This window comes from Erigeron canadensis, chromosome 7 (assembly GCF_010389155.1).
Source record: "Erigeron canadensis isolate Cc75 chromosome 7, C_canadensis_v1, whole genome shotgun sequence".
Lineage (NCBI taxonomy): Eukaryota > Viridiplantae > Streptophyta > Magnoliopsida > Asterales > Asteraceae > Erigeron > Erigeron canadensis.
Window position 1 is genome coordinate 33,840,663 of NC_057767.1, and position 51,011 is coordinate 33,891,673.

At 32.3% G+C, this 51,011-nt stretch overlaps 5 protein-coding genes across 8 annotated transcripts; 3 read left to right on the plus strand and 2 right to left on the minus strand.

Annotated features, from left to right (window-relative positions):
* Positions 1-1,143: 1,143 nt before the first annotated feature.
* On the minus strand, positions 1,144-5,469 carry LOC122607754 (serine/threonine-protein kinase tricornered-like). Its single transcript, XM_043780785.1, has 13 exons — positions 5,151-5,469; positions 4,637-4,811; positions 3,941-4,024; positions 3,619-3,860; positions 3,308-3,527; positions 3,126-3,205; positions 2,926-3,010; positions 2,722-2,853; positions 2,516-2,629; positions 2,155-2,202; positions 1,927-2,011; positions 1,612-1,668; positions 1,144-1,403 (listed from the first exon to the last, which is right to left on the minus strand). Exons 1-13 carry the CDS (start codon positions 5,363-5,365, stop codon positions 1,321-1,323), a joined length of 1,620 nt encoding a protein of 539 aa, XP_043636720.1. The 5' UTR covers positions 5,366-5,469; the 3' UTR covers positions 1,144-1,320.
* A 3,440-nt stretch (positions 5,470-8,909) lies between these two features.
* LOC122608672 (protein CHROMATIN REMODELING 8) lies at positions 8,910-15,393 on the plus strand. 2 transcript variants are annotated; one of them, XM_043781762.1, is made up of 8 exons: positions 8,910-9,155; positions 9,888-10,017; positions 10,424-10,969; positions 11,096-11,486; positions 11,869-12,721; positions 12,934-13,543; positions 13,855-14,307; positions 14,580-15,393. In XM_043781762.1, exons 2-8 carry the CDS (start codon positions 9,925-9,927, stop codon positions 15,222-15,224), a joined length of 3,591 nt encoding a protein of 1,196 aa, XP_043637697.1. In that variant the 5' UTR covers positions 8,910-9,155; positions 9,888-9,924; the 3' UTR covers positions 15,225-15,393. The 2 variants fall into 2 exon arrangements, with proteins under 2 accessions (XP_043637697.1, XP_043637698.1); XM_043781763.1 differs by having other exon boundaries at positions 11,872-12,721.
* An 874-nt stretch (positions 15,394-16,267) lies between these two features.
* LOC122607011 (uncharacterized protein At1g03900) lies at positions 16,268-20,259 on the minus strand. Its single transcript, XM_043779928.1, has 3 exons — positions 19,604-20,259; positions 17,512-17,868; positions 16,268-16,593 (listed from the first exon to the last, which is right to left on the minus strand). Exons 1-3 carry the CDS (start codon positions 20,111-20,113, stop codon positions 16,519-16,521), a joined length of 942 nt encoding a protein of 313 aa, XP_043635863.1. The 5' UTR covers positions 20,114-20,259; the 3' UTR covers positions 16,268-16,518.
* Positions 20,260-26,806: 6,547 nt separating this feature from the next.
* LOC122608162 (H/ACA ribonucleoprotein complex subunit 3-like protein) lies at positions 26,807-29,810 on the plus strand. 3 transcript variants are annotated; one of them, XM_043781254.1, is made up of 4 exons: positions 26,807-26,877; positions 27,073-27,145; positions 29,070-29,112; positions 29,476-29,810. In XM_043781254.1, the coding sequence occupies exons 2-4, from the start codon at positions 27,092-27,094 to the stop codon at positions 29,571-29,573; spliced, it is 195 nt and encodes a 64-aa protein (XP_043637189.1). In that variant the 5' UTR covers positions 26,807-26,877; positions 27,073-27,091; the 3' UTR covers positions 29,574-29,810. The 3 variants fall into 3 exon arrangements, with proteins under 3 accessions (XP_043637189.1, XP_043637190.1, XP_043637188.1); XM_043781255.1 differs by having other exon boundaries at positions 26,813-26,831; XM_043781253.1 differs by lacking the exon at positions 26,807-26,877 and adding an exon at positions 26,891-26,982.
* A 2,409-nt stretch (positions 29,811-32,219) lies between these two features.
* LOC122608133 (H/ACA ribonucleoprotein complex subunit 3-like protein) lies at positions 32,220-34,463 on the plus strand. Its single transcript, XM_043781224.1, has 4 exons — positions 32,220-32,326; positions 32,494-32,566; positions 33,713-33,755; positions 34,135-34,463. The coding sequence occupies exons 2-4, from the start codon at positions 32,513-32,515 to the stop codon at positions 34,230-34,232; spliced, it is 195 nt and encodes a 64-aa protein (XP_043637159.1). The 5' UTR covers positions 32,220-32,326; positions 32,494-32,512; the 3' UTR covers positions 34,233-34,463.
* The last annotated feature ends 16,548 nt before the right edge of the window (positions 34,464-51,011 follow it).

Sequence of the window (51,011 nt, forward strand, 5' to 3'; positions counted from 1 at the left end):
AAAAGGGGGTCATTGATATTTGTAATACTGAGTGTATATCATTGTTGTTAGATATTGGACATGACGAAGACGAAATGCAAGAGATATACTTGATCTTCCGAATATGGGAGCAGCATAACTAAAATGCATTGTCAACCAAGTCTGGTAAGAGATATAATCCAGATACATAGAAGTTTGATAGCAAAAAAGATATTGAAGTTAAAGGTATTAGAGAATAGAGACTGTCACGCCAACAATTACAATAGATAGTTTCCCAATCCAAACATCTTCATACCAGCAATTATAATATTTCCAAATGGACATGATAGAGATATTGCGTACATAGTAAGTTAGTAACTACTAATTTGAAGACTTTGGGATATAAAGGAATGAGGCTTATTTGATTACACCCCCTTCAAATATCAAATAAACTTATAGGTTGGGAACCAAGTATAATATCATTGGGAATTGCAAAGGTATTGTCATTTCAACTTTTTTTTTTTTTTTAATCTTTCACCGTGCACAATATTACGTAGAGTACACAATGACAAGACCAAAATACCTCATAATAACATGTTTACAATTTTGAGAACAATTTTTTTAAGAAATTGAATATTCTTTCAAATCTATCTATAATCTATAATCCCTTATAAAACATATTGAAACTTTATTTTTAATAATTTAAGTACTTTTTTCAATATCCATATATTGCCCCTAATTCACACATTACCTCTAATTCTAAACACAATAAGAAATACACATTACCAAGATCTAATGCACAGTCACTTCTTTGTCTCCTTCCTCTTTAAATTATTACTGTATATCTATGAATGAATGCAATTTTTATCTTCCTATTTACACACACATATCAATTCCTCCCCTGCTGTTTTGTATTATCATCACCGTTTAACCGCCACAAAACGCGGGTACCAACCCTCGTATCTTATGAGTTATTATCTCTAAGAAATTGTAAACATGAAAAAAAATATAAGGGATGTCAGCTGCATATATGATGGATACAGTTAGTCAGTTATAGAGAGAACTAAAGTGAAATTACTATTTTGACCTTCATATATTTTGATTATCAATTTATCATAAAGTTTCGCCTTTCATTTTTAACACAACTGCACCAAATTTTATGCAGTCAAAAACATATATATCATGATCACTTGTAATATTTTTGCAACTAGATATGTCCATTGTGCAAAGCAAACAGTGGAGTAAAACTGGTAAAGATTTGAACAGTAACTTGTGGTGAAGACAAAGACTACAATTTTGATGCTGCTATAATCATATGCTATCAGTGGAGACTACCCCCATTCTATTTCTCTTTTCAGAGACTTATACCTTCGGCGGCAAACGTTTTGAAAACGATCCATTAGCTTGTGGCTCTGATGTCTCTGTGTCCGTTTCCGGTCCTTCCTCTGTGACACAGGTACATCAAGTCAAAGGTAGTGTTTTGTATGTAACATTTAATATGCATTTGATGTTAGTTTTTTTTCTTTCTTTTTCCCCGTTAGAAATGAGTTAAGCTTGTGATCTTCCAATTATATACTCGTAAAGATTAACCTTATCACTACAGGTTTTGAGGTTTGTACAGGTGCTAGAGAAAGGTAAGAAAAAGAAGCGTACCAAATAAGGACTTGATTGTTGGTCTCTTCGGCTTGTTGCTTTTCTTTTTAAGTTCCGCTGCAACAATCATAAGTATTATACTAGTACCAAATGATTAGTGAACTCAGCATATATGTTTGACGCATAAAATGTAGTTAGGCATTAAATGTTTACAAAAAAACTAGAAGTGGACAAGAAAGTGTTTGTGGGTCAATCCAACCTGACGTACCATTTCAAACTATACCAAATGACCGTTTGACATATTACCCAACCCGCCCATTTTTCCACCTCTACTTGTATGCATTTGTTTTTTTAAAAGTAAAGAGATCGAGATACCCATTCCAGGGACTTGATAATCATTAACGATCTCGAAGTTCTTGTATGTGTAACCAACAAAGTTGATGTCTTTGGACGAAAGCATCTGCAAATGATTTTATAACAAAATCAGTATAGTGGGGAAAACAAATTACATAAAATGAGAATTACACATATGCATGTGGTATATATGATTGGAAGCAAACGAGATTGCAATTATTAGTTGTGAAATTAAAAGAGAAAGTTTACCCTTCTCCATGGTCCAGATCTTGCTGCACTATTCATTTGGTGTTCAGACTGAAACATGAAACAAAACATATAAGAGAAACATCGTATGTAAAACTTGGGCTCACATTATCTCACACGGGTCAAATAAAGATATAAGGTAAAGGAGAAGGGTAACACGAGTATCAGGTCTAGCAAATGCTACCGCTTAAAGATCTAATTTTATTTTTGGCAACAAAAATATTATTAATCTTTTATTAAAAATGGAAAAAGGTGTTTATGGTTCAAGTTACACTAAAAATGACTCATTTTAGCCCAAACTCATATTGACCCATTACCTAACCCGCCTGAAATGTCCATCTTAATACCTGCAGATTTAACCTACCTCTTCGAACTTTTCAAAATTTTGAGTATCCAACTCATCATTAACTTCAGGAATGAATGCAGCTTCCATTTCATAAATTCTCTCCCAGTCAATACCTCTAAACCAAGGATGAGCCTAATATAATAGCACAGTAAAGTGAGTCACTTTGTTTAAATCTAAATACTAGAACAACCCAAGTAGCTAGAATAGGACACACCATACAACACCTTTATTTCGTCTGCACCTTTTGAACCTAGCCTCTGGTTTACATTACAAAGCAGTTTGCTAATTAGATCTTTTGCCTCTAACGAAAGCCTTGCTTCTTCAGGGAACTTCAAGTGCATTTTCCAATTTACTATCTACAAGCGACAAAAATTAGCACCTAAATTATTGTATGAATGAAAATGGAAGATTGGTCTATAAAAATGTACCTTCCTACAGGTTGACATCGGATCATCCGAGTAAAAAGGTGGATATCCCACAAGCATTTCAAACATAATGGCACCAAGAGACCACCTAAAAAACAAGAATTATATTTCTTGGACGATAAAATAATTAACAAAGGAACATTGTTACTTATGTTTCTAGAAAGACATACGGAACTTGTAAAAACGATATAAAGGACACTTACCAATCACATTCCAATGCATAACCCTTCTTCAGTAGAACCTCCGGAGCTATATAATCAGGAGTTCCAACAGTAGAATAAGCCTGCGATTGAGTAAGGAAATGTAAAAGACCCTTAAATCCACTACTTGAATTTTGAAATGTAAAAGACCCTTAAAATTGCGATTGAATTTTGCAAAATTTTACAAGTGTCCTCCTATTTTGTTGCCAATGCTGCAACTGTTCTTGTTGTGTTCGTCTTGGACCACTAGAACGATCATCGCCTGTTGAGCTTCCACTGGCATTGTCCCCATTCGAAAAGTCTGCTTCTTCCAATGTACTACAATCTAATGGTTTACATAATCCAAAATCTGATAATCTCAAATGACCATATCTATCAAGTAGCAAATTATCTGGCTTTATATCTCTGTTAAAAAGATAAAGTAGCATATATTAGCGATAAAAAGGTAATAAAACACAAATACAATTTACAGAATATACCAACAACATATGCATACCTATGTACATAATTATGTTTGTGAATGGATTCAATAGCTAAAACTGTTTCGGCAACATAAAACCTTGCTTCATCTTCAGTTAAGGTATCTTTTCTCATAAGCAATGTCATCATATCTCCGCCGGGTAGATATTCCATAATGAGATATAAATATTCGGCATCTTGGAAAGAGAAATATAGCTTGACGATACAATTGCTGTCCACCTCTGCAAGCAGATTTCTTTCAGCTCGCACGTGTTCAACCTAAATGGGATTGATAAACTAAGTATCGGAATATTGGGTAGATGAAAACATAGAAATTATCTGAAAACATAATCACATACTTGGCCTCGACGAAGCATTTCTGACTTCTTAAGTTTTTTCATTGCATAGACACTGCCTGTTGTTTTCTCCTTGCAGACTCTGACCTACACAACATGATGACAATAAAAATCAAGCATATGGGAATAAAATATAAAATAAAACAAGACATTCGGAGACAAAGCTTAATACCACAAGGGATGTAAACTGAAGGACAAAGCTAGAGCTAACTATAAGAAAATGTTGTCCCAGTAGGATCAAGAACAAGAAATATTTAATAAACTTTGAATATAGAATGAATTGTTGTTATTACACTTGTGAATTGTTGTGCCGACTTTCATCTTGTCTTGCACAACCGTTTTGGTCATACTAAAACTATACATATGACCATATATTTATAGACAACGAAATGGTACGAGCGAAGTGGTGTGTTGGTTCGTTGATGTCTCTTCGTGAACCATTGCAATGCTTCGGTGGTGTTGTTTGGTGGTAACCGCCACCCTTTCCTACGGTTGTGTCTATTGACCAACCATTACACCCTTTCAAGTATTATCTAATTAAACAATACTACCTTCTAATTACATACTAATATTACTATGACTATAAGTCTTCATATCTTAACTATGTCAATGGTTAATTTCCAACAGAAAATTTATCATAAATATGAAGTGGCATTTTTTACAAGCCCAAACTGAGTAAAAAAGCCAGGGAAACTATACCTCACCAAAAGCACCCTTCCCTATCATAGTGAGTAGCTCAAAATCGTCTACCCCCATTTTGTGCCTTTGAAGGCGCATGTATTCAGTTTCTTTTTTCTCTAAAAACTTAAGTAAGTTACTTTGATCTTCCTCTGAAACATCAGCATCTGCCAATTTCTGTTCTAGTAATACTCGCCTAGTCAATGAAAATGCAAGTGTTACTCTTTTAAGAATGAAGAATCATATATATACACACAATTTGACTTTGGCAAAATAACTTTAAGTGTTTCTTGGTCCATTCAAGTGATATTTTAATATGTATTCTAACAGTATCATATGCCAAAGTTTTGTTCCCAAAAGGATACCATAAGTAACCCAAAAGGCAAAAGAATCTAATTATAATATAGGCTAATAAACTATATATGAAGCAAATACAAAACTTCTGCTACTTCTAAGCATATTGCAGGCCTCATCAAGCCATAGAGATCCAAAATAAAGCAAGTATTATAAAAACTTATTATATCACAAAGATTACCGTTCTCTTCTCTCCTGCAAATTCTTCATTTGCTCCTTGTAATGATTCTCGATATACTTCTTAGCCGCAGCAACCTTCTGCTTTGTTATATTAGATGCTTCTTCTTCTGAAATCGACTCATCCTCATCACCACCCATCGAATCCTTTCTCCTAGTATTTGACCTCAACCGATCTCTTGGTTGAAATTTATGTAACCAACTTCTTGCAGAATCCATCAAATCTCCCTCACCCCCAATGTGACCATACCACCAAAGCGAATCAGTGCCTTAAAATCACACAACAAAATACTAAATCGTTTCTAACTTGGCAACCAATTCTCACAAATCCTGCAGATCACATTTTTATTCAATATTATCAATGGATACAATGTAGATGAACAACAATAAACATAACACAATTTGAACATGGTTTTTCGTCTTTTATAGATCTAATGACATTATACTAATGCATATACACATCCACATTACAAAGTTTTTCGAGTCTAGAACGAAATTTCATGCATAAAAGATTGGTATATCGATACATGCTCGCAAATCAAAGCACTTTATCAAACAATGTGCATCAAAACCAACTTAATTACCAAAAACCAATAACTTGATCTGAGAATCTTAAAAGATGGAAAGATGGGAATTGTTGTTATTAGTACTTTATATTATATTTTGATGGATTGAGAAAGTTTTGAATGTAGAATAATAATGGATATAAATGCATATGCATACAGATTAAGAAATGTTCCACTATTTTCGGGTTATATATATAATTCTAAGTGGTTGGCATCTTTGTTTGGAGCATATGATATGATTATAGATACATGTTATTTCTTACATCCAACTTCAACGCACATCTTATATATACCTTCTGACAATGTTACCCCCTTTTTGTTTGTTTGTTTGTTTGTACAATTTTTGACTTAAATTATGTAACTAATTTATTTATTACCAGGTCATATTCAAACTTTTTCCAGATGACTTTCAAAATATCTACATAGTAATTAAGATAATTTTAAACTTCGTTGCAAAAACACCATGATACCCGATCATTATATTGGCTCTCTATTAATTTGTAGACTTAACATAAGAAGTTTAATTAGATGAAAACAAATCTCGTTAGCTGATCCAGTCCATTTTTTATGTGCTACACCAATCATTTAGAAATTAATAAATACCATTTCTTAAAAGGTGTATTTAATTTGTGTATATATAATATAACTGTTACCCAAAAAAATTACTACATTACAAAAATTAACTTTGATAAAGTTACAAATAAAGAGCCCAATAGAAGTACTGCATGGGTGTGATCCAAGTTGATCATGAGGGGCGTGCCTCCACATGGACGTGCATGTTCTTTTGTTTTTGTGTCACATGTTATTGCTTTTCAATACATATATGTTTCTTGGCAATATCCCTCTACCAATCCTCAATTGATTCTGTTTATAATTTAATTTAATTTAATTATTCAATTAATTCAATCAGTGTTAATTAATCAATCAATCAATCAAATTTTATTTTATTTTTGAAAGGCAATCAATCAATTAGTTAATTATTTAATTTAATTAATCAGCTTTTTTCCAAAATTAGTTAACTAGTAATTCTTAATAAATAAATAATTAATTATTTAGCTACTTTAATTAGCATCATATAATCCGAGTAATGTCATGTATGTTATTGTCGGGTTATCCAATGAGATTCGCCGGCAAGAGTTCAAATTATTGTTTAGCAATTCCTAACAACGTGGGATGCTAACAAGTGCCCATTCCTATATGTTGTCATTCCTATTTGTTGTTACATATCAACTGACAATAGTCTATGTAAATGTGAGGGGACATCTCCGGTTTTCTTCGATAGGTAATGGGTTTAAATTCTTTTAATGATAAGTAGTGGGGTTTTTTATAAATTTTATGTGATCACGTTTTGCCCAGATTACTTGAGATCTAATGGAGTAATCGGTTATGGAGATCAAACATCCAAAAAATAACTAAATCACCGCATTTTACATAATTACTGTTATATTGATAACCATATTGTTGTCGTCGCCATCAGCCACCTTTAAATTTAACGTAAGTTTCATGACGAATACTTACGGACTGTCTATCATGGGATTAATAATCACAACTTATGTGGATCATTTATGTATTACTTTTTTACTACCTAAAATAAACTTATACAAAAAATTAAACTTAATAAAATACTTAGGTAAAACCATTATTTAGGTTCTGCTTTCGTCTTATAGATAATTCGTTTATTAAAACCTCAGTCCCATTTGAAGTATCTAGTATGACTTTCAAAATATTTTGTTTTGAACTTTGATCGTAATTATTTTTGGTTATGTTATATAATATTTGATGTAAGATATATACAAATTTTGTTTTTAATGTACTGTTCAACGATATAAATTAAATTTCATCAACTATTATATAATACATACAAAATTATTTACGGTCAAAGATTAATGGAAAAGACCTTGAAAGTCAAAATAAGACATTTAAAATGGGACGTATAGCCGTATAAGAGTATAATGGAAACTTGGATATCAAATGCTTTGAGAGTTTGAGTCTTTGAAGGACTTTGGAACAACATATACAGATAGTTGGACAACAAATTTGTGGTTGCTTCTAAGGCTGGGGAAATCAAGTGACCAATGAAAGTGACTAAATTGGTACTCAAATTCATATGATTGTTGCCATTTTTATCTTTCAATAATAAGGTCCATAAAAGTGCATCAACTAGTCATCATTCAATTTAGAGCAATGTAACATTATCTGATCATTTTTTTTTTATCATGTAAATTAAGAGGATACAAGTAGTACTATCATTGTAGAGAATGATGTATGACCTTTTTCTATAAAATATACAACTGAAATATATTATTATATTCATAATGAAATAATTTATATGACAGGTTAGGGAAGTGATTTTCCTTTTTTAGTTTTCACTTCATCACTTGCAAATAAAACTTCCTCTATTACAAATAAAATGGTTAAAGCACGTTTTAATTTAACACAATTTCTACCGACTTCATATTTTCCTTTCATCTTTTCCATCCTTAAAGAATTGGTCTTTTTAAGACCATTTTGAGCTCTTGAAAAATGTGGAATACCAATTAGGCACACTTTTCTACGTCTAATTTTTAGTAAAGTTGCATAACTAACCATTAACAAAAGCTCTCTAATCGTGGATTAATGGCTTAATGGGGGATGGTCCATTTTTAGCAGATAACGAAAGAAACCCGTAGATTGGGCTAAGGGTAGGTTGCATAACAAACCCATATATATATATATATATATTGGGCTAAAAATGGAGGCCTATTATGGGCCAATGTTTTAATTGCCCACACCGAAACATTATTTTGATTTGATGATCATATTACATTATTACCTTTATTTTTGTTGTAATAAAAGACATGTCATTTGCATTTTTAACCCAAATTAGTGAATGACTAGTTTACTCTGCGAAAAGGAAGGATTTTCTCGATAAACAGATCCAACTGTTCGTGTAAAGCACCATGCCATAGGCAAATCAAGAAACATGGCCTAAACTCGCGCTACTTATAAGATTCAAGATTTTTGAACATAGCCTAAACTCTTTGAATTTTGGAAAGCTTCAATAAATAACCATCAAACTATGTATACACTATAAAGATTTCATCAAACATGTAGATGTTAAAACAAATGTAACACAAATCGATATATCTTACTTTAGTCACCATATAGATAGATATTCAAAAGAGTCTTCGTTCATCATAACAAAGAACTATTCAAAGAGTCACGTACGAATTGCTATGTAAAACAAAAGGCGCGAATTGTCCCACGAGATCTCCTCAGTGTGTCAAACAAGCCAACAACCGACTCAAAAATTTGGTTCTACAAATCTCCCACCCAAAAACGACGCCGTTTTCACTCTCTTCCTCTTCCCCCAAATTAGACTCTCATCATCAGCTTCCTTTTTTTCAGGTCTTTCAAAGATCACAATTTCTGATCATATTCAATCAATTATTAGGGTTTACACTGTGCGTTTTCCTTATTATCTAATTTACATCTTATTCTTATTATTATAATTATTATTATTATTATTAATAATCGAATTTCCATACCCGTTTGTGCTCTATTTTAATTTAATTTAACCAAATTGTCACAATTTTGTATCTAACCAAACCAAACTATATTTTATTTTATTTATTTTACGTTTTTTTTACCGCGACAAATTTTTATTTTGTTACAAAATGCAAGCTAAGTGACCTTTAGAATGTCACTCAGCTTACGCCGAAATAAAATTTTGTCGCTATAAAAAAAATAAATGTAAAACAAATAAAAGTAAGATTTAGTTTGGTTTGGTTAGCTGCGAATTCGGCGAAATTTGGATACTTTTTAGTGAATGATTTAGTGGTTAACATAATGTTTCGTTATTCGTATGTTTGTAGGAAATTAATTTTGGATTTTAAAAGTAGGAAATGTATAGGTGTTACTGAGAGAAATTAGCATAGATTTCGAGATGGCATGTTGTAAGTAAATTAGGGCTTATTTGTTGCATAACATTTTACAACATTATTAGGTTTATTTTGCTACCTAGATTAAGCAGATTAGCGATAACAAACGAAACACTCTATAGAAAAGTGATTATCTGCTTATTTTATAAGGAATTGTATTATAAGCACTTTAAAATAAGCAATGTGTTACACCCCTAATGACTCCGGATAACTTTTATATACTTGTGAATAATGCGGTTTGTGTGGTTGTGGCAGTGGCTTTTTGAAATCTCGCTGATCTGGTGTGTTTGGAATGAAAGAAGAAGAGGTGGATAGAGCTCTGTTGAGTAGTTTGGGTGTAACGTCTGCAAATCCAGACGAGATTGAACAAGATATATTACAGCAGGTGTGTTATTTCATCCGTTTTTTTTTAGTTATAAGTTTGCCCAGAATGATTCGTTGTTGCTTGCATTATATACACTAAGCACTTTTGATTGTAAGCTATTTTATTAACTTGGTACTTAGGATAACGAAACCTGATTTCCGAATAGATGTTAAGGTATGAGTTTGATGAAAACTTGTTAACTTAGAAAGAGATAAAAGCCGTTGTCGGTTTTGGTCCTTAAATCGTTCTCTTTTATGAGACTTATAATTAACTGTTCAAACTAGTGAAGTTTGTGTAGATTTAACTTTCTAAAAGTGATTTTCAGTGAAACCTAAGAATGATAATGAGTTCGAATGCCTTACACCAAGCATTTTATTATGTACGTCAAAGGCGGCCAAACTTGATCACAGATTTCATCAATTTGCAGGCAAGAAACCATGTTGAACAGGGCAGTGAAGTGGGAGGAACTGCCGACCATGAACATCTTGAAAGAAGACAAAACAGTGAACCATCATCCACTGCCCGAACGGATGTTTTGAACAGATTGAGAGCCATAAATGTTGAAATAGATGCTGTTGCATGCACTGTTGAAGATGTGAAGAATTTTTCAAGAGCCGAAGATGATAATGATAATGAACAGGGGGGTTTAGATGCAGAACAAAGTATTTTGCAGGCTTCTTCCAATGATCTAACACTTCAGCAGGCTCTAGCAACTGACCGACTGGAAAGCCTGAAGAGGACAAAGGCTCAGCTTGAGAAACATATAGCAAGTTTGGGTGATGAACCCAAAAGTAATAAAGATGAAAAGATCTTGCGATCTATTGTCAAGGAAGAACCAAAACTCAAGAGAAAACAGAAAGAACTGCCGCCGACAAACAAGAAGTTGAAGAAGCGGCATAAAACAGTAGCCTTTAACGATGATGATGAATTTGATGCAGTTCTAAATGCTGCTTCTGCAGGATTCATTGAAACAGTGAGTTCTCCAAACTGTTATTGAATGTATTATGCAAATTTGAAAAGGGATTTATAAAATAGTAAGTCCCCGAAAAAGTGGCATGGATTTGGCAGTCAATTAACCATTTTAGGTTGTTTGTCTCAGGAAAGGGATGAGTTGGTTCGGAAAGGAATTCTAACTCCGTTCCACAACCTCAAAGGATACGAACGTCGTATTGAAGAACCAGGGCCATCTAATACAATTGAAGAAGATGATGATCTTCCATCTACCAGCATAGCAAGAGCTGTTAAATTAATGTCAGAGGCTGCACAATCTCGTCCTACGTCAAAGCTATTAGATTCAGATTCACTGCCAGGTCTTGATATGCCAGCCCGTCCTTTCCAAAGGCTTAGAACCCCCTTTAAAAACCCCCAGTTTAGGGATAGCGTGGAAGGGACGTCTAAAGATTCAACTAGGAAAAAGAAAAGGCCTTTGCCCGAAAAGAGGTGGAGGAAGGTAGCATCTCGTGAGGATAATAATCTCCTGGAAGGAATTGGTATGTTATGAGCTTGAGGAAATTTCGTTAGAGTGAGAAAATTTGACCCATTTACTTATAAATGAGGTCTGGCATTTTTTCTTTTCGTTTTTATCTATGATGAGTCTTCTGGGTAAATTGTTTTTCTAAGTCTTTTAAAGTAATGTACAAAACCTGCTAAATCGTTTTTTCCAAAAATTAGAATGCTAATGAGATAATTTACATTTTGTATCTTATTAGTACACTGATAATTCACTAGATTCAAAGAGAATTGGACGTAACATGTTACGGGTCAATCAGACCCATGCAGGAAGATCATCTCTTCTTGATATAGCATATTCTTTGATTTTGGATTAAAAAATAATAATCTCTGTGAAGTTTCATATATTTATCCTGAATGCAGAAGATGCAAGAGGCTCAAGTATCGAAGAAGATAACCAAGAGGATGTCGAAGATGGGGGAGGCAATGAAGCTTCTTTTGTGACACTTGAAGGTGGATTGAAAATTCCAGATTCCATATTCAGTCAGTTGTTTGATTATCAGAAGGTGGGTGTGCAATGGTTATGGGAGCTTCATTGCCAAAGAGCTGGTGGAATCATAGGAGATGAAATGGGCCTCGGGAAAACGATTCAAGTCTTATCTTTTCTTGGAGCTTTACATTTCAGTAAAATGTACAAACCTAGTATAATTGTATGTCCTGTCACTCTTTTGCGACAATGGAGGCGAGAAGCGAAGAAATGGTATCCAAGTTTTCATGTGGAAATATTACACGATTCTGCTCAAGATTCTTCCGCTAAAAGGAAGCAAATTAAGTCAGATGAAAGTGATGATGATACTACTGAGAGTGATGAAGAAGAAATTCTAATCTCCAGAAAAGATAAGAAGTGGGATTCGTTGATAAATCGTGTTTTGAGAAGTGAATCTGGTTTGTTGATTACTACTTATGAACAGCTACGGATTCTTGGAGAAAAACTGCTTGACATTGAATGGGGATATGCGGTGTTAGATGAAGGACATAGAATCCGAAACCCTAATGCAGAAGTTACTTTAGTTTGCAAACAATTACAGACTGTTCATCGTATTATAATGACTGGTGCACCTATTCAGAACAAGCTAAGTGAACTTTGGTCATTGTTTGATTTTGTATTTCCTGGAAAGTTGGGTGTTCTTCCGGTGTTTGAAGCAGAGTTTGCTGTTCCGATTTCTGTTGGTGGCTATGCTAATGCGTCGCCTTTACAAGTATCTACTGCTTACAGGTATGCATGAGTTATTGGAAAAAACATTAATCAATGAGAATAAAAAAAGATTTATGTTATCAAACATCACATAAATAACACTTATTTATGTTGTATTTTTATCATTGATTCGATTATTGAATGGGAAAAGAACATTAGATGAATTGGTCCATGAAATCTGAACAATCCCATCAGATGAAACTAACTGCCCTATTTCATGCATTAATCTGCAGATGTGCAGTTGTTCTGCGTGACCTAATCATGCCTTATCTTCTTCGAAGAATGAAGGCTGATGTGAATGCTCACCTTCCGACAAAAACCGAACATGTTCTCTTTTGTAGCCTTACATCAGATCAGCGGGCTACGTACCGAGCATTTCTTGCAAGCTCAGAGGTGGAACAAATTTTTAATGGAGACAGAAACTCCCTTTATGGGATCGATGTGATGCGTAAAATCTGCAATCACCCTGATTTACTTGAGAGAGAAACTGCCGCCCAGAATCCAGATTATGGAAATCCAGAAAGAAGTGGAAAGATGAAAGTTGTTGCACAGGTACTCAAGGTGTGGAAAGAACAGGGTCATCGGGTTCTTCTTTTTGCGCAGACTCAACAAATGCTCGATATTCTTGAAAACTTTTTGATTAATGATTCATATACATATAGAAGAATGGATGGACTAACCCCGGTGAAGCAGAGGATGTCTTTAATGGATGAATTTAACAATTCTTCTGATATATTCATCTTCATTCTGACCACTAAAGTTGGTGGCTTGGGGACAAACTTAACCGGTGCAAATAGAGTGATTATTTTTGACCCTGATTGGAACCCTTCAACTGACATGCAGGTTTGCCTTTCACCCTTTTTGAAACAATACACTTGTTTGCGTTGCCTTGAGAGGCTCAGATAATGTCTAGTTTTTGAGGTAGCGAAATGGGCGGGTCGGGACCCATTTAACCAATTTGTTTCAAGTTATATTTTTATCTTTACTTGGTAGAGATGATTTGTAACCCCAATTTTGCCATGCACAAGTGAATGGGTCAAAGTTACCACTTCTTTCTAGCTCTATTAAGTATAAAAATCCTTAATCTGCATCAATTTTTGTCGAGTTTGTGTGGCACGGAAGTGATACCGGTTATTGTGTGTTGTTAATCACAGGCGAGGGAGCGTGCTTGGCGTATTGGACAGACAAAAGATGTAACTGTTTATAGATTGATAACTCGTGGAACGATAGAAGAGAAAGTGTATCATCGACAAATATACAAACATTTTTTGACAAATAAAATCTTGAAAAATCCACAGCAAAAACGATTCTTTAAGGCCCGAGACATGAAAGATCTTTTCACATTGAATGATGACAGAGACAATGGCAGTACTGAAACATCTAACCTTTTTGGTCAGTTATCTGAAAATGTAAATATTGTTGCCCCTCATCTGAATAACCAAGATATACAGGGGTTAAATGGAGCAGCAATTGCCAAAGATAATGATCTTTCAACAGGGACAAAAAAATCTAAAAAGAAAGACAAGGAAAAGGTTGATGATACCAATGGAGGAGAAACCGAAGAAACAAATATATTGAAAAGTCTCTTTGATGCTCAGGGGATTCATGTAAGCTCTCATCACATTTTTATGTGCCATTTATCAAATATAAATAAAGTTCCGATTTGCAGTTTAGAACTAGTTGCAATAATTGTTTTTGAATCAACAGTTTTGCTTTTATTTTATTTGATTTGCTATGGGCAAAATAAAATGTTTCATAAACGAACTATTTTAACAGTCTGTTGTAGTAGACTTAATTATCTTCAAAATCACATAAGTAACTATGCTTATCACAAAGCCTTTCCTGAAAAAACCTTTCTATTTTCTGCAACAATTTTCAGAGTGCAGTGAACCATGATTTAATTATGAATGCTAACGATGAAGAAAAGGTGAAGCTCGATGAGCAAGCTTCCCAAGTTGCACGTAGAGCCGCTGAAGCGCTACGCCAATCACGAATGATCCGGAGCCAAGAAAGTATCTCTGTTCCGACCTGGACTGGGAGATCCGGAACTGCTGGTGCACCGGGGTCATCTTCAGGCAGAAAGTTTGGGTCAACTGTGAACTCTAAATTGGTTACTAAAATCCGAACTGAGGAAGTAGCGTCTAACAATGAACGGTTTGTTGCTGGAGCATCGGGCGGCAAAGCCCTATCTTCATCTGAATTACTTGCTAAGCTTAGAGGAACCCAAGAGCAAGCGGTCGGTGATGCGCTTGAGCACCAATTGGGCGTGGGTTCAAGTTCCAATGGTAGAACCCGATCATCTCATAACTTGGTTGGGGTCCAGCCGGAAGTTCTGATTCGGCAAATATGTACATTTTTACAACAAAGAGGTGGAATAAGTGGCTCTGCTAGTATAGTGCAGCACTTCAAGGATAGGATACCCGAGAAGGATCTGCCAGTATTCAAGTCTCTTTTGAAGGAAATCGCGACATTGCAGAAGAATCCAAATGGGTCTTCCTGGATTCTAAAACCCGAGTATCAATAATATCAATGATCTGATCAGTTCTCTTTTTCAACCCATTTTTAGGGGTATATTTCTCCACGATTAGATCTCCAACTGTGTATAATTGTACATGTATGTTCCATTGAGAAATGTTGGAAAATTTTGGCTTCTTTTGTTTTTTCCTAATTAGATTAGTTCACGTTTTCTTATATTTCTGGGTCTAGAATTTCATTATCATTGTTTGGATGGGTAAATAATTACATATTGCTCGATCATACTATGCTAGCCTTGAACTGGTGAATTTTGCAGTTTATGTTGGTGGTGTAAAAATAATATGGGTTGTTAAGTCACCATGGTGCCTCCTTTGATCAATTTCCTACATATTCCGCTAGTATAACATTTTTTCAGTTCTTTTAAGACCACCACCAAGGTGGCATAGTCGTTTAGCATCAAACTTCCCTAGGTGTTATCTTAGATACAAAAGCTCGAGCATGGCTGGAACCTGGCAGAATAGCCAAGCTTGATTTGATGGCACAATTAACTTGAGAAGTTTAATAAGTACACTCAATTCGAGTTCTGATAGAACTTAACTTTTTAAAAAATGAATGATGAGCTGCCTTGTATGCTACATCACACATTTCTACCAGTTTACCGTCATTTAAAAAAAAAAGGTTAAAGCAAATGAATAAAAATTTGGATGTGGTTGAGAGATTATTAAAGTAGGAGAAAAGTGTCGATGACAAATCTTTGCCCAAAAAACACAAAAAAAAAGTTGTCACATACTGCTCAAATAGCTTAATAAAAAATCAACTCGAGTCGTCACAAACTTCTGAGTTGGTTCAAATTGCTCAACTCTATTAGCAATGGTAATGAGCCTCTGATAAACACACACCGGACTCAAGGCAAGATAGGCACTAACATTTTTTGTACAGTCAATAACAAATGCTATTAACACCATTAGAAGTTGTAAAAGATCACATATTGACGGTAAACAAATAATTAGTATCATCAACGACATAAAAAGGGGCAAGTCTCAAACAACCTATGAGAACCAAATGTAAATGACTTACCTATGGATGGTACAGTGAACAAGAACACGAGATCTCAGCATTGAGTGAAACAGGACTGACTTTGTCATAGAATTGTACATATAGATACGAAACACATGGTCGAACACATAATGCACATTAAAAGAAGTGTATTGACATATTCTGGTTACAATTATTTGTAATGATGAGCCGTAATGCCGTATTGAACCTTCTGTTGCATCTATTCTGCTTTTTCCAATCATAACAGAAGAATATGTTGAATACTCGCCAAGTATTAGTTGAGAAAGTCAAAATGCGGCCCATCCAGCTGCAGTGGTTTTACTTTGATTTGATCCAGATCCAGTCGTTGAAGGAAGATTCCTCTGTGCATTTATCAGAAAGTGTCAATAAAATACTTTAAAACACATGAATTTTGTTCTATTCGATATCCAATAGCTTGATAATAGGGGTGGCAAGAAAAAGGCATCTCAGGTTGAGTAAAAGGGCCAATAAGGGTAATATTCAGTAAGTACAGGTTGGAACACACCACACCTTTTAACGTTGACCAGAAATTTTTTTGTCCCTTATTAATTCTATGATTCTATCTGGAAACATTCGAGTTCATAAAGATTATGAAAACAGTACCCCTATATCTTGAAAAAAGAGATGACTTAAGGTTGTATACTTGTATGCCTGATAAATAGACTGGGTGACTTGCAACCAATTTAAATTGTTCCCCGTTTAGCTATATTGGTTTAATTTGACCCATTTGAGATATATACCAACCTAGATCGACCAATTCACAAGGAAATGGGTCAAAATTGCCACCTCTGTGTCAGTGAAAACATGACAGTATGAGACGAGTTATAATCAAAATTAGACTAGTTTGGTACTTGTTTCAGTTGTCGATAGAATTAGGGTTACGTGAACTTTCCCTTTCGTTGCATGTAAATAGTTCAAAACAAAATAACTCTTTTGAAAGGTTAAAATATGACCATAATATTGATTTCAGCTGAATAGGTATTGTTATATAGAAGAAATCTCATAAATGTATGATTTGCATCCATAGGCTAAAACTTGGGGAAATGTTATAAAAAGGGTAAAAAGGGCAAATTTTAACGTAATTATTAGTCTTTTTAACTACATACCTTGGTGAAATTGCAATATACGGACATCTTTTGACATGCTATAACTACAAGGGACGTATTATGTGTACGACCAATGAATGTGTTTATACAAAGTGATGTACGATAAAATTAAGGTTGAAGTATATAGCACGGGAGAGCAACTAACAAAGATACCTCAATTTGAGAAAAATCAGTGAAAGCATCAGTAGATTTTCTCGCAGCTTCGTTGTGTCCTTTTAGAGCAGCCTTTTGATTTGTCGAAGTCATCCGAATAGCAGCAGGATCGTTGGGTGGGGGTGGGATAGCAGACCTGATCTTGACAGAGTTGGTAGGTGGAGGAGCAAGGCTTAAAGGCTTGAGATTCTCGGCACCAGCAGATTTTAATCTAGAGGAGGCAGAAGGGGGAGGGGCAAGGCTCAGTGGTTTAATCTTTTCCGATCCGGTAGCACCCCCAGACAGCCCAGCAGCCGAAAGCATCCCAGCTCCACTAGCAGGTTTGTTTTTTACACTGATCCGAATAGTTTCACCTTCCTAAAAATTGTAACACGTGAAATTAGCACTTTCTAATATTAGTGAACAAAAAAATCAATATTTTTTCAGCACGTTACGAAAGTCGAAAGGCATGCAGCCAAAAAAGCATAGTACCCAATATTGTTTTACTCGACCACCCTTTGTACCCTTAACACATGTGGAGGTGATTAGAAAAGCTATACTCGGACATCAGTTAGAAATTGTGACCTTAAGCAGATTATGCTATTTCCATCTAATAGGCTAACAATAGGCAATCTTTAGCTACATAGGCTACTTACTGGATTTAACATATCTTAAATCACCTTCTGCTCTCTATTCAACCACATTTACAGAGTATGTCAAAAGAAAGTTTCGGTTGTAACAGTGTCGAGCTATGATATAATATGCATTCGAAGACCTATATACCATGTTGCAATAGCATGATAACCCTACCTCCTTTTCTCTTTCAAAGCTTAACTTACATATCACAATATTTCTGGAGATAGTTTTATAATCCAACTTAGTCATGTCTCCCTACAGTTTTATTTCTTATCCTATAACCACATTAATCAGCATCTTCTTGTTAGCATTTCTATAGTAGACCAAATTTGTTCATTGCCAACAAGGTCCGTAACTGAAAATTTTAAAACTGGAAACATAGGCCATGGGTATACCGTGACTCGAAACAGTAATTATCCAACTTCCAGCAGCATACATTGTTTTTAGAAAGCAGTCAGCTAACATCAGGTTTACCTTTGAACTTCCTAACATCCTACAAGTTTCAAGAATCAGCCAAACTCTTATCACTGTTTAGTGAACCGAATCATTATCATCCCTTCCAAGTAAAATTGACCACAACCTTACAACAATCTTGGTTTAAAAAGGATCCCCCTAAGCGCTACTCGGGCGCTGGCGTTACTTCAGGGGCTGCTAGGCGCTAATCTTTCCCTTTATTCAGTATTTTGTATATATTTTTATCATGTCTTTCTCATATTGTCAATTAAATTCGCCATGTAATTAATTATATATGAATAAAGATTATAAGTTTATAAAAAAGTTATATACAACATATAATATTAAATTAATACATATTAATATCCTAACATTGATGCTCTAGTCACCACAATTTTTTTGAAAACTTTTAGTATCTAAGTGAAGATGTAAAGTATCTTGTGTATATTTGTTATGTGAAATGACTTTAAGCATGTTTAAAGCATTAGTTTTGTAAAAATATGGAAAGTAAGGTTGAGTATTTAGTCAAAAAGCAAGTCTTTTTTACATGAGGCAATCACCTAGCTCCTAAGTTCAATGCAATTAAGCTAAGCTAACCCCATATCTCTTTTTACTGTCACATTATACCTAAAGTTCAATGCTTTCAGACGAAAATCTCAGTTATATAGCCTTACTTCCTCATATTTTACACTAAATGAGCTCCAAATTCATTTTGATCATCAAACACAGTCCGTACGGAAAAATGCCAACTATACTTCAATACTTCCAAGTATAACCAAATTCCCTACATTTCAGCAACAAATTTCAAAACCTCATCTATACATAATCACATATACTGATATACATACAACAATCTATAAAAAAAATCACTGATCATACCTATACATACACATATAGCTACAAAAAACTGTAAGTAAAATAATATAATATAATAATATATATAATGTATCATACCTAAATATGCAGCAGACTGTAAGAAATAACGCATATAGATATATAAAACTGTAAGTAATGAAATATATACCTTCAATCTGTGATTAACAGCAGGATGAATATTAATCTGTGAGTCATCACTTTGATCAACAGAATCCTTATCTTTTTCAATCTCTCGTTTAACATATTTTTCATGATCAGATAACGCAACATTGAAATCAAACGCTTCATTCCTTTCACTAAACCCTAAACCTAAAAACGCGTGTTTTCCGGTACCGTCTTCAACTTTCAAAACGAAATAACGTGACGAATCAAGCACGGATTCAACTGAATTATATCTATCTTCACCTGGATTAACGAAACACGCGGCGAATAAATCGCCGGAATTCGGATCTTCTAATCGGATCTCGCATCGGTTATTTGAACATGAAACGACACGTAACCTGCCGGACCAGATCTTATCGGATTGAAGCCATTCGCCGCATTTGTAGCCGCCGGAAGTTGATCTCGGCGGGATTTTGAAGACGGATACTTCTCGGACTACCAGTAGTGTGTGTTCGAAGGTTTCGGAATCTTCTTCTAATTCGGATTCGAACGACATCGTTTTGGTGAGATTGTTTTGAGAGATAATGTGGATTTTTGGATATTATTGAGAGTGATTATGGGAAACGACGTAGTATTGAAGAAATGGAGATTTAGAAAACAAGGAAGTGTATTATTTTCTTTATTACAATTATTATTTTTAAAACTGTCTGATAGAAATAGAATATAGATAGTGGAAGAGACGTGAGTTTGAAGTTGAACAATAGTCGGCCGAAACGCAAATTTGACCTCGTACCAGTGTAGGTAAGATAGTAAAAAGTTCTACGAGTATATATCTATACTATATTATAAAAGAAATAACCTCTTTTATTCATGGAATGTGTTAAAAATATGTAATATGTTCACTTAGCACCTCTTAAAATATTTCAACATACACTATCCTATATCATTAATGATTAATTTACACTACCAATCCTTTATTCTTTAATATATTTTCATTAATCATTTACATCAATTATCCACACCACTCAACTCCGTCTCCACCACCAACACTCGGCCCCCCATTACAACGGCATTGTCACGACCACCATCGCATTGCGCGGGTAACGTGCTAGTCTTAATAAAATGACTTCTGTCTTCTATCTTTATTTATAAAAAAGGAGAAATTTGATCCAGCTTTTACTTGTTAAAAAAAAATACTCGTAGTAGTTAGATATGCAAATATTTTTTGTAAGATATATTCGTTTTGAACTTTCCACATAAACCATGTCGGCTCAAGATCTTTGAGGGTTTTAAATAAGATCAAATTAAAATTTAAGGGTCTAGTTCATTAACATACTAAGACTATCTCCAATGCTAAAGACATCCTTAACTGTTCTTGAGTTGCCACATCATATCCTTACAAATCCTTATACATCTTTACAAATCTTTCAAATCTTATAATTTTATCTCCAACCATACAAACATCCTTACATATCTTTTTACCTTCACTAAAAATAAAAATATATTAGGTAAGGACAAATAAGGGCATCTTTCAAAAAAACATTAGTTTTGGAGAAGCTTCAACGGCAAAGATATCCAAGGGCACCTAAAGGCATCCAAAGTCACCCCATTGGAGATAGCCTAATTAAGGTAACCAAAAAAAGAAAAATAAAAGGTAGCTCATCTTATGTTGTTGAACTACTAGTAAAAAATATGTAGACGTTGACGCAAAAATCAAAAAGAGTGTTATTGCAATGCAAATTTTATTCAACATGATAAGCAGCCCACTGTGACATTTTCGCCTATATTATTCATTTAACGTGCAACAGTTAAAATCAATGTATGTGTGCCCGGTTTAAATGCTCTCACCCAATCGAACCTAGAAAGTCAAAAATCCTATGAAAAATGACCCCTTTGGATCATAATTGGCATGTCTATCACAAAATTTGATCAATATAACATTCGTTTACATGTATCTCTATATATATATATATATAATTCTTTATCTCAAAGTGATGATGTGACATATCTCTTTGTTCGCCACATCATCTTTTTCCTACGTGTCATGTTTATAGACTCCATCTCTATATACTTGACACCTCAACATCTTATGTGGCGTTATGGCATTGTATCTAAACATATGGCATTGCATCTAAACATATGGCATTGCATCTATACACTTTAAATAACAAATAAAAAATAAGCATAAAAATCTAGCGACGGGTATCGAACAAACAACCTCCCAATTGCCTAGCAAAGTGTATAACCATTTAAGCCAAGATGAAGTTTGTTAATTTATTTTAAACCTATTTTCTATAAATTGTTATCTCCATTATGCGTCATACATACCAAAATAAATAACATATATAAAGTACAAGAATAAACAAAACATGTCCAAGTTACTTCCATATATAAAGTCGATTATATAAATCAATCAATAAATTAATATTAATCTCCATATATATCTACCAATATATATATATAACAAGGTCCTAAATTCATTCCTAAACAAATAGGAACCTTTGGATGAACTTCATATTTGATTTATAACCGTTAGATCAAATTTAATTATTTCATCTTTATTAAATGACAATATTAATACTTATACTTTATATGATTAGACAAAAAATCCCCATTTACATCTTGAATTAAATATAATTATTGTTACTTATTAATTTCAAAAGAATTAATAATTTTGTTCATGCATGAGCTTTTTTTAAGGTAATATATATGTGAATACTTACTGTAGAAGACTCAAACTATTATTATTAATTTACCATTATCATTATTCTATACATATTTATAATATCTTTCTTTTATTCTATACATATTAATAATATCTTTCTTTTAATATACTAAAATATGTTTCCACAATATATATGTATACATATATATATATGTTTTAGATAAAATAAACAAGTATTAGAGTAAAACAAATAAAACGATAGGTTTTCCTCCCTTGAGAATCACCGTGCATCATGAAAATCATTGTGTATCAATTACTTCGTGAATTTTCGTGCATCAATTTAAACATGATCTAAAGGTTAAGAACTTGTCTTATTTGTTTTTTTAATACTTATTTTACAATACTCAACCCCTATATTATATATAACAGAGTTTTAAATTCTTTTATGGAGAAGCAAAGATCATTAGATGAGTTCAAACTTTTAATTACATCATCACGTAAAACGAAAATTTTAAGATACCATATACACTCTAATAACTTATCGATCAATATAACTCTCTTTTTCAAGTTGATTTTAAAAATGGTCCCCTAAAAAAATTTGGTTAACGAAGGATTTAGTCATATTATCAATGATCGTGTTGAAAACGCCGAGTTTAGCTCAGGTGAGTATCGACTTTCAGAACATCAACTTTTAATATCGATATACAATGTTGGAGTATCTGGTGATGGAGAAATTGCGCTCTATTAAACAAAATAAAATAGTTATCAAAGTTAATGATATATAATTTAGCTTGCACATATTTTGTCTGCATAACTATTGTGATTATATTATAAAAGAATTTGAAAAAAATATAACGTTTTTACATACAACTATATTATCAATGTACTGTATATTTAGCCAAATAAAGAAAAAACCCTTTCTTCAAACTTTTTTTTTTAATTATTATTAAAAATCAAAACAATTCAAGATATTTACTCTAACAATAAAGAAAATTATCTCAAAACTAATGTTACCAACATTAGTAATGTGCTTCCAAAGAAGAGGCTTATGACAGCGAAGATGACGTTTGTATGTATTTTTATTTATTAATATATTTTAGGAACAAAATTACAAATATATGTTTAAATTTTTTTGCATTGTATTAAATTTGAAGTGAGGTCTCGTCCATGGTTATATTTCGTAAGTTTTGCACAGTTATTATAGAAAGATATCTAGACTCCATACTAATGAATTGCCTATGGTGGATTTTAACTCGACAATTCAAGAATAAATGTTCCTTGGAGTATTTAGGATGCATTATTTTTCTCTATTTCGATTAATTAAGATCACACTTTTTTTGGGTGAAAGAGGTATATTATGGGGTCGAACTCGAGAAATGAAATGTAATGGATCAACTTGAAAGATTTTGTCAAGTAAAGATGTGGGTGGTTTAGGTTTTGGTGGTCTAGATGCTCTTAATTTAGCATTTACGTACAAATGGATATGACATGTGGTTCAAAATTTGGATGTCGTTAGAGGTAAAATCATCAATGTATTTCAAGTCTTCGTTCCAAGATAAAACAAATAGTAGTAGTATTTGGGCGAATATATCTTCCTCATTCTCTCACGTACACTCCATTGATAGCCCCTTAAGATGTTATTAAGGAACATTTGCGAATGAAAATAAGACAAGATTCTTAGATGATCATTGATTTGATTGTGGCAATCTCGCAACTGAGTGGTCTAGAGAATGTGTCATGTGTGATATTTTTGATGATATGACATGAAAATTCGAATGACATCGAGATATTTGTGGTGGCATGGATGAACAATAACTTTTGACATTGGATAATTTATTGAATCAGTAAAATTTTTAATAGCAATACAATAAATGTTTGTTGAATTATCAAGGTTAAAAAGAACGGTTAATTAAGTCAAATTGAACATTTAAACTTGTTAATAGTTACTTAAGAAAATTGTATTTTTGATGATATACTAGCTTATAACCCCGGGTAATACCCGTGCATATTAAATATATTAAGGTTATGAGATACAAAAAAATAAACATAAAAAACAATACTATTTACATCTTTATAAAAAAAACATATAACTATGAATGCTATGATTTGAAATTTTTTTCAAAAAAGAAAAGAAAAAAAGTGACCGACACTTGGGCGAAAATGTTAGCTTTTATTATTTGTTAGAGCTTGTTTTGTAATTATGTAATAGTTATGTCCTTTGAATTAATCATGTGTAGGAACAAGGTTTGTAATATAATTAGACAAGGGCTCTTATGTAATTAGTGAGGGGGTTTATAGCAAATGTCATGCCTATAAATACCCCTCCACCATGTAATACAAAATAACCTTTTAGCCAACTTATTCCTTATTTCCTACTTTCTCTCTTACACACATAAACCTTAAACACAAATTAACATACTTTACAGAAAATGTATTTATGTAACACAAAAATGTAAAAATGTTGACCAAATTGATAGTAATTGTGTATATTATTTCGCTTACTATAGTGTTATTAATGAACTCATACTAATAAATGATAATAACTAAACACAATTATGACAACAAAAGTAAATCAGATTTAATCAATAATGTATCACATGGTTTTTAAAATCATACTTAAATGGTAACAAATGGTAACGAGTAAGTCAAATGAAAATAATAATAAAATTAGTGAGACGCCATTAAAAAATTGTATTTTTGATATACATAAATATAAAAATATATTTACCCGCGTATTACGCGGGACAATAATCTAGTTTTATAACAAATCAAAACATGACTTCATTTTGAATATACGAATTTTGTATATATTAATTGCACGACATCTGCACAATAGTGATGACGGCGTCAAATGATGTATGTAAATGTGTTTGATTCAAATAAGTTAATAGAGATTTTTATTATATAAAATATTGATAGTATAATTTAATATTAAGGGTTAGTAGTGATTTAATTTATTAAGAATAGTTCAATCAATTCGTGTGTCCTATTTTTCTTAGTTGAAAACATAAGATTATAATATTTATATAATAATATAGATTTGACTTGAGTTATCATCTAATATATGAAATAATAAGATATTAAAAACTATAGGAAAACCAAAACAAATATCACATTCTCTAATTTTTCTTATTGAAGTCGTCGAACTCGGTGTCAGAATAAAAAAAAAGTTTAATTTTTTTCTTTGAAGCGTGTTGAAACCCCCAAACAAGAAATGAAAGATATAAATGAGTTGTTTTTTTTAAAAAAAAACTATTGATATATTGAAGGATTAGTATTTTATTAATTTTGGTTAAAGTGTATTGTGGACAATCATAAGAGATACTCATACGTTTAAAAAATTAATCAAGACTATCTACTTTGCCGCTGCATTTACTTGTGATCATTACATACTTAATATGTTTATATTCATTCATTTATTGTTTATGTTAATTACATTTACTTTTCCATTCCGTTTACTCGTGATTATTACATTCGTCCATATTCTTGAATGTCCTCTTAATACTATCCCAAGAAGTAAAGGTGATGAAGGTTATCTATTATTATTAACAAAATCCCGTACAATGCGACGGTGTTTATGGCGGCGACTGTGTGATGGTGGGCGACTGTTGTTGGTAAAGAGTGTAGATAATTGATGTGAAAATAAGTAATGTAAAGAATTAATGAAAATATCTTAAAAGATAAAGGACTCATATAACTTTTAACAAGGGACACCTCTTTTATATAATACTAGCATTGTACCCGCGCAATGCGGCGGCGGTGACGGCGACGGTGGTTTAGTGGTGTTGGTGATGGGTGGTGATCGATGACATCGACAATTGGTGTCAAGTGATCTAACCGTGTAAGTTGATACAATGATGATAGTGATATTTTAGAAGATAAAGGTTTAAAGTGTAAATTAATTCATTAAAGGTAATTTTGGTAATATTTAATAACCCTTTTCATAAGGGTTGTTTATTAAGGGCAATCTAGTAATTTTTCATTTAACTATTTTCTAACCCTTTCCTAAAATAGGGGGGTGAATAATCATTATAAAGGAGTAATAGATTATATAGATGTTAATTAATTTTATGCTATACATGATCTATATTTCTTTACGTGTACTTGTGATCAGTACATGTTAATCTAACATGGTTCTTTTCTATAATTCCTTTATGTTACTAATGAATTACCTATCTGATTAAATTATTTATATACCTCATATTTTTATCCAAATGACTAATTTATTATCTCACTGAGTTGACATTGTAATAGAAAACCTCAATCAATATACACATGCTCAGAATGAGCTTAACCAGGTTTTTACACTTGAATTTATATCCACGTCTTTTTTTATGATATATAATCATCTCCTCAACTTTTAAAGTCGTTTTTGCCGTATATAATTTATGAGTAATCAATAGGAAATAGTAAGATATAAACGTGCAATGCACGGGGTCTAACCTAGTTATGTATAGAGTGAGTCAGATACAAGTAGTCCATTTTTAGCAAACCTTAGAAAGGCCTGATGGACTTGAAACTTCATGAGCCCAATGCAAAGCATATCACGACTAACGATCAGCCAGCCAGCCAGCCGGCTCGCATAGCTTATATCACAACATTCCAAAAAGTAAAAGTAAAGGGGTTAGCCTGTTAACAATCTGATTTTCCCAAAAGTAAAACCCTAATAAAAACCCCATTTATCTTTTATTTTTATATATTTGCAAGTTTGCATAATAAAAGACTTATACTAGTCGACAATTTTTCCTTCATGAATTTATGTGTGTTGCTGTCGGTGTATTTGAACTAAGTATAAGTATATATTTATGAGTTTGATTATAACCCTGTTTTTTTTATTTAAATTGTTGCAGGATAAAATCTGAAGCTAAGATGTATCTTCAATTTTACATAAATGAAAATGGTGACAAAGTTTACACCACCAAGGTTTTTTTTCTTTTTAACCTCCCTTTTCTTTCAACTTTAAATATATTACCCACTAAACTTGTCCACTTTTTAATTTTCAAAGTCAAACTTTACGAACTTTGACCATAACTATTTTTATTTGTGTTATATAATAGTTGATGAAAGTTATACAAATGAAACACACATCTAAAACACAATCAATTCATATAACTTTCATCAAATATTATATAACACAAACAAAAATATTTATAGTCAAAGTTTGTAAAGTTTGACTTTGAAAATATAAAAGTGGACAAGTTTAGTGGGACGGATAGAGTAATATTTATTAGCAAGTTTGTGTTATTACTAGTATCTTGTTTGTTACATATATGATTGAAAACAAATATAGTGGATATTATTCGGAGTTAATCTTCCATGAAGATTTTTCTTACAAATTTAGTGGATATTTATTGGTGTGAGTTTTAGGCGTTGCGTCACTAAATGTGGCTCAAAAAAGCGGCTGAATTTATCGTGTGTGTTTCTAGGAAGTAAAGTTTGTAGTGATTTTTCCTTACCTTCTTTGTTTCTGCTACTCATAGTTAGAATTGTTGAAAATGTACAGTTTGACCCCCTAGATTGGTCCTAATTTGTCTCGCCTTCCATCATCGTTTGGAAGGCCTAGGCCGGCCCTCATATATCAAAGAAAGTTGTGAAGATAGGTGATGGAACAAATCTTTGAAGGCAATAATCAGATTGGTACACATCATTAGATCAACAAGGCAGACCCAACACCATCAATAATTGAATAGCAGCTTATAAAAATAATCGTCAACCTCTTAACGTGAACAAGATTCTGTTTTTAGGTCTATTTCTTGGTTAAAGGATATGGTGTATATGGCTTCCTGTGTGACATTACATATAGCAGTGTTAGTTTTTTAGTAGGTTAGTCATATCTATTTTTTCTTGGACTAATGTAGGTTCCAGGTTTTCAGTTTCTTATAGAGGAGATAATTTTGTTGAATGCATAAACAATAAAAGATAGGATTATTAGAAATGCAAAACATGGTTTCTAAAAATGTCAAGCATATGTAAAAGAGGACCTATTCCAGATGTTAAAAAAGTTACCCTCTGCTAGAGTTGATACAGTGTGATGTTTAATAGATGAATGAAACTCACTCTAGGAGGTAATAGGTACTTTATTACTCATTGTGATGGATTGATCAAGCTGGTTGCTAATGATAGGATCATTAGTTGTGTGGTTTCACGAGTCCATATGTCATATGTGTTATGGAAAGGCAGGAAACCGAACCTGGACTACCCAAGGTTCATGTATGGTCAGCTTATAATTGTGCTCTTATACTATTGGTCAGTCTTAGGAGCCTCAACTACTGAAAGTGTTTTTTTTTTTTTGGATACGCCAATCGCAGACTAAGAATCATGGATTGATATAGAATCTGGAGACACAAACTTCTTTGAAGATGAATTTTTAACTGATGTGTTAGTAGTTTATGCTACCTTGAGTTCATTTTGTAGTAAAACTTTAAGAAAGATAATGAACCACGACATATTACCAAGGCTAATAAGAGAATACCTGGGGACCATATTCTTCTTTTACGTGAAGTCATTTAGCTAGTTTAACTGAAACTTGCTATAACTGCATAAAAGTTTTGGGAGGAAATTCTGCTTGATTTTTATGCAATTCGTATATATCCCAGTCCATCAATATATTGTGTTAATGCAACCTTCAATCATAGGCTTGCAGTTCTGCATCAATCGATTGTGTTAATGCAACATTTTATTATAGACTCACATTTCTGTGCAATAATAGTGCGGTTCTTGCATTATCTGATTAGGTGAATTCAAGCTTGTTTTCTTACTCCTTTTACAGATGCTAATACATGTTCGTGTTTTATGTAAATAGAGTTTTGAGGCACTAAATTGATCATTTTTTTTTATGGATGTGCAGAAAGAATCACCTACTGGATTAGCCACACAGTCTGCTCATCCTGGTACATTTTTATATCTATCACGTATATGTAGGCTGCTGCATGTGTTTTAACCAAATGACAACATGATTACTTTCAACTTTGCTTAAATTGACTTATAGAGGAACTGCTGGGTTCAATTTGATGACCACATAAGGGTGGTCATCACATTGAGATACTCGATTAGGAGTATTCTTTTTAAGAGTAGCTCTATATGTTAGTATATTAAACGTTTTGATTATCTAAAAATGTTGGCTGGTCAACTGGATCTGTTTTCTACTTTTCTTTTTAAGTTTACGTCCGTTACCCGGCCATTATTGTTGAATGTAACACATCTACATAACATTACTTTTGGTGATGGACTCTTGATTTTTCTTTCAATTGCAGCTCGGTTTTCACCGGATGATAAGTTCTCAAGGCAAAGGGTTCTCTTGAAGAAGCGTTTCGGCTTGCTGCCAACCCAACATCCACCCCGCAAGTACTGAGCAGTTCTGCTTTCTTGGATGCCGCTTATTGTGTGTGTAGGCTTGGGTATTCCAAATAGTTTAGAGGGTACTAGCTAGTGTTGTTGAACTGTGGCCTATTCTAAACATGGATGGTTTGTTTTCATTAGTTTTAAGCCGCCTAGTGTTCATTTGTAGGGTGCAACTTTTGTTGATGTGACTATGTATGTAAACATGATATGAATTAGTATTAATTGCAGTTCTGAAGTTTGCTTTAAATATGTTCATTAGAAGTTATCAGTAGCGCAAAAGGTTGATTTTGATTAATAATGCGTAATTGCTTACTTTTATCAAGCAACGTTCTGGGCAAGTTAATATTACTCATTGTTGCAGTATAGTTTCTCTTGTGCCTCATCACCGGACATACTTACTTTACTGTATAATATTACTTCATTGGACAATGTATTTTACCACGTTTCATATGCACCTTGAGACCCTTGTCAAGTTTTTACCTCCATGTGTTGCATCCTAACAGAGCTCGTCAAAGATATTATTATTGAATGTGGTTTCTTGTGTTTTGTGGAAACTATGATTTTAGTTCTTCATTGTTTATCATTAATCATTAAATTTGTTTGTTTATAAATTCTATCATATGGGACTTCTATAGAGATGGTTTGATTGTTAATTTTCTACTTATCAGCAGAAGCATAAATGCTTTTGATGAAATTAAATCAGTTGTGACATGCCTGCAAAGAAAGAGGCAATTATGTGCACCTACATTCTTCATCTTGAATTGGTGAACCAAGTCTCTCCTCATACAACAGTAATAATATCATATAAGATGATGAAGATATACTTAAACAACACTGTTTCATAAATCATGTCCCATAAAAGTATCAAAAATTATGTACCACCTCTCTCGGAGTTTGCTTTAAAATGTAAAAGACTTCTCTTCAATATGAATACCAAGTTTTCGCATCTGGGTGAGTGTACTAAAAAAAATGTGCCTGTACGTAACTATATGTGTGATAATTATGGTCTTGGCAAGAACATAATCTCCAACCAACATCACTCCACTACTCAACTAAGGGGAAAGTGGAAAAAGAAACATACAACAGGAAATTGATGGAAAACTTGAGCAGGTAGCAAAAGATTTGAAGTTGGACAAGTTTGAGACTCCTACGAAGATTAAGCTTCCATGGACTCCTGTATTAGGATTGGTAACAGTTGCACTTAACTTAAAGAAGGAACACGTGAAGGCCAAATTCAAGGATGATCTAGAAAAGCTCTAAGGCTGATACTACTACACCTTTTGCGTTTTCTTTTGTGGTGTAGTTAGGAGAAAGATTCGATGTCACTTTAGTATTTATCGGTTTCTGCTTCTTTTATATTTTGTATAAGACGTTGATCTTGTACACGACTCATGATTGCTTGCCAGTTTATACGTACAAAACTCCACTTTTCTAACGATTCAAAGAAATGACAAAATATTTTGACATTTATATGCCCAAGTAAAATTCAATGAGCACAATGTTTGCCGCAAGACAAATACAAAATATTTTGATATTTATATAATTTTCCCAAGTAAAATGGACTAAATCTCTTTCCCCATTTGTGTTACTCGGATAGGGTGAGTTTTTTAATTTGGAAGAATTGCATATATACCCAAGGATATCCGGATATCTTTTGACCGTTTGTGAATCTTTTTCTCAACTACTCTCGAAATGTTTACCAGTGAAGGTTTGAACACAAGATCCAGCTCACAACAGAGAACTTCATGACATACTTGATAACACGCTGTTTTAAGGGAAACAAAAAATACAAGACGTTTCAAAGCAACAATTACCATACAAAACCTACCTAATTAACGCTAACATAACTATTTGATAACAACCTTCTTTACATAAGCAACGATACTACGATAGTACTTTTAACTTTCCATCAATAATTAATTTTCTTAACATATCTCAAATTGTAGTTTCAACTAACTATTGTGAATCTCGATTTGTGTTATCATTGATATTATTCGATTTTACTAGGCTGGTCTGGTTAAGTTATTAAATCTAAGATCCTAGTTTTGCACGAATTTTCCTCTACCTATTTAAATTTACATCTAAATTGCAAGTTGTATACAATGATATTTGATACATATTTGTTGGATCGTGGTATTATTTTGTTATCATTGGCTGCTATTACAGCTATGTTATATCGTAGTATGTTGCTTATTGATTGCCCACTTATACTGTTTTCGATAACCATGATATGAGACGCCTGTTGATGATACCTGCTTCAATGCGCGGGTACCATACTAATATTATATTAGATAAAAAACACTTTATTTTCAAAAGTGTTGAAAAATATGTAATATTTTCACCTAACATTCTTTAAAATATTTTCACATGCACTAACATAAATGATTAAATTACACTCTCAATTCTTTATTTTTTAATATTTCTTAATTAACCATTTAAATCAATTACTGTTACATCAATTGTCCACACCACTCGACTCCGCCTCCACCATCAACAGTCACTCCCACCATCACACCGTCTCCACAACGTGGCAGCCGCATTGCGCGGATACCATGCTAGTTTATATTCGATTCAAATCAAATTTAAGGAGTCCATGTTTTTAGCAAATCTTAAAATGCCTGATGGACCGAATACTTTTTGAGCCCAATGGACTTAAAATCACAACATTCCAAGAAATAAGTAAAACCCTAATTAAAACCCCAAATCACAAACCCTACACCCATTTTCCCCACAGACTTCCTTCGTCTTCATCTTCTAATCAAGGTAATTAATTTATATATATATATATTATATGTGTATTCGAAGTAAGGACAATTATACTTCTTCTCGAGGTTAGAGAGACTGTTGCCAGTGTATTTGAACTAAGTATAATTATATATTTATGAGTTTGATTATAACCCTGTTTTTTTTTTTTATTTAAATTGTTGCAGGATAAAATCTGAAGCAAAGATGTATCTTCAGTTTTACATAAATGAAAATGGTGACAAAGTTTACACCACCAAGGTTTTTTTTTCTTTTTAACCTTCCTTTTTCTTATAACTTTATATATATTAATATTTATTAGCAAGTTTGTGTTATTACTAGTATCTTGTTTGTTATATATATTTATATATATATATATATTATTGAAAACAAATATAGATACACAGCACAAATAGTTTTTACACATTTTCCACTATATAGGTTCTGGGTTTTCAGTTTCTTACAAAGAAAATAATTTTATAGAATGCATAAAAAAAAGATAGGATTGATTATTAGAAGTGCAAAACATAATTTCTGAAAATGTGAAGCATATGTAAATGAGGAACTTTTTCCATGTGTTGAAAAAGTTACAACTCTGCTAGAGTTTATACAGTATGATATTTACTTGATGAATGAAACTCACTCTAGGAGGTAATAGGTAATTTATTACTCAGTGTGATGGATTGATCAAGTTGGTTGCTAACGATAGGATCACTAGTCGTGTGGTTTCACGAGTCCGTATGTGTTGCAAATAGGCAGAAAACCTAACCTGGACTTTCCAAGGTTCTTGTATGGTCAGCTTAATTGCCCCCTTATACTATTAGTCAATGTTAGGAACCTGAACTACTGAATTTTATTTTTTTTAAATACGCCAATCGCAGACTAAGAATCATGGATTATCATAGAATATAGAGACATAAATTTCTTTATGATAAATTTTTAACTGACGTGTTAGTAGCTTATGCTACCCTGAGTTTATGTTGTGGGCTTGTGGTAAAACTTTAACAAAGATTAATGAAGCACGACATATTACCAAGGCTAATAAGAGAATACCCGGGGACATATTCTTCTTTTGTATGGAACGTGATATAACTGCACAAATTTTTGCGAGGAAATTCACTTGATCTTTATGCAATCCTGGATTGCCCTAGTCCATCAATATATTGTGTTAATGCAACCTTTAACCATGGACTCACATTTCTGCATCAATCTATTGTGTTAATGCAACATTTTATCATAGACCCACATTTCTGCAATAAAATAGTGTGGTTCGTGCTTTGTTTGATTATGTCTGAGTTCAAGCTTGTATTCTTACTCTTTTAACAGATCTGATACGTGTTCGTGTTTTATGTATGTAGAGGTTTTGAGGCCCTTCATTGATGATTATTTATTTTTGTTGGTGTGCAGAAAGAATCACCAACTGGATTAGCCACACAGTCTGCTCATCCTGGTACGTTTCTATATCTATCATGTGTATGTAGACTGCCGCATGTGTTTTAACCAAACTACAATATGATTTCTTTCTGGTATCACGTGGACTTATGCATACTTGTGAACTTGCTAAAATTTAGCTAAAAAGGAACTGCTTGGTTTAATTTGATGATCATAAAGGGTGGTTGTCACATTGAGATACTTGACTAGGAGTTTTTTTTTCTAGTGTAGCTCTCTTTGTTGTATTAAATGTTTTAATTATCTAACAATGCTGACTGGTCAACTGATCTGTTTTCACATTAAATTTACGTCGTTACCCGACTATCATTGTTGAATGTAACACATCTACTTAAACATGATTTTTGGTGATGGACTCTTTACTTTTCTTTCAATTGCAGCTCGGTTTTCACCAGATGATAAGTTCTCAAGGCAGAGGGTTCTCTTAAAGAAGCGTTTTGGCTTGCTGCCAACCCAACAACCACCTCGTAAGTACTGAGTAGCTCTGCTCTATTGGATGTCATCCATTGTGTGTGTAGGCTTGGTCATTCTAAATGGTTTACAGGGTACAAGTCTTGTTGAACCGTGGCTAAGTTCAATTATGGATGGTCTGTTTTCATTAGTTTTAAGCTGTCTAGTTTTCATTTGTAGCGTGCAACTTTTGTTGATGTGACGATATATGTAAACATATGAATTAGTATTAATTGCAGTTCTTGAAGTTTGCTTTAAATATGTTCATATTTAGAAGTTGTCACTAGTACAACAGGTTGATATTTGATCATTAATGCCTGATTATTTATTTTTATCAAGTAACACTGTTTTTTTAGTGAACTTACATCCTTAATTTAACATCTGCTGAGCTCATTTTTATCAAACAGATGAAAAGAATCATAGCTATGAGAGTGATTATGTTACAAAATGATGTTATTTTTGACACAATACCTGACAGTCTGACACCCAGGGAAATGTGTCCTTAGCTGAACGGCTTAGCTGAGCGTTTCTAACAAATTCCTTAAATAAATCTCTTCATATCTCTGAACTCATGATTATTGCAGTATAGTTTTTCTTGTCTCGTTATAGGACGTACTCACTTTTTTGTCTAATATTAACTTCGTCGGACAATGTCTTTTGCTTCGTCCATGCGTTTTGTCGTCAAGTTGTCATCTCCATGTGCGTCATCCTCACACAACTCGTCGTATATATTATTATTGAAGGTGGACGTGTTTTGTCTAAACTGTGATTTTAGTTCTTCATTGTATATCGTTAATTGTTAAGATTCCTTGTTTATGAATTGAATATCATACAGGGCTTCCATAGGGATGGTTTATTTGTTAATTTTCTACATATCAGCAGAAGCATAAATATTTTTGACTTCAATTATAGATGAAATTAGTTGTGAAATGCCTACAAAGAAAGAGGCAATTTTGTGAACCTAAATCCTCCATCTTGAATTGTGAACCAAATCTTTCTCATCAAACAGTAATAAAATCATATAATAAGATGATAAAGATATACCTAAACAGTGGTTCATAAATCGTGTCCTCATAAAAGTAACCAAACTTATGAACCACTCTCTTGAAGTTTGCTTTAAAACGTAAAGACTTCTCTTCGACATGAATACCAACTTTTTGTTATCTGGTTTAGTGAGTGTACTAAAGAGATGTGCCTGTACCTATATGTGTGAGAATTAGGGAAGCCGAAAGGCGCTGAAAGCACCTTATGGTCTTGGCAAGATCATAATCACTAACCAACATAGGGCTCCACTACTCAACTTAGGGGAAACTGGAAAAATAGGAACACGCAACAGGAAATAGAATAGCTTGAGATAATTTGGAAGGACTTTATTTAAAAAACTGTAATTAGCCCAGTAGATTAGTTTTGGGCTTTGGGTTTGGATAAGATGGTTTGAACTACACAACGGAATAGGCCCACGTATAACGTTTGGTTTGTTCAACCTTTTTCAAACATTAATTTGATGTAGACTAGCCGTGTAGATAATCATGATGTTAGTTTTAGTTGAATACCAAATATTCAGTCACTTTGCATCATATTTAGTGTAGCAATTGTCAAAAAGTTATTAATTTTTTTTTACCTTAATCATATATTGATTAGTTTCTATAAAATTGGAATGTTGAAAACAGAATTGAAATTTAAGTTGTGAAAAATGTTCTAGTAGAAATCAAACTCGAGGTAAATATTTGGTGTTGTCATCGGAGAGAAACCGGAATTTGGTGCAGATAGATTCTTTTTTAAAAAAAGTTTTCATACACCAAATTTAGTGTGATGAATAGTGTACACGTTGTAGATGCCCTTAAGCCAAGACTTTGTTTTAATTTACAGCTTTTTTGTATCAACGATTTCCCCAAAGTGGCATTCCAATAATAGAAATATTTACTGCAGATTCAACTTTCAAATTCTTGTGTTATTTTTGTACCTTCACTGTTTGTATTCTATATTTAGTACAATTACTTAATATTTTAATTTCTTTGTTCTGCCATTTTCAGCCTGGCCATCCCGTTGATCACATCATGTACATTTTTGCAACCTCATTTTTGGCAATTTGATCTTACTTATGGCTTCATTGTTTTATTTTTAGAGACTGCCATTTCTAAATTGGCTAAGGTGTACTAGTTTTGAGATCTAAACATCGGTTTGGTGTTCACGAACCACATATACATATCGATTGCTTCTAGTTTTGCTTCTTAGGGACTTGGACAAAATAACCGACTGACTGCACATGATCATCGCTTTATTATAACAAAGGGTTCATCTGATCGCCTTTTAGTAAGATACCAACATTCCTTTAGTATGAAAGACTTAACGGTCCAGTATATACCAAGAATACGATAGTTGTTAAAATTTGTATGCTAACATTTGGAAGGAAAGTTTCTAATGGAATCAAATGAATGTATATGTCTTTTCTATAACTATTAGAAGTTCAGTGTACATATGTGTAGTGGCATGTGCGAAAGGTATTATTGTGCATCACTTCTGGACTTTATTCAAATTAGCTAATAAGTCATTTAGTTCTAAGGAAGAAGAAGTTATTGTCTCTTCTCAACCGGTAAAAATACAAAGAGATAATATATGGGTTCCACTTGTAACGAAACGTTTACGTCTGTCACTATTGAATGTGATGAGATTTCATCCCCGAGATCATTGTCCACATGCCAAGTGGCATTTGCCATTCAAGCCGTGAATGAGTAAGTCAGGTATGCGTTATCCACAACTCCTGTTCCTTTCTCATATAAGCAATTTAGCGTGTCTTTGTATATAAGAGTTCGTGACAAGTAAACATATTTTCTGGTATTCATGTTATCGTATATATGACTAAATGATGATTCGTTTATTAATCATGAGTTTTATCTGCCTAGATTCGTTACAATCATTGACTATTTTACTCAATTGACATCATCAAACTAATCTGACTTAGTAATCTAGGAATATTGTTAACTTTCTCCTAATATATGTTCATGCTGACATATTAGAAATCTATTGTTTATTTTACTCTTTTGTCTTTAATGACCTAGTCTTAGAGCTGACTGGGGCATGCCCATAACTGGCTTTAGAGGTGGCAAAATGGGCAAGTTGTGGAGGTTGCAATCCGTTCAAATAAGAAAGTTAGGACAGATTAGAACGGGCCGGGTTGGTTGACCATTCAACACATTTAGTTTTAAGCATTAGTTAAATACACGAAACAACTATCTGAATAGTGATCCATGTTTTATCAATCAAAAAAGACATCCCAGTTTGATTATTAACTTGGCTAGTATTTTTAGTTTTGAACATTCGACCCGTTCTAGATTAAATATTACCCAACGTTACCTTCCATATCATCGACCTTGCTTCATCTAGTCTTAGACTTGGTCTATGATGTTGATTATGTGTTGCTGATCAATGCAAACCCAAGTTCTGTTACTCGAGTTCCTGTGGTCAAACCTGACCGTTGACTGGGCCTGCAGTGGCCATAATATGGGCTTTGGCAAGAGCAGAGAAGAATGTGTGTGTGTGTGTGTGTGTTTTGGTGGGGAATCCATTTTGAGTATTCGTGAAGGGTTTTGTTGTCAATCAAGGAAACCTATCAATTAAACTTGCATTTCACCATCACATTATTGAAATAATTTAGATATACTTGCAAAAGTAATCTATCAGCTTAATATAGACTCAACATTTTCTTCTAATTATTTCTAGAGTAATTTTGGTTTTTCATATTTACCCGGCTGCCATCTAATCATTGGTTATGTTCGGCAAAATTAGCTAAATGCAGAAGCTTTTATATTTATCTAAATCTAAATATATAATATATAACTGTTGGATAAGTAACTAGCTAGAGCTGAAGTTATAAATGTCATATAAGTAGTTATGCTCAAATTATTTTTAACAAAACAAAAAATATACTTGAAGAAATATCTTATTCTGTTGAAGCTTACATATTCCAGCAGCTCTTAAATGTTTTCCTCTAAATAAATTTTTCTATCAATATGAGATTGAGCTTTAATTTGAAAAGCAAAAGTTTTATCTCACAGCCAATGTGATGTTAGCCACAAAATCACAAAACCAGTGGCCGACAAATTGAAGTAACATGAATATCTCCGGCATTCAGTCCATTTCCATCAGCCGGCCGGTGGGAGCTAGAAGTACTTTGAGATATGTTTGGTGTTTCTTTCATCCATTATTCGGGTGAAGTACACAGTTCAGTCCCTAGCATGGATGATATTAGGAATAGAGTAGATTTGTTAAGGATATAAACTGTTTAGTTGGCCGTTTTTTTTTATAAAAAAAAGTAGATTTGTCGTTCGAAAAAATTAAGTGACAACATACCAAACGTACTCAATTCCTCTAGTATATTGTCTACTGCAATTTACAAACTCTTGTTGGCATCAAAAAATGATGATGTGCTAATTTTTTTTTTTTTTTGGCTGTAAACTACTATATGAGTAGAAAATACAATAATTAAACATCTTATAAAACGTAGGCCTTTTTTTAGATATATATATATACTTGGTTTAAGATACATGTAAAACTTTATAACATGATCTACACTGTAGTTTTATCAACAAAATTACACGGATAGGGTGCAAAATATGATTGAATGAAGAAAGTGAAAAAGAATCTTGGATGGCGTATGCATGTTTGCAATGTATATTCAACAAAAGAATTTCAGAATATGCTTTTAGACCCGCCACCTCAAAGAGTGAAGCGTATTCAGAGATAGCGATGTAACATACTACAACCAATACATATAATCCTTTTCTTAATTTCCATCGTATATAAAATAACTTTATTTTACATAACGGACTTTTAAATTTTGTTTCCTTTTGAATTTCTTTTTAATATGCCACTCTTATGAGATTAAATTTCAGCTTTTGACTCTCATTTTTAAGCTGTATGTCTCTCATTACTTAAGTATCATCACGGGAAGATATACAATAGCTTTAGATCAATAGTACGGAGTAGCTTTATAATATATCTACAAAAATAAGTCTAAAAATTAAAATTACGCTAACACACTCCCAAAAAATTTATTCAAATAAAGTTGTCAAGTAATGAATAATCAAAGCTAATATATGGAACAAGCTAGTGAAGGGACCTCACTAGATACAGTCCTTTGACAAAATGTTTAAAATATGTTCCGTAAAAATGTTAACTAGCTCATTGATAAAAATCTTGACCTAGTAAAATCAAACTGAATTAGTCTCATCATATTCCTCACATTTGTGAAAATGAATGATCGAGCGGTTTTCGAAAGTCCTGTGTTTCATCATAGACATTCGTGTAATTGTGAATGTATTTTTGTGAAGTTGGAGGATGAAGATTATGTTTCGGTAGACACGCAATTTTTAATTTTTTACTTCTATAGAGGAGCCACTTCACTCAATATGGGTGCTCTTATGGAATTAGGGCTTTTTTTTTTTTTTTTTTTTTTTTTTTTTATCATAAAGCTATATATGATGTGTTTACTCATTTTGTATGATCTTTCGTTAGGTGGGTCTTTTTGATCAAGATATATTTGTTTCTGGTTATTAGTTATAGTCATGATGGAATGTCTTATATGGCTAGCTATATGAGAATTGAGAAAGGCTTTCATATTGGTATTTAGTAAAGCTTGGGATGTATTTTGAGCTTTACTGAATATTTCGTTCACTTACACCCAGGTGTTAGCTAGCTTTTCTAGCTCCGGATATATAACCCAAAAATATAAAAAACTTTCTTTATTTACGTACCGTTTATATATTCGATAACATAAATTTTATTTTGTGTTCTTTATGTGATCAAGATTAGTCTTCCTTATTTAGATGATCCATAGTCTTTGTCATTCCTAGCACGGCACTCGATGCGTTGGTCGTGACGGTGACGGTGTGAAAATGGGGGCGACTGTTGGTGGTGAAGGCGGCAATGAGTGTTATAAGTAATTGATGTAAATGGTTAATATATATATATATTTTAAATAAAATAGTATAGATAGATATATAAAGTTTAAGGTTTTGCTTAACGAAACTTTTAAAACGCTAGTTAAGATGCATCAAATAGTTATATATTTACCATATAATCTCACGGGGCGTATTTTTATACGGAAAGGTATAATTTTCTACTCATGTTAAGTGCAACCTATTTTTCTAAAGTTTATTATACTTAGTATAAATATTTCTAAAAGTGGTTAAACGTTTTAACCAAATAGCATAATTTTGTCTGCCTGAAATTAAATTTATAAATAGATGATATTAGCCAAGGTCTTGAGTTTGATCCCTAGGGATGACAAGTTTTGGAGTTTTTTCCTCCGAATACTTGTAACGGCCCATGGTCAACATCTCGTTGTCTAAGGTACGTGCAAGGCTTCACCATTTTACGATGAGGTTTCTCTGATTTCACATACCGACTGAACGTTTGAAAAAAAAATGATATTAAATAAACAACAACAAAAAAAAGTATTTTGCAAAAAATCAAAGTGACTATTGCCTTTTGAAAGTAGCTTTTCTGTTTCATCTAAAATAATTTTTTTAGCCCACAATCGGATATATAAATAGTTACCTAGAACATCAAAAGCGAAATTTTTTATCGTTTTCATCCCATACTGAAAATTTGCAATTAAAACAAAATGAAAATCTATATTTTATGTATAAATTATGATAATATTGCTATCAAAGAATTTTAAAATGTCACAATCGGAGTGATTTCTGTTTTTTTTGTATTAGCTCACGTGTAGAGGATACACAAACTTTTTTATTATGTAGTAATTAGTAACATAATAATTTTCTTCTTTCCTATCAAACTATTTGATAATGGATACTACTAAAGCTTCATGTAGCTATTTTTTAGAGTTTTCTAGTTGGATTTCTGAATCTAGAGACGAGGATGAGATTGAGATGCATGCATCGTACTTTTGTCCAAACACCACTAATTCATATTTTATTATGATAACTAACAACAAAACACTAGCACACAAGATACAAATATATATCATCCATTTTCTCTTTTCTAAGTTATAGGCTATGATGCTTATTTTCTTAAGTTATAGGCTATGATTCTTATTCTTTTTAAGGTATTATATCTCAAGTAATATAGTCGTTGCCTAGAAAATTAACGTTATTGATATATAAGATTGTTTGAAATTGAACACAATGAAATTATTTTATTATTATTTTCTTTTAATTGTGAGTGTCTTACTCGTTTTGCAAGCAGGCTAATCCTAAAAACTGATTTGTTTTACGAGCCTAAAGTCAAAGAAGGTGAGCCTCTAAAGCCACTAGGGTTTTTTTTTTTAAATCAAAAATTGAACTTGTGACCTAAAGTTTCACTTTTTTTTTTTTTTTTTATAAATACATCTCTAATCAATGGACCCGCTATGAAATTATTGTATGGTTAATTTATTAAAATTTATTTAAAATGGATGAAAACTAAAAATGTTTTATAATTAAGGTGTAGTTGCTGGTTGATGATCGCGGATTGATAATATGACTACAAGAATTGGTGTTATTCGTTTAGTTTTTGTAAATATATGGTATGACCACAATAATTGATGTTTTAGTATGTAGGAAGGATGAATACCAATATTTGCATTGTTGGTTCAGTTATTGAAGTTATTTAATATGACCATAAGAATTGATGTTGGCACCATTCTATGTACGTATAATATGACTATAAGAACTTTGTTGATTCAATTCTTGTAGGTATGTAATGGTTCTAAAACGCCTTTAATAGAGACTGGCCTTCTTTACTTATTATGGATCTTGAAATATACCTAAAAAAAATTAAACGTATAATTCCTTTTGTTTTTGTTTTAGTGCTTGATTAATAATTAAAATGAATCTTCACGTTGTGAACTTATTTTAAATTTTAAATTATATGATTTATATCTATCAAATATAACTATTCTTGTACATTGAATGGCAAGAAAATGACCTCTGGTATAATGTAAACTACGCTAGGACAAATAAGATATCGCGTTTCAATCGACAACCATCATAGATCTATTTCAATTCCAATTATTATATTTTGTATAGATAGATATATGAACACGAAACCCGTAGGGTCGACCCATGGTGTTTTTCGTTATAAAAGAAATATTATTTAGCTTGCTTATAGGATATAATTTTAATTTGTTGTTGGATGTACGTTCTTCATGTTACAATCACAAAATGATACGGGTATATTTTATTTTGAGAATGAATTTAGTTGACAACGATTTCACTTAATTTTGTTACAAGAATAATTAGTTGTTTCCCAATTCTAACATTAGCCAACGTTTTTACCTTTTGAGTAGAAGTTTAATTAGAGTTCAATCTTAGCCTTGATGAATTTAGAAATGTATTAGGATCATTGACGAATTACCCGATCATCACCATTCTCCACATAAACAAACCCATCATAGGTTATGTAACTATGGTGGTTTACAAACAAGTTGCCGGCCACCATAACTTTTTGATGAATGTAATAAATGAAGCTTACGAATTTTATCTACACTAAAAGTAGTTAAAATTCTAAGATTCATCTATTACTACATATATTTCACGGATATATATTCTAGTTTCATCGAAACGGTTATAACTTCAACTTCGATTTATTATGATTTTCCACCAAGTTTAATTAGCCCAATAGACATGAACCAAAACCGAATTCACTCATCTAAGTAACTGACCCCTATTCATATTTTCGAAATAGTCCGTCAAATATTTTAGAATTCCAAATAAGACATTATTTATTACCCTTTTTAACTTGTCACTCATATATAATCTAAATTTTTATTTGATTTCGTTTATGAAATCCACAAATTTTTTTACTTTGATGAACTTTCGAAAATGTAACACTGTAGTGATGCGTGAAAAAAATTTACCAATTAGGTAACGTAGAAAGCTTTAGTTCTAATTTCAATTACCAATTTTGGCCGGTCATATTTTAACAGTGTCGTGGTTTAGCATTTTAACAGTGTCGTGGTTTAGCGCCATGTCTATTTCAAAATTATTTTTGTTGAATTTTAAGTTTTAACGACTCATTAAAACTGTATTACATCAATAACCTACACTATTCATTACCGCCGTTGCTGCCGCTACCACAACCGCTACCACACCAATCGCCGCCACCACCACCACTTCCGTTGCTACCGCCCCGCGTCACCGCTACTATTACATCGCCACCACCGATGTTACCGCTGCACGCCACCACCACCCGTTATAACATTCGCGCATATCGCTTGTACCATTTTAGTGTATCTAAAATTAAAATCTTAATATATATATATATATATATATAGAGAGAGAGAGAGAGAGAGTTTCCTTATTTTGAGAACCATTATTTTTTTAAAAACATAAGAACTCTTAAATAATATATTTGTTTACATGTTTTTTTTTGTCATTCAAATGTAAAATGATATAAAAAAGTATGTTGTAGAAAAAACTTTTTTAAAAAACATTCAAAATAACCTTTTGTGAACTTGTGAATGAATATGCTCACGTTTTCGTTCACATGTTAACAAATGGATATATGTAAGGTTTTGAAAAAAAACTTTTTTCTACAACATCTATTAATATAACGTTTCACATGTGAATGAAAAAAAAAACGTGTGATCCAATGCATAATTTAAGAGTTCTCAAGGTTTTTACAAAAAAATAGGTTCTCATGAAAAAATAGGTTCTCAAAATAAAGTTCCCCTATAGAGAGTTTCCTTTTGAGAAATGTGGCTGTTATTAGACACCTAGCTTGGGTATAGAATACCTCACATCTTAATATTTTAATCCATAAAAATCATGAGGACCAATCATTTATATATTATATAATAAATATTAAAAATTAGTATTTGAGAGATTTTACAATTAAGCTTAAGTGTCTAACAATCACATGCCTATTTCTCTTTCTCTCTCATATATATATATACTAGAAAAACAACTTATTAAACCTTTATTGAATAATCATAGTTTTTGATTTCTTTCAAAATTAAGTAAATAAATATGTGACTAATTTAAATATAATTAATATTCTTTTAGCTTTTGATCATTATTAACAATTAATTACTAAAAATAATTTTCATCTAAAAAAAAATTTACAAAATTAAGATGTTTTTTATAACATGTTTGGCAAAGTTCTATGGGAGCTTTTTTAGAGTTAAAGGGTTGGAATTTTAAAAATAGCTTCTACAAGATAAATTTATTCTATTTGGAAGTAATGTTAAAAAAAATAATTGTTTGGAAGTCTCGTGCTTTTTATTTTTTATTTTCTTAAAAAAGCCACAAAAGCTTATAAAAGAAACACATGAAAGAAGGTTAAAAAACGGATCGATATTCTCTAAAGTTAAAAACATATTTATTAATAAAGTTGCAGAGATTTTGACCTTTAAATTAAAATTAAGGATCACAATTCAAAGATGAAGTTTTGATCTTGATCATTGATTTTAATTCAATGGTCAAAACTCTTAACTTTATTAGTAAAGTTGTTTATAACTTGAGAGGATCTCAATCCTTAAAAACCACCCATCCTTTGTCTATACTTTATAACTAGCACGGTACCCGCGCGAAGCGGCGGCGGTCGTGACGGTGACTATGTAATGGTTGGGCGACTGTTGGTGGTGAAGCGACGTTGAGTTGTGTATATAATTTATGTAAAAGGTTAATGGACATATTTTAACTTTTAAGTGATAAAAGGATTGATAGTGTAATTTAATCATTAATGTTAAGGAGATTGTGTATGTGAAAGCATTTTAAAGGTGCTAAGTGAAAATATTACATATTTTCAACATTAACAAAATTAAAGACGGCTATTCATTTTATAATATAGTATAGATATAGAAATATAGATGTAGAAGTATAGATATAGAACTCTATTCGGTGGTATGGAACTGGCAATGAGTTTGGATTTGGAACGAGTGTGGTATGGAACTCTATTCGGTATTGTCAAAATGAAGTGTCATGGGTTAATCTAGTTTGGTTCTCTCATTGTATTCCTCGACACTCATTTAACATGTGGCTGATCTTGAAGAATAAGTTGAAAACTCATGATAGACTACGACCGTACGTGGGAGGTTGGGGGTACTACCAACCTCAACCTTATGTGCTACTCGCTTTGCCTCCATGGTCCGGACTCTCGAAATCATTTATTCTTTGAGTGTCTTTTTTCAGTGCAGGTATGGTCTTTTGTCAAGCCTTTGGCGAATATGCAACTTAACATGTTGGAGCCAAATGGAATGATATCGTAAGCTGGTTAGTCCCTTTGTCAAAGACGAACTCGATCAGAAGTATCATTGGCAGATTGCTTGTTTCTGCCACTGCATACTACATATGGCAAGAAAGGAATAACCGTATGTTTACTACTCAAAAGAGAACCGTAGATCAAGTAAAAGAAGTTATCGTTACAACTACTCCCTTAAAGCTTGTTTCGTTCAAGTTCAAAAAACATGCAAAAGATATGCATATGCTAGAAGCTTGGAATGTCCCAAAATTGCTGATTGAAGTATAATTATGTCTTTTAATCTCGTATTATAGGTCTATTGTTGTAATGTAGGGTAAGGCATATATGGGTGTGCTAGATAGCTTGATTATAGATAAACACAACATGTAGATGTTTCCTAAACTAGTGTAGCAGTCAGCTTCACTACTTGTACATCACATTATCATTTGATATATATTATCGGGGTACCCATTATCCAAAAAAAAAAAGTATAGATATAGATATAAAAAAAAAAGTATAGATATAGATATAAAAGCCTTTTTCTTAAATTATAACTTTAAACCATTTAAAATACATTTTTTCCTGTTTATTCGTTAATTTAAATTCAAATATTTTCACTCAATATATCTATAATACCCTATAAGTGCCAATCATCTTTGAAGATATTGGGCCATATAATCAACCTATAAATGAAGGTATTAATCAGTATTTTAATTTACGTTTTTATGTTATTAGTCTGTACGTAAACAGTACATATTAAGAGAATTTGATGCTTGTTTTAAAATTTTTTGCTTGTTCAACCAAGCACGTCCTAGTTTCTACCTTACAAGTTCAAGAACCAGAATTATATAATATGATTAATATCTATAAAATAACCTCACATGACCCCATGTTAATATTCTCCAAGTCTACCACTAGATCTTTATTGTGTTTATAAACATAAGAGTGTAAATTGAATAAGCCTATAAGGTATGGGGTCCAACATATATACCATATTGAAAACAACATACTAAGTCGTTATCAAAAGCTACCTTGATATGGTGAATAATTTAACAATGATATTCATTGGTACAGACTCATCACATAATTATGCAAATGAATAAAGCTCTCGTTTGAATTTCATGGAATTGAAATTGAATTTCATTCTTTAGTGCGTTTGGTTGCACAAAGAAGAGGGAATCTCATTCCATAGGAATATAAACATTCCATCATTTGATGGAATCTCCATTCCTTGGGGATGCATGGATGAAGGAATTTCATTCCTTCCATCACTTGAATTTTCAAAAAATTAAAAACATTCCGTCAAATTACATTCCTTCAATTCCAATTCCTTTGAAAGATTCCATTTCTTTTCAAAATATTCTATGAACCAAACGCGTCATAATAATTGCATCTGTAGTAGGTCCACGTCTTAGTGGGGCACAAATTAAAAAAAAACAGCAGAGCATGTTTTTTCTTTTGTGAGAGTTAAAGACGAAAATAGAAAGGTGTTTGGGGTGTAAATTTCAAGCTAGTAAGTTAGATAAATAGTTAATAATTTTGTTATTGAAGATAGGAGTCAAGGATTCTATTTTCACATCTTGTAAAGATGGAAGGTCATTTTTTATCTTAGATCATGCAATCTCTCTACAATATCGTATTAGGGGTAAAGTTGTCTACATGTTAAACTTGTCCATATACAATCGAGGTATTGTAACCCAAAACTTGTGTAAGATGGCATTAGATGCCTACTTTTGCATAAATTAGAAAAGAAACATCTGGGTGTGTTTTTTTTCTAAAGTTTTTTTTTGAAGATGAAGATAGATGGTGTTGGGGGTGTAAATTTCAAACCAGTAAGGTTGTCTAAATGCTTAACACCTTTGTTTCTAAAGACATAGGTTAAAGATTCTATCATCATACTTTGCAAAGGCGGAAGGTCCCTTTCTATGTTAGATAAAACTTAGAAACAACCTCTCTACACTGTCGTGGTAGAGGTAAGACTGTCTAAATGATAAACTTCTCCATACACCATCGAAGTATTGGGAGCTAAAACCCGTAAAAAAACGTCATTGGATGCTTACTTTTGCATAAATTAGAAAAAAAAAAAACAATTGGGCATTTTTCTTAAACGAAGATAGAAGGTGCCGGAAGTGTAAATTTCAAGCTCCAAGATCGAGTTGTGAAGACCAATTAGTACATCTCTTGAATAAATATGAGATATTATTATTTTTGGTAATTTGAGTAAAAAAAGAATTTGATACTAATTTATCAAAATTTTTGTCTCACGTCGGTATGAAAAGAATATGGCCTTTGTATCTTTCCTATTGAAATAGAAGTTATCAGTTAAAGAAATTTTGGTATGGTTTTTAATTTTTAGTTTTTGATTTTTTTTAATAAAAACTCATTCCAAAATTTTTTAAAAAAATATGAGGTATGTGTTGAAAACCGGTACATACGGTATGGACGTTCTCCTTATCCAATATAAAGGGGTTGTCACCGGACACATCTAAGAATGTTATGGATTTGATAGGCGGCGATCTAAGCAAAAGTGGTGGTTGGTTACGAGAAGGGCGTAACCCTTAGCTCCAAGAGCTCCGCCCTTAGAAATGGTTTTTTATGTTCTCACAGTTCTCACCCTTTTGTGGTTCTCATTGATCACTTCACATATATATATATATATATATATATATATATATATATATATATATATATATATATATATATATTTATATGTGAAATTTTCATTTCAAAACTAAAACTTGTGTGAAACCAGAAAACTAGCCAAACACACAGTGATTTGAAACTTACCACAATGTGTTTATAACTGCCCACCATCACCACTATCTTTGTCTCCCTCTCTCTCTCTGCTCCTCCTTCACCGGTGTTGCCATGGCGGAGCCATGGTAGTAAGGGCAACGCCCGTATCGTATCAAACTATCACACTCTCCGCCCATCAAATCCACATCATTCCCATATATGTGCGGCTTCCAACCCCTTTATAAATCCTCTGAGTTGGTGACCGAGAAAAGCGAAGCCCCCTGAGCGGCACAACCGTTCAACTAAGCGCTGCACGCGTACCGTATCACAATTTCCGACAATGGTGTTGCTGGTGGTGAGCAGCTATAAACAAAATGTGTTAAGTTTCAAATCACAATGTGTTTTGCCAATTTTCTGGTTTTCATGCAAATTTTAGTTTCAAATGATCACAACCTTAGATATATAGTTATTATTCTTAATTTACAATATTAAATGTATTAATAAAGGAGTGTAAATTGGTTATAGAAAATAAAAAAAGTTTAAATTAAAAGCAAAAGTTAATTGGAGGAAATTGAAAACTTTGATTGATTAATAAATAGTTTGAACAATTGTGTTTTAGGTTATACTAATAAGAAGAAGATATTTATTGAAATAAGGTCATATTATTTCATACTGGCAATTGTATATAAAATTTGGTTTGCTATTTAATCAAATTAAAGATAGCATTTGGGAGAAGTGAATGGTCGATAAAGATTTCCATAACATAATTCCCATAACTTATGGAAGTGAATAAAGGTAAATAGAGACCATGAAATATACAAATTATTGAGTAGGAATATCATATCGTCACTCTTCCTCCAACGTCCTAGACCACACCACGTATTATTTTAGTTTTCTTAAATTATTTTACACTGCATATATATATATATATATATATATATATAAGTATGGGATAAGTATCCTGTAATATAACAAACTTTGAACGAATGTCTATAGTTGAAAAAACTAAAGTTTTGTGTATTGTATATAAACAACCTTAAAAAATGTTTATTATATGTAAGAAAACATACGTGACAACCATATAGAGGTGCCACTTGTCTGATTTTAATTGGTTGAATACGTTTTCTTACATACAATAAAAATTATTTTCGAGTTGTTTATATACAATACACACAACTTTAGTTATTTCCTACTATAGTCATTCGTTTAAAGTTTGTTAAATTACAAGATATGATACATAGGATAACTTGTCTAAAAAATTAATAATATTGAATAACCAAATTAATTAAATATTATACAATTCTTTAAATTACACCTGTAAAGTATATCTTCATATATATTAATGTGTGTAAAGGCTTGTTTGTTTATTTATCCATTAAGTGACTGAATAGAATATAAATATAATGTCGGTATGAATTAAGTCAATATAGTTGTTTTTTTTTACCTATTAAGTCAATAACAAACATATTTGTTTGACTTAATAAATTATAAAAAAAGTGACTGAATAAAAATATAATGTCGGTATGAATTAAGTCAATATAATTGTTTTTTTACCTATTAAGTCTATAACAAACATATTTGATTGACTTAATAAATTAAATTAATCAAGATTAAGTCATGACTTTTTAATTAAAATATTATCAAACACTACCTAAACGTGTTTATATATACAAGGATAATTACACGTCCTTAAAACCATAACATCACACAAGCATCTCTATCGGGCGCCCCGGGTTCTAACAATCATTGTGACTTCTTGTTCCTTGTTTTGCTACTGTATTATATAAATCAGAGAGAAAGGAAAATGATTGATCGAGTTCATTTAGCCAGCAATACATTGACACGTCACCTTGCAGTGGTGACATGGTGTGCCACATCACATCAACGAATGTTGTCATGCCTTCCTATTGGAAGAGAGGAGGGCCCTACAATTCATAGATGATTCAATAATAATATATCCGATACTGAAACAGTTAAGTAAGCTGCTTTGATTAATGAGGCACATGAGGGCAGGAGTGTCTCAAGGCTTTATTATTATTTTTTAGGCCTAAAACAAAATTTAACTACCAAATAAAAGTTAAATCACACAACTTAATCCAAAAAAAAAAAAGTCCATTAAATTTAAAAAATAAAGATTATTGACCAATTTGTTATGATAAGTACTAGAATAACTCCATGAATCCTCGGCTAGATATTACGATATGTTATTTGAATAATATAATTTGCATTTTTTGAATAATAACTTTTGCTAATTTTATTGATACATACTCATAACATTTATTGTCATTTTTAAAGATTATGTTGTATAATATAATTTGTTGTGTTTAGCCTATAGGCTTTTATTTAACTCTCGAACTAAATCTTTAAATTTTAATAGACGGCCCTGTTAATATGTCCATGGTTTTCACATAAACCTTACCCTATAATATATATAATAATAATATATATACATATATAATATTTGAAACTGCATTGCTATTACAATATTAAATCATGTTTAAATACGAAATGGCATTGTGATTTCACGCTCTCGAGTTGTATTTTACATTCTTGTGTGACGATTTTGAAGTTGAGTTGCGATTTTCACAACCGGGTTGCAATTTTGTTAGTTGTTGTTTCACACACAAAAAGTTCTTTTCTTTTAATCTTCTTTTTTTTTTCCTAATAGGGAAGGGTAATATACTAGATAAAATTTTAAAGTTCTTTTGAAGTATATTAATATAAGAAATCGCTTAAAAAACTTTTTAGAGTGTTTTCTTGAATAAACCGGTCTAGAATATAAAATTAATTTAGATCAATTGACAATTGTGGGTTCGAACTTTTGAAGACATTGAAGCAATTTTCCCTATTAGGATCATTTATTGATTTTATGGTTACGCATACCACG

Coding starts and splice junctions, on each gene's coding strand:
- LOC122607754 (XM_043780785.1), bottom strand. CDS start 5,365: ATGGATTCTGCAAGAAGTTGGTTACATAAATTTCAACCAAGAGATCGG. Junction 3,861..3,940: donor AAATGCTTCGTCGAGGCCAA/GTATGTGATTAT, acceptor AATCCCATTTAG/GTTGAACACGTGCGAGCTGA. Junction 1,404..1,611: donor AACAATCAAGTCCTTATTTG/GTACGCTTCTTT, acceptor CCTGTGTCACAG/AGGAAGGACCGGAAACGGAC.
- LOC122608672 (XM_043781762.1), top strand. CDS start 9,925: ATGAAAGAAGAAGAGGTGGATAGAGCTCTGTTGAGTAGTTTGGGTGTA. Junction 10,018..10,423: donor AACAAGATATATTACAGCAG/GTGTGTTATTTC, acceptor ATCAATTTGCAG/GCAAGAAACCATGTTGAACA. Junction 10,970..11,095: donor CTGCAGGATTCATTGAAACA/GTGAGTTCTCCA, acceptor TGTTTGTCTCAG/GAAAGGGATGAGTTGGTTCG.
- LOC122607011 (XM_043779928.1), bottom strand. CDS start 20,113: ATGTCGTTCGAATCCGAATTAGAAGAAGATTCCGAAACCTTCGAACAC. Junction 17,869..19,603: donor CTGTTAATCACAGATTGAAG/GTATATATTTCA, acceptor TACAATTTTTAG/GAAGGTGAAACTATTCGGAT. Junction 16,594..17,511: donor CTGATTTTTCTCAAATTGAG/GTATCTTTGTTA, acceptor ATAAATGCACAG/AGGAATCTTCCTTCAACGAC.
- LOC122608162 (XM_043781253.1), top strand. Junction 27,146..29,069: donor ACAAAGTTTACACCACCAAG/GTTTTTTTTCTT, acceptor ATGGATGTGCAG/AAAGAATCACCTACTGGATT. Junction 29,113..29,475: donor CACACAGTCTGCTCATCCTG/GTACATTTTTAT, acceptor TTTCAATTGCAG/CTCGGTTTTCACCGGATGAT.
- LOC122608133 (XM_043781224.1), top strand. CDS start 32,513: ATGTATCTTCAGTTTTACATAAATGAAAATGGTGACAAAGTTTACACC. Junction 32,567..33,712: donor ACAAAGTTTACACCACCAAG/GTTTTTTTTTCT, acceptor GTTGGTGTGCAG/AAAGAATCACCAACTGGATT. Junction 33,756..34,134: donor CACACAGTCTGCTCATCCTG/GTACGTTTCTAT, acceptor TTTCAATTGCAG/CTCGGTTTTCACCAGATGAT.